The 72089-nt window shown below is 45.3% G+C and overlaps 2 protein-coding genes across 2 annotated transcripts; both read right to left on the bottom strand.

Moving 5' to 3' along the window:
- Nucleotides 1-20615: 20615 nt before the first annotated feature.
- LOC308044765 (ral guanine nucleotide dissociation stimulator-like 1) lies at nucleotides 20616-34474 on the bottom strand (the record flags this gene model as incomplete). The annotated part of the gene is made up of 12 exons (XM_080351635.1): nucleotides 20616-20707; nucleotides 20887-20998; nucleotides 21780-22040; nucleotides 22657-22779; nucleotides 24967-24999; nucleotides 26172-26387; nucleotides 27002-27126; nucleotides 28552-28733; nucleotides 29177-29254; nucleotides 30628-30836; nucleotides 33163-33264; nucleotides 34439-34474. The coding sequence occupies 12 exons, from the start codon at nucleotides 34472-34474 to the stop codon at nucleotides 20616-20618; spliced, it is 1569 nt and encodes a 522-aa protein (XP_080207761.1).
- A 5475-nt stretch (nucleotides 34475-39949) lies between these two features.
- Nucleotides 39950-60384, bottom strand: LOC308044763 (immunoglobulin delta heavy chain-like; the record flags this gene model as incomplete). Its single annotated transcript, XM_080351627.1, has 6 exons — nucleotides 60155-60384; nucleotides 57321-57690; nucleotides 43225-43280; nucleotides 41394-41675; nucleotides 40528-40590; nucleotides 39950-40068 (listed from the first exon to the last, which is right to left on the bottom strand). The coding sequence occupies exons 1-6, from the start codon at nucleotides 60225-60227 to the stop codon at nucleotides 39950-39952; spliced, it is 963 nt and encodes a 320-aa protein (XP_080207753.1). The 5' UTR covers nucleotides 60228-60384.
- Between the last annotated feature and the right edge of the window lie 11705 nt (nucleotides 60385-72089).

Raw genomic sequence — 72089 nt, 5'->3', positions numbered from 1 at the left:
TTCTCTCCGATGGGACAAATATGAGGACGCTGTGTGTGGGGTCCAAGACGTGTTGTGTGCTTGCAGAGCTCCCTCCATGCGTATCCCAGAAGTGCTGATGAGAGGGCCTGGAAGGGAAGGGAGCACTGGCACGTTGTAGGCAATTGTAAGGGAAAGGTAAATGAAAAGAGTGTGGTCTAAAGCCGAAATAAAGAGGAAGTGCACAGCATGGAAGCTTTTCCTTGCTGGCAGGAAGCGCCCCAAGTTCTTTCAGATATGATTTTTGGCTGATATCAGGATTTGCTCTTCTTAGGCTAAATGACCCATTTGGAAACATTCTGCATCACTGTGCGAGCAGGTAGGTGCTTCTGTGTAGCTGCGTGTGCATGCAGGTGGTAGCCATCAGAACTTATGGATTAGGCCCAAACCAAAACCCCAGCTACCTGAGACACTTAGACTAAGCATAAAATGCAAAGATCTCTCCATAAGGATAGTTTTTATACTGCATTGCCTTGCCTTGCATTGCCTTGCCTTAGTTCCTTCTCATCCTATTCTCTGTCCCATCCTCTCTCACTAACCCCTCGTCTACCTGGATGTCTCTCCTTTCCTCTCTTCTTTCCTTTTCTAACTATATCTGCAGCTTTTATTTTCTACTGCCAGCAGGTTGTGGAAGTAGAGTATAAAAACTATCCTTATGGAGAGATCTTTGCATTTTAGGCTTAGTCTAAGTGTCTCAAGTAGCTGGGGTTTTGGTTTGGGCCTAATCCATAAGGGCTGATGGCTTTCCTCCTCAGCTGAAAATGAAGGTGGTAGAAAATATAAAGCAAAAAAATTCCTGCAGCCTAGCCTTGCCTGTCTTTGCCTTGCCTTGCCTTATTTCCTTCTCATCCTGTTCTCTATCCCATCCTCTCTCACTAACCCCTCGTCTGGCTGGATGTCTCTTCTTTTCTCTCTTCTTTCCTTTTCTCTCACTCTCCTGCTTCCTGCCTCTTTTCTTTCAATTCCTCCATTTCATTCCTGCAGCCCGGCTCTAGTTTTTTCCTCTTCCCTCCCTTTGTCCTGCTCCCTTCGCTTTCTCTCTCTCCCATATCTTTATTCCCTACTTGTCTTGTGGAGAGTTTGGCCCAGTTTGGAACAAATCTGGGAACATTTTGGCCAGTTTTCCGAGGCCTCGCTGTTGACAGGACGGACAGCAGGCAGTGATAGGCCTGGGGCTGACAGGCTCCCCATCCCCTAGGGGGCGCTGGGCTGCCACACCCATCTGACATAGAACCTTAGTCACAATACCCGCTACCATGGCGAGGATGCCGTGACTCTGCAGCTGACAGGGACGCTGCAGGACTTGGTGTCAGCTCAGCAATTTCTCAGTTCCCCAGAGAAGCTGAATTCTGCAAATTGCTGCCTTTGCTGTTGAAATGATGTCATCAGGTGGGTGTTTTGGTGTAATACACTGAAAACCGGAGAAGAAATGGTGAAATACTCACATGATATGCATGATCCCTGCACCAAACCACCATGGCTCAGCCTAAGGAGATCTGCAGCTTATTTTTTTGTACTGCCAGCCCATTGTGGAAGTACAGTATAAAAAAAAATCCATATGGAGAGATCTTTGTATTTTAGGCTTAGTCTAAGTGTCTCAAGTAGCTGGGGTTTTGCTTTGGGCCTAATCTAAAAAGTCTGATGGCTTTCCTCCTCGTCTGAAGACAAATGTGCTAGAAACTATAAAGCCAAAAAAAGTCCTGCAGCCTAGCCTTGCCTTCCCTTGCCTTACTTCCTTCTCATCCTGTTCTCTGTCCCATCTTCTCTTACTAACCCCTCGTCTGGCTGGATGTCTCTTCTTTCCTCTCTTCTTTCCTTTTCTCTCACTCTCCTGCTTCCTGCCTCTTTTCTTTCAATTCCTCCATTTCAGTCCTGCAGCCCAGCTCTAGTTTTCCCTCTTCCCTCCCTTTGTCCCGCTCCCTTCACTTTCTTCCTCTGTCCCATATCCTCCTTCCCGACTTGTCTCTTAGAGACTTTGGGACAATTTAGCTCCAAGTCTTGGGACATTTTGACTAGTTTTCAGAGGCCTGTCTGGTGACAGGAGAGACAGCAGGCAGTGACAGGCCCAGGGCTGACAGGCTCCCCCTCCCCTAGGGGGCGCTCGGCTGCCACACCCAGTGGACATAGAACCTTTGTCACAATGCCCGCTACCATGGTGAGGATGCGGTGACTCTGCAGGTGACAGGGACACTGCAGGACTTGGTTTCAGCTCAGCAATTTCTCAGTTCCACAAAGAAGCTGAATTCTGCAAATTGTTGCTTTTGCCGTCGAAATGATGTCATCAGGTGGTTGTTTTGGTGTTTTACACTGAAAACCAGAGCAGAAATGGTGAAATATTCCCATCATATGCATGATCCCTGCACAAAACCACCATGACTAATCCTTACTATATCTGCAGCTTATTTTTTTGTACTGCCAGCAGATTCTGGAAGTACAGTATAAAAAGCATCTTTATGGAGAGGTCTTTGCATTTTAGGCTTAGTCTGAGTGTCTCAAGTAGCTGGGGTTTTTGTTTGGGCCTAATCCATAAGGTCTGATGGGTTTTCTCCTCGTCTGACAATGAATGTCATGGTTTGATCGTGGGGAGACATTCAAAACTATATTAGATGTTTTCCCTTCACCCTTTTTTCCCCGTTCCCCCTTTGCCTCCCCACTCCTCCTTCCCCGTCCTTCTCACTCGGATTTGGGGAAGACAGGAAAGGGAAAAGTAAAGGAAAAGAGAATTGGGAAACTGGAAAACGTTTACTAAGACTAGGAAAACGAACACAGAGAAAAATAGCACAGAAACAAATATTGTAAAACCAGTCCTGAAGTCCAGCAGGATCCCACAGTTGAACCAGAAACAGCACGAGACCTCAGCTTGCAGGATCAGCAGAATGAAGGAAAGCAGTCCGATGAAAAAGAACCGATGCACCGAGCAGTCGATGCAAAAAAGAGAGCAAGCCAGTCCACGTGCTCTGCTTTTATATGCAGGAAATCGTGAATGGGATGGAATACCCCTATTGGTCAGTTCGTGGCCACATGACTCGGGCCAGTTCCTTCCATTGTTCCTCCCCCCCCCCCCCTCCCCCCTTGCTTCAGCCCAAAACAGGGGGGGCGGGTCACAACACCAGGACATTCCACCCCTTATTACATACCATTCACGGCCAATACAATCTAAATAATACTATCTATTAATACTATCTAATTACCTACAACTATATACATATATACCCCCAGGTGTAACTTATTATTCTCTTAGTCCTTGGACCATCCTGTGGAAAAAATCCATCTAAGTTCACTGATCACAACAGACGTAAATACATCAACTTTGAAGAAGCTGTCAGGTGCCGGTCGAAAAACTGTCTCTGGTTCCATCTGAAAGACACTGATTAGACACTGCTAACATGGAAATTAACATCATGCGATTCAGTCTTGACTATTTTCACCCAAAATCAAATCCCCTTGTGGTACACACTGGACCTCTCCATCTCTAAGCATCACCCATCAGGTGCTGCCCGATCCCTGGGCAAAGACAATCCCATGAATAGGCCTGCCTTTGTCTGAGGCAGGAGTGACCCAAACTGCTTTTCCTAACATATTTTTCATGTGTACCACCGGGACTTTATCTCCTTCTACTGTGTGCAGAATTTCTGATTGGGCAGGCCCAGCTCGATTGGTTGATCCTCTGCTGTTGACCGACCAAGTGGCTCTCACTAGGTGTGAATCCCAGTTTTTAAAGGTTCCACCACCCAGTGCCCTTAGTGTAGTTTTAAGCAAACCATTGTACCTTTCAATTTTCCCAGATGCTTGTGCATGACATGGAATATGATATATCGAGTCAATGCCATGTTCTTTACCCCAGCTATGTATGAGACTGTTTTTAAAATGAGTGCCATTATCTGATTCAATTCTTTCTGGTGTACCATGTTGCCAGAGAACTCGCTCTTCAAGGCCCATGATCATATTGCGGGCGGTAGCATGGGATACAGCATAAGTCTCTAACCATCCGGTGGTTGCTTCCACCATTGTGAGTACATACCGCTTCCCCTGACGAGTTTGTGGAAGCGTTATGTAATCAATTTGCCAAGCCTCTCCATACTTATACTTTAACCACCAGTCCCCATACCATACAGGCTTTAACCTTTTGGCTTGTTCGATTTCCGCGCAAGCCCCACACTCATGAATAACCTGAGAAATGGTGTCCATAGTCAAATCCACCCCTCGTGAGCCCCTTTATAGGTCGCATCCCTACCTTGATGCCCTGAGGCTTCATGGGCCCACTTTGCTAAGAAAAGTTCACCTTTATGTTGCCAGTCCAAATCTACTTCAGCAACATGAATCTTAGCAGCTTTGTCTGGTTGTTATGATGTTCCTCGGTGGCTCGACTTTTAGGGACATGAGCATCTACATGACGAAATCTCACAGGCAGCTTTTCTAGGTGAGCAGCAATGTCTTGCCACAGTGTGGCAGCCCAAATGTGTTTGCGCCTGTGTTGCCAGCTGTTTTTCTTCCATTGCTGCAGCCACCCCCACAAGGCGTTTGCCATCATCCATGAATCAGTATAGAGGTACAGTACTGGGCATCTTTCTCTTTCAGCTATGTCCAGTGCCAGCTGGATGGCTTTCACTTCAGCAAACTGATTGGATTCACCTTGCCCTTCAGTGGCTTCAGTGACTTGTCGTGTGGGACTCCACACAGCAGCTTTTCACCTTCTATGTTCACCTATAAGGCGGCAGGATCCATCCATGAACAGGGCGTATCGCTTTTCAGTCTCTGAAAGGGTATTGTATGGGGGTGCTTCTTCAGCACGCGTTACTTCTTCTTCCTCAGGGAACATTCCAAAGTCTTTACGTTCTGGCCAGTCGGTGATTACTTCCAAAATCCCTGGGCAATTGGGACTCCCAATTCAAGCACGTTGCGTGATCAATGCAATCTATTTTCTCCACGTAGCATCAGTTGCGTGATGCATGGAGGAGACCTTTCCTTTAAACATCCAGCTTAGCACTGGCAGTCGAGGTGCCAGGACGAGCTGTGCTTCAGTACCAATCACTTCTGAAGCAGCGCAGACTCCTTCATAACCTGCAAGTATTTCCTTTTCAGTTGGAGTATAATTGGCCTCAGACCCTTTGTATCCTCGACTCCAAAAACCTAAGGGTTGACCTTGGGTTTCTCCTGGTACCTTTTGCCAGAGGCTCCAGGTAGGGCCATTATCTGCGGCTGCAGTGTAAAGCACATTCTTAACATCTGGTCCAGTCCGCACTGGTTCAAGGGCCACTGCACGAGTTATCTCACGCTTAATCTGCTCAAAAGCTTGGCATTGTTCAGGTCCCCACTCAAACTGGTTTTTCTTACGAGTCACCCGATAGAGAGGGCTCACAATCTGGCTGTAGTCAGGGATATGCATCCTCCAGAAACCTACAACCCCCAAGAAAGTCTGTGTCTCCTTCTTATTAGCAGGTGAAGACATGGCTGAAATCTTATTGATCACCTCCATCGGGATCTGCCACCGACCATCTTGCCATTTTATGCCTAAAAACTGGATCTCTTGAGCAAGGCCCTTGACCTTACTACGTTTTATGGCAAAAGCAGCATCCAATAGAATATGAATTATTCTGTCACCCTTTTCAAAGACTTCTCTCTCGGTGTCGCCCCATACGATAATGTCGTCAATATACTGCAAATGTTCTGGAGCTTTACGTTCTTCTAGCGTGGCTTGGATCAGTCCATGGCAGACGGTAGGACTGTGTTTCCACCCCTGGGGCAAGTGATTCCAGGTGTATTGGATGCTCCTTCAGGTGAAAGCAAACTGCAGCTTACATTCTGCTGCTAAAGGTATAGAGAAAAACGCATTAGCAATATCAATGGTAGCGTACCACTTAGCTACCTTTGACTCCAGTTCAAATTGCAGCTCCAGCATATCTGGCACAGAAGCACTCAACGGTGGTGTAACTTCATTCAGGCCACGGTAGTCTACAGTTAGTCTCCACTCATCGCTAGACTTACGCACTGGCCAAATTGGGCTATTGAAAGGTGAGCGAGTCTTACTGATCACACCCTGGCTTTCCAGTTGACGAATTAATTTCTGAATAGGAATCAAAGAGTCCTGATCGGTGCGATACTGTCGACAATGCACCATTGTGGTAGCAACTGGCACCTGCTGATCATCAACCATCAGCAGTCCTACAACAGAAGGGTCATCTGAAAGACCAGGCAAATCAGACAGCTGTTCAGTTCTCTCAGTGTCCACAGATGCTATCCCAAATGCCCATCTATAACCTTTTGGGTCCTTAAAATACCCTCCCTTAAGGTAGTCTATGCCAAGGATGCACGGAGCATCTGGGCCAGTCACAATGGGATGCTTTTGCCAATTTTTTCCAGTTAGGCTCATTTCAGCCTCTACAACAGTCAGCTCTTGGGATCCCCCAGTCACTCCAAAAATACTGATGGGTTGTGTCCCCTTACAGTCTGAAGGAATTATTGTGCACTGAGCACCAGTGTCCATCAAAGCCTTGTACTCCTGGGGGTGTGTTGTACCAGCCCATCTTATCTGTACAGTCCAGTAAACTCTGTTATCCCTTTCCTCCGCGTGGCTGGAGGCAGGGCACATCTAATCTCGGTCTTCCACAGTCTCTTGGTATGAATTAGAGGTTCTTTCATGAGCATCAGAATCTCTTTTGTAAACCGGGGCAGCCTTTTTCCTAGAAGCCTTCCCTGTTAACTCATGCACTCATTCTTGAAGTTCCCCAGTAAGTTTATTGTGCCATCTTCTCCCTGTTCACGTAGGAAGGACCACAGTAAACCTCTGATGGTGGCCTGCCTGTGTTCTCTCTCTGGAGACTGGGAACGCCTTCTCTCTCTCTCTGAGGATTGGAAACACTTTCTCTCTCTCTTTGGATATTGGAAATGCTTTCTCCTAATAGCTGAAACATTGGTTCATACAAATCGTGAGTCATGTGTGTATTCCCTGAGTGCTTTCATTTCTCTCAACAGCTTTTCAAAACAGTCAACAGTTGTTTCACTCAGTTTCTCCACCCTAGAGACATAAGCCCCTAGGGGATCAGAAAGGTTTTCCTCAAATTCCCGGAGCCGCTCAGTCATGTCATTAACACTTTGTCTACCACCAGTTGACATGAACATTCCTGCCAATATCTTAGCATATGTAGGTGGTGCACTTTGTGAGAATCTGCGCCACATAGACCGTCTACACTCAACTCTATCTGGATTCACCCCCTCCTGGCTATCTGGCCCAAAATAGATAATCTCTCGCACAGCTAACTCTCTCAGGAACTGGATACCTCGCTCCATAGTATTTGAAATTACGAAATCTTGTTTTCATGGCTGTCAAGAGTCACAGTATCACAGTATCACAGTATGTTTGGGATTGGAAGGGACCTCAAAAGATCATCTAGTCCAATCCCCCTGCTGGAGCAGGAACGTCTAGGTGAGGTTGCACAGGAACATGTCCAGGTGGGTCTTGAATGTCTCCAGAGAAGGAGACTCCACAACCCCCCTGGGCAGTCTGTTCCAGTGCTCTGTCACCCTTACTAAGAAGTTTTTTCTCAAATTTAAGTGGAACCTCTTGTGTTCCAGCTTGACCCCATTACCCCTTGTCCTATCATTGTTTGCCAACGAGAAGAGCCTGGCTCCATCCTCATGGCACTCACCCTTTATATATTTATAAACATTAATAAGGTCACCCCTCAGTCTCCTCTTCTCCAAACTAAAGAGACCCAGCTCCCTCAGCCTTTCCTCATAAGGGAGGTGCTCCACTCCCTTAATCATCTTGGTTGCCCTACGCTGGACCCTATTCAGTAGTTCCCTGTCCTTTTTGAACTGAGGGGCCCAGAACTGGACACAATATTCCAGATGGGGTCTCACCAGGGCAGAGTAGAGGGGAAGGAGGACCTCTCTTGATCTACTAACCACCCCCCTTCTAATACATCCCAGGATGCCATTGGCCTTCCTGGCCACAAGGGCACAGTGCTGGCTCATGGTCATCCTGTTGTCCACCAGGATCCCCAGGTCCCTTTCCCCTACACTGCTCTCTAATATGTAATTTCCCAACTGATACTGGAACCTGGGGTTGTTCCTGCCCAGATGCAGGACTCTACACTTTTCCTTGTTAAATTTCATTAGGTTATTCCCCGCCCAACTCTCCAGCCTGTCTAGGTCTCGCTGGATGGCAGCACAGCCTTCTGGCGTGTCAGCCACTCCTCCCAGCTTAGTGTCATCAGCAGACTTGCTGATAGTACACTCTATTCCCTCGTCTAAGTCGTTAATGAATATATTGAATAATACTGGCCCCAGTACTGACCCCTGAGGTACTCCACTAGATACTGGTCTCCAACTAGACTCCGCACCATTGACTACCACTCTCTGGCTTCTCTCCTTAAGCCAGTTTCTAACCCACCTCACTACTCTATTGTCTAGACCACACCTCCGCAACTTAGCAACTAGGATGCTGTGGGAGACTGTGTCAAAGGCTTTACTGAAGTCAAGGTAGACCACATCCACGGCTCTGCCATCATCCATCCACCTTGTAACATTCTCATAAAAGGCTATGAGGTTGGTCAAGCATGACTTACCCTTGGTAAAGCCATGCTGACTGCCCCTAATAACCTTCTTATCCTTGATATGCCTTGAGATAGCACCAAGGATAAGTTGTTCCATTACTTTCCCAGGGACAGAGGTGAGGCTGACCGGTCTATAGCTACTCGGGTCCTCCTTCTTGCCTTTTTTTGAAGATTGGAGTGACATTTGCTTTCCTCCAATCCTCGGGCACCTCTCCCGTTTCCCAAGACTTGGCAAAGATGATGGAGAGCGGTCCAGCAATGACTTCAGCCAGCTCCCTCAGCACTCGCGGATGCATCCCATCTGGACCCATGGATTTATGGATGTCCAGTCTATTTAATTGCTCCTTAACCCAGTCCTCATCAACTAAAGCAAGCTCCTCCATTGACCTGGCTTCATCTGGGGTCTCAGGGGTACAGGGCTCCCCAGGACAGCCTCCGGCAGAGTAAACAGAGACAAAGAAGGCATTCAGTAATTCTGTCTTCTCTGTATCTTCCGCCACCAGGGCACCCACCCCATTCCTCAGTGGGCCTACATTGCCTCTGGCATTAGTTTTATCCGCTATGTATTTGAAAAAGTTATTTTTGCTGTCCTTGACCCCTCTCGCCAGCTGTAATTCTAAGGAGGCCTTGGCTATCCTAGCTGCCTTCCTACATCCTCTAACAGCAGCCTTATATTCTTCCCAAGTGGCCAGCCCCTGCTTCCATGACCTGTAAACTCTCCTCTTCTGTTTGAGCATACCCAATAGATTCCTATTCAACCACGCAGGCCTTCTGGCTCCCTTCCTTGACTTCCTACGTGTGGGGATGCTCTGATCCTGAGCGTGGAAGAAGCAATCTCTGAATGCAATCCAGCTCTCTTGGGCCCCTTTTCCTTCAAGCAGTCTTGCCCATGGGATTTCCCCCAGCAATTGCTTGAAAAGGCCAAAGTTAGCCCTGCTAAAGTCCAGGGTTGCAATTCTACTTGCTATTCTGTTCCTGCCACACAAGATGCTGAACTCCACCATCTCGTGGTCACTGCAACCCAGGCAGCCCTCAACCTTTACTGCTTCGACCAGACCCTCCTTGTTAGTGAGGATGAGATCCAGCAGTGCACCTCTCCTAGTCAGCTCCTCCACCATCTGCATGAGGAAGTTCTCATCAATGCACTGGAGGAACCTCCTGGACTGTGGCTGGCTGGCTGGCTGAATGGTCCTTCCAGCAAACATCAGGGAAGTTAAAATCACCCACAACAACCAGGGCCTGTGACTGCGAGGCCACTCTCAGCTGCCCATAGAAGGCCTCATCAACTTCCTCAGCCTGATCTGGTGGCCTGTAACAGACACCCACAACAGTGTCACCCCTGCCAGCCTGCCCCTTGATCCTGACCCATACACTCTCAACTCGCTCATCATCCACTCCTGGGCAGAATTTAGTACATTGTAGTTGCTCTCTCACATAGAGAGCAACTCCACCACCACGCCTGGCTGGCCTGTCTTTTCTGAAAAGGGCATAGCCATCCATGACCACATTCCAGTCATGTGAACTGTCCCACCATGTTTCTGTAATTGTCACCAGGTTATAATCTCCCAGCCGAACATAGGATTCTAACCCCTCCTGCTTATTCCCCATGCTGCGCGCATTGGTGTAGAGGCATTTCAGGGAGCGAGCAGAGCAGAGCACTCCCATTTCGCCGCTTCAGCCCAAAAGGGGGCTGGGGAGGGGGTTCACAACACCAGGACAATGAATGTGGTAGAAAATATAAAGCAAAAAAACGTCCTGCAGCCTAGCCTTGCCTTGCCTGTCCTTGCTATGCCTTCCCTTGCCTCATTTCCTTCTCATCCTGTTCTCTGTCCCATCCTCTCTTACTAACCCCTTGTCTGGCTGCATGTCTTTTCTTTCCTCTCTTCTTTCCTTTTCTCTCACTCCCCTGCTTCCTGCCTCTTTTCTTTCAATTCCTTCATTTCAGTCCTGCAGCCCAGCTCTAGTTTTTCCTCTTCCCTCCCTTTGTCCTGCTCCCTTCGCTTTCTCCCTCGGTCCCATATCCTTCTTCCCGACTTGTCTCTTGGAGACTTTGGGCCAGTTTGGTCTCAAATCTGGGTATATTTTGGCCAGTTTTCGGAGTCCTTGATGCTGACAGGAGGGACAGCAGGCAGTGACAGGCCCAGTGCTGACAGGCTCCCTCTCCCCTAGGGGATGCTCGGCTGCCACACCCAGCTGACATAGAACCTTTTTCAAAAGGTGCCAGTGAGCAGAACTTCAAAAGGATTATGTAAAAACATAATCTCACAAAGCCTGAAATAGACCAAGAGAGCCTGACAGAGCCCAACAGGGCCTCACAGAGCCAGGCAAAGTCTGACAGGGCCAGACAGAGCCTGACAAAGCCCAATAAAGACGGACAGACCCTGACAAAGCCCAACGGGGCTCGACAAAGCCCAACAGGGACTGACAGAGCCCGACAAAGCCCAAGAAAGCCCAACAGAGCTTGAAAAAAACCTGACAGAGCTTTAAAAACCTGACAGAACCCAACAGAGCCCCAAAATGCCTGACAGAGCTTTACAAAGTCTGACAGGGCTGGACATATCCTGACAAAGCCCAATAAAGCCCGACAAAGCCCCATAGAGCCCAACAGAGCCCAACAGGGCTTGACAGAGCCCAGCAGAGCCTGACAGGGTTTGACAGAGGCTGACTAAGCCTGACCATGCTCAATAAAGCCCGACAAAGACCTGTAGAGCCTGACAGCACTCAACAGAGCCTAATAGAGCCCATCAAAGACCAAGAGAGCCTGACAAGGCTCGACAAAGCCTGACAGGGCCTGACAGAGTTTGACAGCAGCCAACAGAGCCCAAAAGAATCTGACAGAGCATGAAAAAGCCTGAAATAACCCAACAGAATCCAACAGACTCAAAGAAGGGCCGAAGCTCTTTCACCAGTTGCTCTGCGCTGGCTTCTTCTCACTTCAAGTTTTTTAAGAACACCTTCACCATGAGTGGTGATCACCATGTGACCTTGACCTAGAACAATAGATAGGTCTCTTCCCTTTGCCTCATATTGGAGACGGTGGCAATGGCGAGTAGGAACGGGAATGAAAACAACTCCGTGATCGAGAGTCAGAGAGAGGACAGGAAGAGCCTGATTGTGACTTGCAGTGGGTATACGAACTTCTAGGGTAAGACAAAGCACTACAGGGAGACATGTACCTTAAAAAAAGCACAACACAGGAAAATAATTACATTATTTCAAAGCAGTCACTCTCCCCAGTTTTTTTCCTCTCAGATTTGGTTTGGTTAGTTTATTTTTTTTCTCTTCCAGAAAGTATTAAAGTATTTGACAAGAATATATACCTTATATTCTATTGTAATACCTTAATAAGTTGTGCCAGAGAAAGAGGTGCAGGAGAGTCATTGATCTGTTCACAAAAAATTAAACACGTATTCAATTGTACATTCAAGACAGAGCGTAGTAACAGTGGGACAGCAGCACAAAAAAAGCTGTAACAAATTCAAATGCTGTCGTCTTACTGTTCCACAATCATGGGCAAACTTTCCAGTGATTTCTTCCTACCACACTAAGTTCTGCTTTGAAATACATACAGAAACCTGGAAAAAAAAAAGCCAAATAAACTGTATTTATGAAGATGGACTTTGTGTTGATACACATGCTAGTAAAAAAGCCAGAAAAATAACTATTTTCAAGAAATAAAAATCCATCTGAATTACTTGGAATACAATAAATGCAATTGACATTAAAATAAAGACAAAATATAAAAAACACATAAAAGACACACTGTATTCAACCTAAGTGGCAAATCCAGATCAAGACCATTTACCAGTCAACTACTTCAAGGTAATCTTGAAAGCACTGCAATATTTTAGGAAATATTTATAACACTTGAAAACTTGATGAGATTCCACATACTCATTGATCTGTCACTTTGTTCTTTCATATTTATTTGCTTTTTAATGTGCAAAAAACTCAGGTTTGGGGCCTATGAATACCTGCTACATCCCCCCTCACCCCAATGGAAGAAATAGTCAAACACTGAGAAAGAGACTCTTCCCAGATGGGAACAAATTCCAAGTTTATGCTACAATGTCTTTACTATAAAAGCAAACAAATAAACAAATGAATCTCTCTGTGTCCAGGAAATGGGATCTACAACTTGGGTCTCAGAACAACCAACCCCAAGAAAAAACCCAGTTGAATCATCTGAAGAGTCACTGTTGTTGGAATTCCAACCTCACCTCCTAAAAATGTGGGTCCGAAAAAGTAGGCCTAAAAATGTAGTTTTATAAATGTAAGCCTGAAAATGTATGCCTAAAGTTTTAGGCCAAAAAATGTGGGCCTAAAAACACAGGCATAAAAACATAGGCCAAAAAATCTAAGTCTACTTTGGGTCAGATCCATGCAAATCTACCCCATCACAACAAAAGTTAACAGCCGCTTTAATAAGCAAGATACAATCTGAATGCCTCTGTAAACTAATATTCATCAAAAAAGTTAAACCACACTGAAATGCCTCACAAAGAATACAAAGCCACAGGAATGCTTACAAAATGTGTATTGTGCCGGGAGCTTTAACTGCTCCAGCCGCGATTCTCCCAACAATTTCTGCTGAGTTTTTAGGGACTGGGGCACTGTCATCTGTGTATTCCGTAAACAACAGAAATACAGAAAAGAAAAATAAATTAGTCAATTCATGAGCGTATAAGAATATTAGAATCCCTTTACAGATACAAATGCAAAATTTTATACGTAACATCACACTTCTATTGTCTCCACACACCAACAAGACATTTTGAGAATGTACAAGCAGCAAAATATTTTTGCAGAAAAGCAACAAACCCCAACTACTTGGGAAACTTAGACTGAGCCTAAAATACCAAGATCCTTCCACAAGGATGGTTTTTCTATTTATATTTTACACCACGTTCTTCTTTAGACAAGGAGAAAAAACATCAGACCTTTTAGACTAGGTCTAAACAAAAAACCCAACTACTTGAGACACTTAGACTAAAATGAAAAGATTCCTCCATGAGGGTGCTTTTTATACTGTACTTTCGCAATCTGGATATGTCTAAATCTTTGAAAGCTCCATCAGCAGCTGTTCCCTGGGACCTGCTGGCAGTTTTAAGAGTAAAAAAAAAAAAAAAAAGAAAGTAAAAACAAACAAAAAAAAATGCTGCAGATCTAGTTAGGCTCTGTCATGGTGGTTTGGTGCAGGGATCACATATATCATGGGAATATTTCACCATTTCTGCTCTGTTTTTCAGTCAGTTACACCAAAACACCCACCTGATGACATCATTTCAACAGCCATACCAGCAATTTGCAGAATTCACCTTCTCTGGGGAACTGAGAAATTGCTGAGCTGACACCAAGTCCTGCAGTGTCCCTGTCAGCTGCAGTATCACCGCATCCTCACCACGGTAGCGGGCATTGTGACTAAGGTTCTATGTCCACTGGGTGTGGCAGCCTAGCGCCCCCTAGGAGAGGGGGCACCTGTCAGCCCCAGGCCTGTCACTGCCTGCTGTCCCTCCTGTCACCAGTGAGGCCTCTGAAAACTGTCCAAAACATCCCCAGACTTGGGGCCAAACTGGCTCAATAATCAATGTCTAGGATACCTGCAGACTGGATACTGTGTTCAGACAGTGTGCCTGAAAGTCTCTGTTCGTTAGTGCCTGCTGTATCTATCCATCTCTCCACACACGTGTGAGTCCATGTCTCTCCCTCCACAAGCATGTGTGTTGATTTCGTCGCACATGTGCATCTGTGCTAGTGTTGAGCTCAGCGGAGTGGGTCTGTTGACACTTGGTGTGTGTTGGCTGTGCCTGTGTGTAACACAGCACAGCCATGACTGCTCCAGTGAACAGAGACCAGGGAAATCATCTCGGCAGAGGCAACAAAGGAAAACCAAGGCATGACTGACGTGTCCTTGATAGAGATGGATTCCCTGCGCTGACATTTCACAGTTACATGAGAAAAAGTCTGAGCAGCACATCGACCAGAGAAACATTTCCAATGAAGTCATTTAGCGAATGAACAGCAGTGTGCGCGGCTTTCAGGAATGTGCCTGAAAAACGCCAAAACCAGCAGAGCCTGTCTTCAGAAACTGGTGGCTATGTGACTGCATTTATGCAAGTTCATGAGTCTGTGAGTGCATAGATGGCTGTTGCATGTTCACACAAAGGCAAATTGTCCAGTTTTTTACTGTGTGTGCTCCTGCCATTACATTGTCTCTTCCGAATAGAGGTACCCGTGTGCATGCAAAACTACGTATTCAAATGTGTCTGCATATGTTTTGGTAAACAATTGAGTGTGCATGTTCAGACAGCGACATCTATGCAGACATCTCCACAGGCCCAGTTCTGAAAGCCCCGCACACCAGGACTGAATGTATAAACAAGCAATTGCACCACTGTGCACAATCACATATTCAGATGGACGTCTTTAATCTCACAGCAGCACAAATGTATTTGCGTTCAAGTATATATCAGAAACAATGTTTTGAACAGATGATCTGCTGGTATTTTCTCTGTCCAGCACACTTAGTTGTAGCTCTCTTTCTGGTTGCAGACTTAGTGGTTTTGTTTACATGACAAGGTATAGGGAGAGAAAGAGAGAGCATGGGAAATCTTGCCTTCTGCCTTCTTCAGTGTTGGAACCTAGTTGCTACACCTTCTGTTTGTCCATGTGCACACACACGATTCCTCACCAGAAAACATGCAGGAACTTTTCCACAAGCACCCAGGGATGTGCACCCACCACCACGTGCACACACACACAGCTACAGAGAAGCACATACCTTTTCACACACTGATGCATAAGCAAACACGTGGCCACACACATGCACACATCCACAAGCGTACCCACTGCCATCTATTGACAGAAAGATGTACATGAAACGTACTGACGTGCTTGAGGGTAAACACGTCCGTTGATGGTAGGCATAGTGCATACATGCATACATGGCTGCACGAGAAGACATGTTGGGAGTGTATCTGCAGATATGTGCCTGTTCTTCGACGACCCTGTGCGTGATAGCATTTGTGCCTACAAATGTTTGTCTGTTCACAAGCGTGTGCCTTGATGTAGGCTCCATTCATGCTTAAGCTGGAGTAAGTGCACAGCTGTACTGTTGTTGCTTTTTCCATGCGAGACATGGAACCTGACATACCAATGTGATGTCCATAGAGTTTGCTTTATTGTCAGGCCGGGCTAGCTTTATAGCAGAGCTGCCCTGTCCATATGCCTTACAATGTGATTGGTTGTAAATCGTGCTATACAATAACCTAATAGGCTGCATGTACTGTCCACACGCTCTGCACGCCTGTGTCCAGTGACTGCTCACTCATTGTTACCTTCTAATGGTGCTCCTTTAGTTTCTTTTGTCTCTGGCTTCACCTCTCAGCCAGGCTGGCGACAATCACCCTGGGGTGAGGGGGGCTCTGCCACTACATCTCCCCCTCTTTTATTTAATATAATATTAACAATACGCTGTATCATGCTTTAAAGACAGTGCGAAATACAGGGTAAGAACATTAAGGCTAATACAATTACAATTAACAAGAACAGACCTGTTTTCATTATTCCTTTTAAACAAACAAGGCATCCAACCTAAAAAACCAACATCTTCTGTAATTTTCTTGTTCTGCAAATCTTTTATCTTTTTATCTTTTAAGTTCAAACAACACAAACAATCAAACATTTCATAACTGTGACCATGGCCAATAACAAAAAATTGCTGCTCTGTTTTACAAAGTGGTATTCTCAACATTGGCTACATCTGTTGCTGAAAGTGATAACATCTCTGAGGTTAAGGGTTGTCATCATTGCAATAGGTTTCTTCTTTGTTAGCTAACCAAGGTCTCACCCACTTTGCTGGGATCCACGAATTTTTGTGGTTACCTGTAGAAACACAAGCATATCCCCTTCCCCAGGTTATTAGTGACACAGGACCTTCCCATTGTTGTGTTGTCAGATTAAACACAATAACCTTAGGTACGTTTTCGGAAAAATCTTTGACATTTTTGATATAGTGCATAACAACAGGTTCCATTTCAGTTTCACTTTTAGGATTAAGCCAGTTCAGCACACACAATACCTTCATCAATACCTCTTCTGGGCTCACACCAATTCCCCCTTGTTTTTTCAAAATGGACAAAAGATTTTTCAGGGTGCAGTGTGCACGCTCAATAATTGCCCGGCCAGTAGAATTATGAGGGACTCTGAACAGGTGTTGTACCTTCCACTGGATGAGGAAGGTTGCAAGTGTGTCAGAATGGTATGCGGGACCACCGTCTGTTTTGATTTGTGTAGGGACACCCGTGACAGCAAAAGCTTGTAATAAAAGACGCTTTACCGCTTTTGCATTTGCTGAGGTCAAAGCTGTAGCCCACAGCAGTCCTGAACAGGTATCTATGAGCACATGAATGTACTTTTGTTGGCCAAATGGTGCAAATTCAGTAATATCAGTTTGCCATAACTGACCTGGCTGCAAGCCCTGAGGATTTACTCTCTTTTGTTGGAGAGGCACTATGTGGGCACAATCAGGACAAGCTGCAATAATGGTTCGAGCTTGTTCCTTCGTAAGTGCAAACTGTTTTTAGAGTGATGCTGAGGACTGATGAAAGAATTCTTGTCTGGCTTGTTCAAAAGGAGATATATCTGTTACTGCCACAAGTTTGTCTACAATGCTGTTTCCCTCAACTAGACCACCTGGTATGTTAGTATGGCTTTTTATACGCATTATAAATACTGGTGCTGTCCTATAATCTAACACGTTCCACAAATCTAACAGTGCTTCAAACAACAAGGAATTGGAAACTTGCTGCAAAAGTGCTCTAGGTATTCTTTGTACAACTCCCACAACATAAAGAGAATCTGCTACCAGATTAATTGGGCAGTTATGCCATTTTTGTAATGCTGCTAAGCGTACTGAGGGCAGTTTCTTTTAAGATGTCCTGTCTGTCTGCAAGTAAAACATGTTAGGCCGCAAGAAGAAGGGCTTCGGCCTTTCATTGCAGGCTTAAGTGCTGCAGCCAAGGCTGCAGCGTGGGCTCGAGCATGTATTTTTGCCTTTTCTACCTCCTGTTGCATAATCGGTACCCATGTACAGGCTTCCACCATCTCTGCCAGAGAAGCAGTTTTTCCCAAACTGGCTAATATCTGTTGGCATTGGGTGTTTGCATTCATGGCCAAATCTTTCCCCACAGCAGTTTTTGCCTCTGGAGTCAGGTTAGGAGAAGCATCTATAGCTTCTTTTAAACAGTCCAAAAACTTCATATATGCTCCCCCAGGATCCTGCTTTGTTGTAGAATAGGGTGGCACAGGGTTACCTATATTTGGCAATTCTTCCACTGCTGCCAGAGCAAGCCCTTGCGTTTGCTGCAAAATCCTTGGAAGAAGTGCTGCCTGAGGGGTACCATCCACATATTGCCCACGACCCAGTAATTGGTCCATGCTGGCTAATCGCAATGGATCATCAGCTGGTAAATGAACATTTTCTAATACTGCCAATTCCACCTTCCCCTGCCACTTGTCCAAGAACAGCAAATACCCTGTTGGGGGAAGCAATAACTCCATCAATGCCTTAATATCTGTTGGAGTTAGTACTTGCCCCTTGAAAAATGCATCAATTAGCTGCATCACATGCTTATTATCCATACAATGTTGCATAACTGCACTTTGCAATTGCTTAACCATTTTCCAGTCAAAGGGTGACCACTGCCCTTGTCCTCTATTATCTATGTGCACTGGCATTGCTGTAATACTACCAGGTAACATAATCCCTTCAATGGTTGCATCTCTGATTACCCCTTGCCAGCGTTGCCCTGCATTATAAGAATGATCTCGAGGAATATCTCTACCCTGATGCACAGGGGCAGCACCCAAATTATCATTACTATCACTGCTATACAGTTCCCTTGTGTTTCCCGGTGCATCAGTAAGTCGATGCATATTTGCAAACAGATCTGCTAACCCAGTCACCAGCCCTTTTCCATATCGCGCTCTCAAATATTCATCTGCTTCTCTTACAGACCACATCCCATCTTCAACACATTGTCTAGCCCATTATTGTATTCGCTCCCTTTTAATACGGAGCTCCTCAGGAGTGAGGTTTAATTCCGCCCCCTCCCTTTCCTGTTTTCCCCGTTTTTCACATTCCCTGCCAATTGCTTCCAACCCATCCTTAATTGCATCTGACACCTTTTTATATGCTATTAACCGTGAAGTTTTACTGTTACCTCCATCTAGTCATTTCATAGCTTTTAGAACTTCTTGCATCTGGCTTTCCTGCCACCTCAGTAAGTCCTTCAGACTCTGCACACGGCTCTCTTCCTGGAAGTCAGAGTGATTCTGCGGTGCTCCATCCTGGTGCTCCATCGGATCCTCCGGCAGAGGCATGTCAGCTGGATTAACTTGTCCTGGCTTGTTGAAACTTGCTGGTTGCTGCCGTTTGTTGTCGGAGGCAGGCAATGGCTCAAAGGGTGCAGAGGGTATAATTTGCTTTCCACTCCAGAACTCCAAATCTGATAAGGGACATACCAGCGGTATTGATTTTTCGGAGTTCTCAGAGGGGGAGCAGCTCGTTGCGGGAAGCTCCGGGGGCATGGCACACAACTCCGGTTCCTCTGAGACTTCCTGCATCAGCTGCCTGACCTCCCGCTAAGGTCCGATGAGGTCGCAAGCCTCGCAGCTCCCCCTTGTGACCGCTTCCCCTAGTTCGGTCCCTATGTCCTCCCATGTACCGGGAGAAAAAAATTCATCTGTAGATCGGACACACCACTTCCACTGGGTGAATCAGAGCAGACGCTTTAACGCGTCTTTTTCAAAATACCTTCCTGTTCGTGCAGCCAGCTGCAGAATACTTTTCATTATTATTTTTTCTTCCGTGGATGCTGTGTTTCCCATGCCACCTGCTTCCCCGTAGGCCTACTTTCCGCTATTCTTCAAGGGCAGGACTATCCTCGCCCTCCAGGTGGCATTTTTCCTCATGTCTTCACGTCCCAATGATCTTCCTTTGATACGACATATCACGTTGGCGTCACCAAAATGTTGCTTTTTCCATGCGAGACACAGAACCTGACACACCAATGTGATGCTCACTTTATTGTTGGACCGGGCTAGCTTTATAGCAAAGCTGCCCTGTCCACACGCCTTACAACAATGTGATTGGTTGTGACTCGTGCTATACAATAACCTGATAGGCTGCATGTACTGTCCACGCGCTCTGCACGCCTGTGTCCAGTGATTGCTCACTCATTGTTACCTTCTAATGGTGCTCCTTTAGTTTCTTTTGTCTCTGGCTTCACCTCTCAGCCAGGCTGGGGACAACCCCATCCCCCTGGGGCGAGGGGTCTCTGCCACTACACACTGTTTGTTGGCAAGGTTCCACGTGTTGCACAGTCCTGCATTTCTCATGCGGACAGATGCAAGGGAGCTCTGCTAGTAAAGGAACAAAGACAGTCATAAGGAGTACTGAATGCTGCTCCGTGGTACTTCTCTCTTGTGGCAAATGCTTCACAGTCACCCAAGGAAAGACGCTTAGCAATTGATCTCCAAGAGAAACCAAACATACCATGCCATAACACGGAAGAGCAACAGGGCATCTCTTCACAAGCTTGTCCCTGATATACAGCTGAGGGCAAACACTTGTATGCTTGTGTGAGATTGAGTGTCTTTCTTTTAAGTGTTTGGTAGTTTGGCACAGTTGCAAGTGGTGGTCTCGACTATCAATGTCTAGGATACCTGCAGACTTGACGCAGCGCTTGTGCAGACATTGTGCCTGAAAGTCTGCGTTCGTACTCATTATATATATATGTATATATTTATATAAAGTATTATATAAAGGACAGATATTTAAAAGTTCACACAATATTGAATGGTCCTATAGAGGATGTAAAGATTAAATATGATATAAACCTCAAGTATTAAAATAAATTAAGTCCAGCCAAGAACTGGTGGAAAAAGTTTACATACGTATTACACAAACATTAAATATTAAATAAAGATTATATATAAATACAAAGATCAGTCATTAAAATATATTAACTGCAGTCTCCTCTATGCTGCAGCTTTTCTTCTCAGGATGAAATTGAAGTTGCCCCAGGTGTTCATGCCATAGAACACATTCACCTTGGGTGGGATCACCAGCTCTGCAAAAGAGGGAGCAGAGCAAGCGTTAATTTGCACACCACTCAGCGTTAGGGCTTTATTCTCAGCGCCAGCTGTGACAAAGTGTCGATAGTGTTTCTGACGTTGCTTCACATGTTCTCTTTCCTTCAAAATGCAGCAGAACTGTTCAAGCAGTAGCAGCAGAGTTCTGCTTCCCCACCTTTGTCCTCAGAGGTGATCTGTACCGGCTCATAAGCAGCTGACCCAGACTCCAAGTTGTGCTTCTCCATGGCGCTCTGGATGACAGCAGGAGCCTTCTCTTGGTTAGTTAGCTGGAAAGAGACAATTGCAATGAGAGCTTCTGCTTTATTCAGTCTATAATGATTTAATAATTAGCAAAGGCCTGTCTTTCTGCAGACTGGAAAGACTTCCAAGAACTGAAAAATTACAAAGGGTTAGTAACTAATTCGTAGATTCTGCCAGGTACTAAAACATGCTCTTTGTGACATGTGGTGGTTGATTTAGTTCAAGACAACAGACGCTGTTCTAGAAGAGGCAGCAGTAAATCACAGCCTCTGCTCTCCTGAGCAACCACTTGGAGAGGTGAGACCTTGTTCTCAGCAGCCACCAAAGTCCACAGCAATAGCTGCCCCAGCTGCTGTTTGCAGACATCCATTAATCCACAGTCTCCTGTGCTAAACACTTCCTTTGACATCCTGCAAATATTTTGGGCCTTGTAGCTGGGTTTGCTCTCTGCTGGGGAAGCGGCACCTTGTGTCACAGTTATGCACCCCAGTGCTGAGCTGGAGACACAACAGCCGGTGTTGGCAGAAGAGCAGGAGCTGCAAAGCCAGCACTTGCTCAGAATGCTTCACTTGGAATTGTTGATCAAATACAAGCTTCAATTTCAAGATCAGAAACTTTGAGAGATGCTCTTTGCAAACCTCTCATTCATACCCTGCTCCACGTTTTGATTTGTAACATTTGTCATTTTCCCTGTCAGGGAGATTTGATCAGGGCACAGGTGTTTCCAAAACTAAAAGCACCATTTAAGTCACCTGGGGTGAAAACATCACCCACAATAACAGCATTTTGCTGTTCCACACCACTCACCAGGATGCTCTTGTAGATGTTGCCACTTCTGTCACCTTCTAGGCTGGTCTGGATGATGCAGCTGTCTCCATTCTGCTCATTATAAACTGGCTGCACTGGAGGCACTTCTTTTGATGTAATAGGTGTCACTGAGTCGAGGCACTTCTTGGAACACTTGGCATCAGATGGCAGCAAGGGAGGAGACAAGATGAAACATGACAACCCCACAGAAGATGTGTCTGTGGTGTGGTTGGTGGTATGGGAGGAGGAGGTTTCAGGGAGCTACACAGCAGAGAAAAAGGAAAGCATTCTTATAACCCAGACATCTTGTGCGTTTTTCTGGAGGAATACATAATAATCAAAATCACACTAAAAACTGCTCCAGCTCGACAGTTTAAACCTTTGATGAATGTCAGAGTCCAACATATCATGCTTCATTTGGTTTAAGAATATTTAGTACAATTTCATTTAAAAGATCCATAAGCTAAACCCTGATATGAAACCCTTGAGCAAAATAGCCTTAAAAAGGGCATCAGCAACCCCGTTAAGGCAGTTTAGGTCAAAAGAGCAGAGTCTGTAGGACAAAGCTCCCTGTGAATGGAACCCAGCCCAGACAAGGCTTGGTCTGGGCAGTTCCTGGCAGGTCAAACCACAGGGCTGGCGAGCTCTGACCTCACCTGCTTCTCACTCGCTCAGCTGCTCTGCCTGCCCCAGAATTAGGATGGGCTTATGCAGATGAGCTTTCCCACCAAAATCGCCTTTCCCAGAGCTCAAGTCCCCCCATTCCACTGCAAGCAACGCTTCAGTCAAGACCCACAGGCTTGGGCAAGCACCTGGGCTTGCCGGCAGCGTCAGCAGCCTCGCACAGGCTGTGCTGAAAACAGGGCCCAGGCCCTACCTTGTGCTGAGGCTCCTCAGGAGTGTCGGTGGGAGGGATGATGGTGATGGTGCTGTCCCCAGAGCTCCCACCTGGAGCAGGTTTGGGCTGTGCTTTGATGGGTGTGCTATGGGCACCTACCCCCTAGCCCAGGAACGGCCTAGAAGAGAAAACAAAGTGCAACAGCCGGTGAGGAAAAACACAACAGAGCTGGACTGAGCAAAGCTGTCACTTGCTTTCAAAAATCTGATGTAGTGTTGCATTTTCCTGTCTTGAGTGGCCTATTGTTTCTATGTGTATATCAAATTAGACTCTATCCTTATTTACCCTGTTTTGCTACTGCAAATTTGAATTGAATTTATAATCCAGCACCAAAATTGTTCCTTTGTCTGACACCTTAGGGTTATTTCTAATGTCTTGAGTCAGTAATTCTCATGACTACTTACACCAATAGAAAGGGACAGCTCCAGACAGAAATACATATTTCTAGCTGATGGTGTCTCCTTACAGTACTGCAGTGCTCTGGATCCCCAGCCAAGATTGTCAGCTGGTGTTTGATTTATTCTGGTTCATATTCACACACCAAACCCCCCTCTCCCTGTCGTACTCACAGGCTGAATCTCTTCACCATGCTCTTTTGAGATCAAGCTGATGTGATGCTCTTGTCAGCAGATGCTTCAATTTCACATGAAAGACGGAAACTGCAGAACAGGCAGTACTACTAGATATATATCTCAAAGTGGCAATATTTGAGGAATTTGAGACACCTTGGGTTACTCCCACTTCACAGAGGGTTGCATCCCCACAACGAGGAACACAGCTCTGTCTGTGTGTATTTCCACTCTCTGGGAGCAGCAGTGTGCAGCAGCTCCTGACAGCACAGAGCTCAAAGCTGAGAGAACCTGCCTGCGGGGGAAGAAGAGCTGCTTCGCCAGCTGGGCTGACAACCTGCCTCTCCTCATCACTTAAATGCTGCTGCCTCCTAAACCAGTGCAGACTGGTTTCTGGTGTCATGCAATAGCTGTTACATGCAGACTGCAAGAGCTTAATTTGGGCGATTACTTCAAATTCCTAAGAAAACAAATAATAAAATAGGAATTCTAATTAGAAAAATAAAGCCAGAGTCATTAATATAATAAACACATGCAACAACAGATCCAGGACAAACTGAGTTTGACCTAAAGTTCAGTTTCAGTTGAAGAAGAGACTATTTCAATAACCAGTTTCTCAAACAATGCAATTCTTCAGCTCACCCTTCCCGCTCACCCCTGCACTGGTCAGACTAGTGCCAAGAGAGGAATCACGCTCTGTATGTAGGTGGTTCTCAGGCACTAAGCAAGGGAAGTAACTAGAGGTGCCTGTGATGAAAGCAGAGCCTGATCCTGCCCGGCTCTGCATGTCATGCACCCACACTTGCACCAGAGGAACACAAAACGCTGCCCCTAACGTGTGACTGGAATGTGTTGCTCTTCCCTAACTCTGCTTGCACACACGCTTGGCCAAAATAATTCATATAAATCCCTCATGTTAGAACGGGTTATAGAATCAGAGCTGAACACTCAGCGTGGTTCAGCTTTGCTGCTGGTTTGTGCAGAGCTGGACCGATGAGCACGGAGCAGCTCATGTATCTCATGAGTACCCTGGCCCGTGCGGTTCTGCACACACAGCAAGTCCGAGCAGTGATTTGTGGAGCTGGGAGCAGCTGAGGGAAGGCAACAGCTCCATCACAGTCAAACCATGTCTGCTTGCAGACCCCAGAGCAGAGATCTGGTGCGACTGCCATCGGACAGAGGAAACCCTGGCACCTTTACTCCTACTGATCTCTGACCAACAAGGCTCAGGCTGGAAGGAAATGCTGAGCCTCGATTTCTCAGTCCCAGGTACCTGGTTCGCTCTCTGCACCTTTTACCCACAACTATTTACTGCAGCACAAGGAAGATGGTTACAAACTGTATCTTGTGGAAAGCAAAGGTCTCACACCAGCAGGTCTCATTCTCTCCCGGCACACAGAACACACATGTGTAATGAGTTCCCATGAACACCAAATGGAGGGATGTGCACACGCCAGATGTAAATCCTGTGGCAATGAGTGCCCTGCAGCTCCGCTTCCCCTGCTGCCCACATCTAAAAGGAATTTCTCTTCCCATGCCAGCCCTCACAGAATGGCAGAGGTTCACAGTGTGCCAGGGATCTGCTCCTTCTCCACAAACTGTCTTAAAATCAGCGGCTGTTGGATACACCTGAGCAAAGACAACAGGCCTTGCCAAGAGAATGCTGTAGCAGAGAGCATCAGGAAACTAACGATCACAGAATAGTCAACGTTCCACTTACCCTTCGCCTCTTCCCAAAATTGATCAGGCCGCCCTGTTGGAAGGACAGAGAAGGGATCAGAGGAGAGGAGCACAGGCTCAGTTGGATTTAATCACAAACAGGATGAAGTAGCAACACCAAGGGAAAGGACAGAGCTGCCCTGAGCAAAGGCTTCTACAAATACCTGCTTCCAGCTCTGGGACAAACCACAGCACTTGTGTACCTATTTTTTAAATAGATTCCTCCATTTTTAAGAACTGCACTAGAACCCAGTGGAAGATATAGAAGCAGACACAGTGCTGGGAAGGGAGGGAGGATATTTAGGATTCCAAAAATTGCCCCAAATTACCTCGAAATAGTCCTGAAGGGCTGTGTCCAGCATCACAAGATCAGCGAGGAAGGTACCAAGGTAAGGTACCGTGCCTTGTGTGACTCTGCAAACGATCAGAGCAACAGTGGATTAATTGACTGAGAAATAATAATAATAATAATTGGAAGGCTAGAATACTCTTGTGTAAGCAAACAAAATACAACTAGTCTGCTTCACCAAACAGTGCTTTTGTAAATGATGCTTTCATGACATCATCCTTAGTATTTTAGCCAGCGGTTCATGTCTGTACAGAGCGGTATAAAGCCAAAGCGCTCATTTGTAACTCATCTGTGTTAAATTGCGCTGTGCGGCACCTCTTGCGCCAGCAGAAAAGCCCGGGATTTACAGACCTGTCTTCCCCAAAGCACCGCATATGGGAGTTCAGTGGGTTAGAAACAGGGCTGAGCTCGGCTTTGATTGAGATCACAAGCCTTGCAACTTAAGCTAATTCCCACCTTCATCAGCAGGTGCTTGTTGAAAAGTTGTCACAGTCAGAGAAGATGTCAGAAAGCTCTTCAAACATCAGCATTATGTCCCTGTACAGGAAAAGATTAAATCACTTAAGTTATTTGTAAGCACTCTAAATCAGATCAGGTTCCTATTTTTTTCTCAGGAATCGTTAACAGTTGGGCAGGTAAAAGATAACAGCACCAAAACACATCCAGTGACACACTGCACATCCCAGGAACCTTCCTGGGATCTTCTGGTGCTTCCAGGCCATATTTGACACACAGAAATGCTGCAGGGACACTGACCCTGCTGAGGGTTCTCAATCACACCGCAGGTATGAGATTCTTCTAAGAAGGTGGATAAATGGGTACAAGGAACATTAAACAGTCATGAATAAACGCTTTACACATGCAATACAAATCCACTTCTCCAAAATCCTGGCTCTTTGGTGTGTTTTGAGCTCTTTGCTGTCCAGGACAGTGCTGACCACACAGTTGGTGATGCTGTTGAACTGCAAGATGGTGGCTCTGATGCTCCCTGCTAGGTGCTTGTTCTCTTTCTTATCCCTTCGGGACCAGATGCAGCCCAGACAGTGGTGGGGCACAACTTTCTTGAAGAGTGTCTAGGGGGAAACAGAGGTGTCCAAGTCAGCCTGGATCGCTATTGCCCACAGGAAGAAATGCATGTTTACAGTACAACTTGGATCTAAATCTAATATGGTATTAAAAGGGAAATATTTGTTTTATCTTAGTTTAAAACACACGCTTTGGCATAACCCTTTAGGCTTGATGACCTAAAAGAACTGTCAGCGAAACAGTCCTGGCAAAATAAGAGATACCTTTGTATCACTTGCGTAACCAAGAGGAAAAATTTCTATATAATGATATTTTTGAAAGAGATTGATAGAAACAAACCAAATTGGAGCACTACAGTTAAAAGTACTTATACATCTTTAGGTGAGGTAGCCTAAAATATAGTCAAAATAAGCTGTTTCTGAGGGGTCAAATATTAAACTTTGCAAAAAAAAGGCTACATAGTCTACTTTAACACTTTAAAAAAAAAGACAACACCTTCAGAATAACTGAAGGAAAAGCGCAATCAATGAAGCAAGTTTGGATAAACAAGCAGAATTGTGCTCTGTGTCCCAGCAACAGAGCTGTTCTTAAAAAAAAATAAATTAGAAGCCCAGAACTATTTCCCTGAGCATTTCAAGTAATACATATGAAATCTACATACCACATCCATGTATGTCAGCTGTTCTGCCACAACTTCTTCTTGGAAGCAAGAGAATTCTTCTGGACTGCTGACCTCCAGTTCCTCTTCATCATCCAGGTTACAGGGAGACAGGCTGTGGAACCCATCTGTCCAGCATGGAAAACATGAATTAGTAAATTTACACAACAAACAATTTATCAAAGCAGATATTTCCAAAACCACTACATCTAATAGCAGAACATGCAAAGGGTCCTGCCTGGTGTAACAGCCTCAGTGTGCTGCATGTTTTAGTGAGAAAGATAAGGACCAGAAGATTAAATTGGCAAAGAGGAGGTGGAAGAAAAAGAAACAGAGAGAACTGAGCTGTTCAGGGTCTCTTAGCTGAGAAGTGCCTTAACCCATTCACTAACCATTCTTTGGAAGACAAAATCCCCACCATCTCTGCAACAATTCCTTATTAACACTGCATATTTTTGATAATTTACTTGTCAGTATTTATGCACTCTATAGTCTGAAAAAAAAGCTGAACTGCAGAGAGACAAGACTGCAATTATACCCCTAAAGTATTGCATTGAGCATGCTCTTACATCCAGATTTCAAGGGGAGAGAAGAAGGGAGAGAGACCAGTTGGAAAGTTAAAACATGCTTTACTAGTAATACTAATGAGGAGAGAAAGTAATGCAAAATATATGAAACCAATTGTGGCTCCAGCAGCCGCAGGACAGGCACCCCAATGCCCTGGGCTGGACTCAGCAGTAAACCAGAGCTGGATTCAGGGATGCAGGGCCTGGAACCAGGCCTAGGATTGTAGGCAGGGTCCTCTTCAGATGCCAGCCATGGATGAAGAGAGTGAGACCCTGGTGATCTCCCGTTTCTAGATGCTGTACAACATGGATGGTGTGGAACACCTACCTAGCTGGCCACTTTGGGTCACCTGTTCTGGCCACCCCTCCCTGCAAGTCCACCCCTCTCACAGGATGTGCAAAGTTTATCAGCAGCCTTGTCTGTCGCAGCACTACATCTAAACCTGGGCCTTTTCTGCACACCGGTCCTACCGGTTGGTCCAGAGCCAACGGGGTGTGAAAAACACACAGCCAACTTGAGAAAAATGCATGTAGAAGAACTTAGCAGAAAGGAAAATGCACTCAAAGCCATTTGGTCTTGTTTAACCAAAACCAGGACACTCAGAATACCAGAGGCATCTAAACAGAGCTCCTGTGAGCTCGCCTAGTGTGGCTGGTGAAAACCAAACCCAGGAAAGGACACCACCAGGCACGGATGGACATTTCACAGTACTGTGCATTCACAGGGTATTTCTGGAACATCTGGCAGACAGGATTTTCATGGGATGAAATGGGTTTTCTCTGTCATTTCCTTTATCCCTTATTACACGAATTATGCCCTCTTGCCCCTCTGCTAAAGCTGGAAGTTGATTCTAGTTGTCATTCACATGCTACGTGAGCTCCTACGACTTTTCAGCTCATGGCACAGGAACCTTTCTGCCCAGGATAAGGGGATGTGTCAGGCTTGATGCTGGGAGAACACACAGACAGCAGAGAAAGGTACTTTACTGTCATTTTCCAGTTCTTTCTGGAACTGCTCCAAGAGGTTCTGCGCTCTCTTCTCCAGGTCAGAGCCGGGTATGTTCCTCTTCAGATAATCCAGCACCTTCATCAGACAGACGTAGTCCGATGGCTCTTGGAAATCCTCGGTGCACTGATCGAGCCAGGCTCGTAAAATCGATGTGATTGCACTGTGAGCAAATTCAGAGAGAACACATGGGTTGTATACAGCAGGTATTGATGCAATCCTATGAATCTGTATCTAATATAACAACAGAAACACTGAGACATTCATCCCCCACGTGAAGGCAGTATGAACACTTATTTGAGCATAGAATTTAATTTGTTCTTTTTATGCAAGAAATATTATTAAGATATTACTTCATAAGAAACTAAAGGCTGCGTCTTCAATTACACCTTGAGTAACCAGTGCAGCCATTAAAAAAAAATTCAAGATTTTCTCTGGGTTGCATTATTGGATGTGTTATGACAGTTGATACTCAGCATTTACACAAGCTCCTTGAAGCAAACAGGGGTGTGAATTGTCAAAGGAAACAACAGCTCTGCTGCCTACGTCCTCCTCCAACACTGAACCCTGACTGGGGCTCGCTGGGCAGTGCAAAACCAAACTTACATCCTGATCACTGTGGTGGATTCAGGGGAATTCTGGTTTCCAAATTCTTTGCAGCCTGAAATCTCCAGGTTTCCATATCTGAAAAATGAGATGGCTGTTTAGAGGAACCTCTACTGAGGAAAAGCAAAATCCCAAATAGTGTAATTCATATACAATTAGCATAAACAATTAAAGAGTGTTTCTAGCTCAAACTACAAATGTGGAATCTAAGAGTTGGGCAAAATTAAGGAGCTTGAAGAGGAAAAAAATCCTAAAGAAACAGCCAGTATCTTCCAGACTAGCTTGGTCATTCATAGGAAGCAGCCTGCACAGAGGAGGAATCAACCAAAACAGTTGCTCTGCTCACAGCTCCAAGACCCTTTCTGCCCATTTTCACTCAGCCTTTCCCAGAGCAACAGTCCAGCGCACAAGGAGGCTGGAACACAACTGTTTTCTCCAACACAGCTTCTGTTTTTGCCCTATTTGCCATTCCTTCCCACTCCAAGGGTGATTCCACACCAAGTTTTCTAGGTGGCAAGCGCCCACTTGTGCCAAAACTACTGGCACAGCTGTCACAAGTGGGCATGGCCGTGGGGCTGTGAAAATGCCACTGGGAAAGAGGAAACCAGGGGCACAACTCCAAAGGCAAAGCAGAATCTCTTACCTACCCAGACAAGGCCTGTGCCTTGCAGGCAGCATTATTCTGTCCTGCCATGGCTCACAACTTCAGCACCACCCAAGGCTTTAAAATAAGAACTCAGGTTTCAACACTCTTATGACAAGGGCATCATGTTGGACAATTCCACTGTGGCTGGGAAAGCTGAGGCAGAGATCAAGGGTTTGCACATATCCCCGTGCACTGCAAAGCAAACCCAGACTAAACCAGGCAAACCAGTCATCCCTCTGACAGGACCAGCATAGTCATGGCCACAGGGAGCTTAGCTGGGGACACTGAGCCTCGAGAGACCTGAAGGGAGAGCCCTCGCACCAGCTGGAACAGCTCCTTTCAAACCACACCTTGCACCGGCTTAAGAGGAGTTAATGATACATCTAAGTGTGAACGTTTCAATGACTGGTCATAAAACACCACAAACCAATCAAACTTAGAAGGGACTGCAAGACGGAAGAAGTAGAAATCTATTCTAGGTGTGACTTTACAGCCCACACATATTCTGGGTTTTTTTTAAGGGAAACCCGTATTGATTTTTTTGTGTCGGTCCCAGTTTGGTTCCTTAGCAGTCAGACCCCGCACACTTTCCCCACCTGGTGCCTAAGCTTTAATGAGAGTTGGGATGTGGGCAGCGTGCATTTATGCACTGTATGTTTATGCTGAATTTTGCAGGATTCTTGATCCCTATCCATCAGGTTATTAAGTCCATGTCCACTAAAAGTAGTAGAAGAAATTCCTGTCAACATCCCGCTGTCACGTATAATAAATGATGGCTCAGTTTCCATTCTGTCCAGGCTCTTACCTGTCCAAGAGCAGTTCCAGTACAGTGCTAGTGGAAGCAAAAGCTCTGTATGTGGAGAGGAAGATGCTGATGTACATAAAATCATTATCCCCAAAAGCCATCAGAAGGTTCTCCACCAGCTTTTCCAAAGTTCCAGCTTTTAGGGTCCTGTTGTTGCACGTCTTGTCCTGGCTGACAGTGTGTTCTGCAGGTAACTGGTCCCCTTCGGCCTACAAAGTGGAAACAAAAATAAAGCACAAAGCTCAGACAGAAGCCAGAGCCCTGACACAGCTTGCACAATGAAACACAGATTAAAATCCATCTTTTCACAGGAATAGTCCATCTCTAGTTACTAAACAAAATTCTGTCAGTTTTGGCTCTCCAAATGCCAAATGCTGTATCAAATACTGGAGGATTTCAATAAGTTTTTCTTCAAGAAATTTCTCTGACATTCTCCAAAAAATATTATATAGTCTAACTGCTATCAAGTTATCTTATGATCCTATCATATATTACTATCTAAAAGAAACAAGCTGTAAGACCATTTCTGGAAGTGCCGCTGGTTTCCATCTCTTCAAACAGAGGGAGGTGTTGTCTCTCAGCATCTCCACAAGTCTCTTTTGTCTTTTCAAGTTTTGTTAAGACCCTCCATTGCCTCGATGTCTACAAGTAACTTCAGAAACATCAGATTGCCAAACTGATACCACAGCCTCGGATACCGACCAGCAGCTGAGACAACATGGGTACAGACAAGCAGCGCTTGATATTCAGTCTGCAAGTTCTTTTCAGACAGGACGGTGCTTTTGTGAAGGATCTATTACAATAATGAGCTACTACCATGGCTTTTAATACTTTGTAACACTGTAGTGACTAAAGTCTAAAGCTTCACTCAATCAATATTTAGTGACAAAAACAATATCTATGATTGCCATCCTTTGATGTCTAATATTAAATTTAAAGCTAAGAAATTTGCTGTTTCTATGAAAGCTTCACACTGGAAATTTAAGGAACTGCGGATGACTGTGTCAGTCACAGCCTATTTGTCTTTTGCTTTCACTAATTGTCAAATTTTAAAACATAAGAAAGATGTTTTTCTATTTAAATAGCCAAGTGTTTCCAGTGCTTAAGCTGTAATCTTATGGTTGGCTTCTAAACTGACCATTCTTTCATAACAGGGCCAACCATTCAAGAACCCAGGATGTTTGAAGCATAAAAGATCTAAGTTTCTTCACTTACTGGTACCTCTACAAGAAGTTACTAAGCAAGATTTCAAGCTTCTCAGTACTTAAAGGAATTGGTAATAAACCCCAGCTCACTCAAAATTAACAAAAACTTCGATATTTCTTTCAACACAGGTTCTATGAAATCTTCAGTTAAAGCGGCATTTCTCTCAGACACATCCAAAAATTTACCATCTAACGCTTTTCAGCTGAAAAGCCTCCAAATCACTCTACAAATGCAGCATCACTAAGAAATCTTCCCTTGAGAATATGATCAAAACCTGGTAAACTCCTACATACAAGGAACAACACCCCTGAAACGTGAAAAAAATTCTACTTTTCTGAAGTATCTTTATGGGACACAGACATGCTCAAAATGCTCCCCACCTGCTGCACAAAACCATCAGCTGGGAAATGTACAGGAGGTCAAAAATACTTTCTAATATTTTTCCTGGTAAAAACAGGAGGCAGAGATGGGAAATCTGCTACTCAAAATCTTTATACTGCCAACCTGGACACTACATCAAAGCAAGTTCTTATATTATTGCCTTTGATCCTGAAGAAAATGTAGAAACATCACAACCTAACATGAAAGTTCTACCCACCTCCTGACTATCTGGCTCAACCTGCCACAGCTGCACTGACTGCAATGAAGTGAGGACACTTCAATCAGCTGGGGACTGGGCCTGACAATGGTGCAGGCCTCAGCAGCTGTCAAACTGAGTGCCTGTGCATTTCAGCTCATTGCACGTACCCCTAAAGCCTTCGTGCTCTCAAATACCTTTGAAAAGCGTACAGAGCTGTAATTCTTGCAGAAAGGCAGACAATTAATTTCTCAACTGTCTGAGAAAGCAATATGAAGATAAGACCCGAACCTGTATTCACTTAAGTTTTGCGGAAGTTTCTGCTGACTTTTCAGAGACCTTTATTACTCAAAACACCAAGACTATTTGTTTGGGAGACCTGAGACAGGTTCCTAACAGCAGAAATGAGCCACAGCCAGTGCAAAATAATTGACAAATGTTCAGCTTCTCAGGCCATAAGCTAAACCCTTGTTTCTGCGCTAAGTACCCTCTGACCCACAGCCACTACTGGTCAAATCTTTTTTACACATCAAGAAAAGGAGTCAACAGGAGGAAAGAGTTATTGCAGATGATCCAGACACACAACTTCAGTGTTCTGTTGGTTTGGGTTTGGTTGGTTTTTTTTTTAATAGTGAGAGCAACCAGTGCTAAAAGTTAATATCATGACAATCCGTGTGGAATTCAGCTCCCTGGAACGTGCTTCAAAGTCCACGAGCAGCCATCCGAAATGCCACTGTGCCAGCTTGACTTACCCTGAGCCATCTTGCTCCTTCCTTGTCAGTCTGCTGGATCTGCACTCTTTTCGGGGTGTCACAGTCAACAGCTCCTCCTTCACCTCCATCCTCAATTGTGCTCTGCCAGGAAAAGGGCAAAGAAAAACAAGAGAGAAGGAACATGGTCCCTGCACAAGGACCAGCTGCAGATACCAGCATGCCAACACCAGGATCTCAAACTGCCTCAAAAACACTCACTTCAGTTGCTACTTTTTAGCTGCCTTTAGTTACCTGGGGTTTTTTGGACTTAAAAATGAAAGCAGAGAGGAGCTGAGTGCACAAATTACTGTACAAGCCAATGAAAGAGGTAAGAATTAAACCAGAGAGTCCAGATCTCCTGAACCCCAGCACTAACAGCCACTGCATTAACAGACCAATACATTTTCACTGCCACTGTGCAAGGGCAATGCCCTGGAACAGTTATTCCGTGAAATCCCCCAGATCCTCAAGCTCTCCTGCTTACACTCTTACCTCAGGGAAGTTTGGTTTATTGTCATTAGTGTCTGTCTAGCATTGGGTGTTTTTCTTTCATTGTACTGTCCTATGTGCAGATCTTCAGGGCTGTGCTGAGGATTCCCTCTAAACACGTGGACGCACCAGATGACTCCTTGTACCCTATGACTTACTCATCCCCCTACGACATCGCAAGCATAAGCCAGCTGCCTACTCTTGCCCTATAAAGTACTCAGCCATCAGTGACCATGAAAGCAACTTCACAGGGCAGAGACCTGACCCTAAACTGTCATCTACTTAGGATCATGTGGCATCACAAGCATCTTCACAAGCCAGGGACATGCTCCTAGCCTGCCACCTACTCATCCACCTACGACATCACAAGCACCTCCTCAAACTACAAAGCTTCTCCTGGCCTAACACCTACTCAGCCACCACCGACCTCACAAACACCTGCCCAGCAGGAGCATCCTCAGTGACAATACCATCTTTTCCACCTCCCCCTCTGTTTCCCACCTCCCCGTGCTCTCCTCTCTCCCAGGCATCTTTCTCACCCACTCCAGGACTCACTGATGTTTTGGTCTGTCTCTGTGTTTCACTGGCATGTTACCTGAGAAGCATTGTCCCAACCAGGTCACCTGCACCTCTTTCACACCTCCCTCTGCTCTCATTCTGACTGTGCCAGCTGTCTGGTGTGCTTTTTGACCTCCTGGGCCACCTCATTCTGCCTCCTTTCTGCTCTTAAGCCCTGTTCCTGCAAGAGAAGTGACAATCAGTCACTGTCCCCTCTGTGGCACCTTACCTGCACCTTCTTGAGCTGAATGGCTGGTGGGAACATCAGCCCCAGCTGTGCTCAAAGTCTCTTCCTGGCACAGGAACAGTGCTGAGTGTGCTTGGTGTGCACCACGCTTCCTAAAGGAGAACAGCAACAGTCACCATGACTCCTGAGCAATGTGCTGCTGGGAAGAGACTATTTGTAGGCAGGTTTGCTGCAGGTCCGGAGGCCTGTCCAGGGCTTCTCTCTGTCCCCCACCTCAGCCACAAGCCACAGATCTGGCTCCTTCCAACAGGATTTTGGAAAGCCCGTTCCCAGCTGTGAGTGCCAGCCCAAGGGCATGGTGAAGAAACAGCCCCCAACTGGCCTCTGTCCGCAGACCACCAAAATATCGAATAGGCTTTCTTTCTAAATAAATATTCTGCAGTTTTAGGAAAAGAAACTGTATACTTCTATATTAAGCAGTCTAGATTAAGTAGTCTAAGACTAAGAAGGCAAGCTGGGCTTCAGTTCCAGAACAAAAGAATTTCTGTCGCAGATTCTCATTCACAACCTTCAAGAACGTCTTGTCAGTGACTCACAAATGCTGAGTTTCAAAAAAGTCTTGTGGCTAATAAAAAGTTCCCTGTCCTCCTCAAACCTTTGTTTCCCTCATGTCCTGAGCCAACGCCAGTAATAGTCATATTATTCTTCTGCACTTACCACTGACCTGAAAGCCCTCCAAAGATTATTAACTGACATGCGTGACAGCACAAGTTAAAAGGCAGAACCATCCTTTAACCACACACCCACCATTAGTTCTTTTGCAGCAAGGCCTCTGTGACCAAGCCCATCTACATGGATATCTCCAACAGACAGGAGATGACCAGCCTGAAAATGCATCTTAGATTGTCTTGGCTCTAGTGAAAGCAAAACGTGTGGAATAATGACACAAATAAAGCTCAGAGAAAGCAGGATAGTGGAAGAGGCAGAAAAGGTGATGTGTCTCACCTACCTCTAATTTCAGAGGTAGTTTCAAGGGGCTTTTCTCTCTGTTTTGTTGTTGGGTTTTGTTGTGTTTTTTTGTTTTGTTGGGGTTTTTTTTGTTTGTTTGTTTGTTTTAATTTTGGGGTTTTTTTAATTTTTTTTTTTATTTTTTTAATCACTGCCCAGCACAAGGGGAAGAAAAAACCCACACCTGCTGTTTAAGGAGAACTGAGTAAGACTACCAAGTCTGTGGGATTATTCATCATTCCAGGACACAGTTGTTTGTTCAGGTTTTTTTTCAATCTAAGTGGAGAGCTTTAACTGAAAATCACCAAGGGGAGAGAATCAAAAGGGAAGGGAGAAACTTGGATTGAGATAAACACGGTTTAATACAATAACAAAATACTAATACAGTACTAGTAAATATATATATATATAATAGAAAGAGAAGATACTGAAGGGAATTCCTCATGATCTTCATCCGCACTGAGCAGCCAGTCCCAGGAAGCAACGCCTGGTCCCAAACAATGGATCCCAGAGAGAGAAAAGAGGGAGGGAGGGAGGGAGAGAGAGGCAGTGAGGGAGAGAGAGCGAGAGAGAGCGAGAGAGAGAGCGAGAGAGCGCGCGAGAGCGAGAGAGAGAGAGCGCGCGCGAGAGAGAGAGCGAGAGAGCGCGCGAGAGCGAGAGAGAGAGAGCACGAGAGAGAGAGAGAGAGCGCGAGAGAGAGAGAGAGCGCACACGAGAGAGAGAGAGAGAGAGAGCACGAGAGAGAGAGAGCGCACACGAGAGAGAGAGAGAGAGCGCACGAGAGAGAGAGAGAGAGAGCACGAGAGAGAGAGAGCACGAGAGAGAGAGAGAGCGCAGAGAGAGAGAGAGAGCGCGAGAGAGAGAGAGAGAGAGAGAGCACGAGAGAGAGAGAGAGCGCGAGAGAGAGAGCCCGCGAGAGAGAGAGAGAGCACGAGAGAGAGAGAGAGTGCGAGAGAGAGAGAGCGCGCAAGAGAGAGAGAGAGCGCGAGAGAGAGAGCGCACGCGAGAGAGAGAGAGCGTGCGAGAGAGAGAGAGAGAGAGCGCGAGAGAGCGCGTGCGCGAGAGAGAGAGAGCGCGAGAGAGAGAGAGAGAGAGAGAGCGCGAGAGAGCGCGCGCGCGCGAGAGAGAGAGAGACAGCACGCGAGAGAGAGAGAGAGAGAGCGCAAGAGAGAGAGAGCGCGTGAGAGAGAGAGAGCGCGAGAGAGAGAGAGAGCGCGAGAGAGAGAGAGCGCGAGAGAGAGAGAGAGCGCACGAGAGAGAGAGAGAGCGCGCGCGAGAGAGAGAGAGAGCGTGTGAGAGAGGGAGAGAGAGAGCGCGCAAGAGAGAGAGAGAGCGTGCGAGAGAGAGAGAGCGCAAGAGAGAGAGTGCGAGCGAGAGAGAGCGTGCGAGAGAGAGAGAGAGAGAGCGCGAGAGAGCGCGTGCGCGAGAGAGAGAGAGCGCGAGAGAGAGAGAGAGAGAGAGAGCGCGAGAGAGCGCGCGCGCGAGAGAGAGAGAGACAGCACGCGAGAGAGAGAGAGAGAGAGCGCAAGAGAGAGAGAGCGCGTGAGAGAGAGAGAGCGCGAGAGAGAGAGAGAGCGCGTGAGAGAGAGAGAGCGCGAGAGAGAGAGAGAGCGCACGAGAGAGAGAGAGAGCGCGCGCGAGAGAGAGAGAGAGCGTGTGAGAGAGGGAGAGAGAGAGCGCGCAAGAGAGAGAGAGAGCGTGCGAGAGAGAGAGAGCGCAAGAGAGAGAGTGCGAGCGAGAGAGAGCGTGCGAGAGAGAGAGAGAGCGCGAGAGAGAGAGAGAGAGAGCGCGAGAGAGAGAGAGCGCGTGAGAGAGAGAGCGCGAGAGAGAGAGCACGCGCGAGAGAGAGAGAGAGCGCGCGAGAGAGAGAGAGAGAGCATGCGAGAGAGAGAGAGCGAGAGAGAGAGCGCGAGAGAGAGAGCGCGCAAGAGAGAGAGAGAGAGAGCGCGAGAGAGCGCGCGCGAGAGAGAGACAGAGCGCGAGAGAGAGAGAGACAGCACGCGAGAGAGAGAGAGAGAGCGAGAGAGAGAGAGAGAGCGCGTGAGAGAGAGAGAGCGCGGAGAGAGAGAGAGAGCGCGAGAGAGAGAGAGCGTGCGAGAGAGAGAGAGAGAGAGCGCGCGAGAGAGAGAGAGAGCGTGTGAGAGAGAGAGAGCGAGAGAGAGAGAGAGAGAGCGTGCGAGAGAGAGCGCGCGCGAGAGAGAGAGAGCGCACGAGAGAGAGAGAGAGCGCGAGAGAGAGAGAGCGTGCGAGAGAGAGAGAGAGAGCGTGTGAGAGAGAGAGAGAGCGCGAGAGCGAGAGAGCGCAAGAGTGAGAGAGCGCGAGAGAGAGAGAGAGAGAGCACGAGAGAGAGAGAGAGAGAAGGGATGGAGTACTCTTATTGATCAGTCTGGGTGTCAGTCAAGCTCTGCCTCATCATCCATGCCCCCCTTCCTTGATACCTCACACCTGTGAGCAGAGCTCAATGTCCTTGGCTCTCATATCTGAGCAATTAAAAACATTAACCCTGAGCTGGCGTGTTATCTGCTTGTTTTCAAACTGAGTACAAATAGTGACCATACTAGCTATGAAAAAGAAAAGTTTCTAACTGCGTGAAGAAAATTGACTCATTTTCAGTCAAACCAGCACAGGTTGTGTGGCTGACTCACCAAGGCTGCAAGGGTGGAGTGTGGCCTGCTTCACTGGGACAGGAAGGAGGCTGTTTCAAGGGATATAGTCTAGCTGGCTCGACATGTTCATTAGCCCTTGGCATGCCTAAGAAACAAAAACTTGATGGCCATGGTTTCCACAGTAAGTGCAGGCTCCTGCACATCAGTATTTCAGTTGGTTTCTGAAAAATGCTGTGGGCCCTGCCCCCCAGGAAGCAGTTAACATGTTTTTAAAAGCAAGGGAAAATTTGTCTTTAGTCATGTGTTTTAACCTCAGTATCCTGTATCAAGCAGGCAGGAGCTTTCAGCTTATGAGAAAAAAAGTCAGTGTTGGGGTTTATTGACTTCCCACCAAATGGCCAGGTTATCTGTCAAAACACCCTGCAGTGTTTCCTGTTGGCCCCTTCCTAGTATTGGTGAGTAAAATAGCAGCACCTTGTTCTCTCACCTCCTGAGGTCTGTACATTAATGCTCATATTGCCCCTTGTCTTAACTGTTTTCTCTTCAGACCCATCCCTTTCTGTTATGATCCACAATTTTCAGCCTAAATAATTTGAAAGGGGAATGAATAATTAAAATTCCTTTAAACCTAATAGGGCCAGAATTGACAGCCCTCCTGAAGTCTCTTAAATGTGTCAGGGAGTGTCTTCCCTGTGGAAAGCCCAAGAAAGACAAATTTAATTAAAAGGAAAACTGGGCTGTAACAGGTGGTTTTCTGGTTCTCATTGGTCAGTGGATAGGACAGTGAAATTTCAACGATTTCCAGCTAACGTTTAGAAGAAAGGGCATAGTACAAACCAAGCATAATAAAATTTTATTTTGGTGTATATTGAGGAAATCTAAAATGCAGGTGCTAAATACATAACAAAAGAGAAAAATGTTCTAAAGAAGAGATGGAAATGAAAATACTATTGAATACCTGTATAAAGTGAATTCCTTCAGGTCCAGTGTTACCTGTTCTAGTTATCTGCACTACAAAATTGCCACCAATACAAACTTCTAAAAATCAAAACTATACAATACTCCCTCTGTGCCTGGGATCCCTAAGCAGCAAAGCATTACTTACATAGACAATAATATAATATGACCAGAGATAGCATTTTTAAAGCGTAGTTAGTATAAACTTCAATTTTAAGTTTTCAAAACTGTCTAAGAAATTTGAATGCTTCAGTACAATGGATTCAGGAGTGGGAGAGCTAACTATTCCTGCTTAGCACAGGGATGAGGGAAATTTCTTATGGAAATAAGAAATAACAAAAATTGTTCTAACAATTAATTAAACTAACCTAGACAAGAGTTCAGCAGTATTAGCTATTTAAGAAGGCTTCCAGATGGTGTTAAGTGAAGAGCACCTCATGGTGTTTAAATTATCTTTCTGTGTGTTCTTTCCTGCTCTTCTTCAGCCCATTGCTGGCTCACCTAGTACCTGAAAGAGCAAACAATGTCTATTTAAAATTCTTATTCACACTTAATGCAGTGGTGTTGAGTTTCTGTTAATCTGGAATGAGTTGGACAATTTTATTTTTTTTTGTCATTTTGGTTACTTGATGTTCAGAATTCTCCCACCTCCTTTTTTCCACCCCCCTTTTCATATTTGTTGGCTTTTGGAATTCTCTCTTTATAGTTCTTGCTGATCTGGATATTTACCAGACTTTGTGCTCTGCCACTTGAAATAACCAGCAGAGGATTTCTGATAGAACTCGAGATGCTCTGGACTAGCCTGATGCAAAGGCAATTGGGGGGTGAGGTGCGATTTGGGGGTTACATTAACTTAGCCAGTGGAAACAGGAAGAGCTGAACTGACATAGTTCCTTGTGGGGTAACAGAAAGATGCAAAGCCAACTGGCCACTCCTTGCACTTGCCTCCTGTGTTTCCAGGGACTGAATAATTTTTCCTGTCTCAGAGGAGAAACAGCTTGATACTCATGATTGTATTGAAGGCGATGCTTTTTGCCAGCAGGACTCTCAAACCCAAAACAGCCATGAACAGCATATTCGCTTTCTCCATTTTGACATCTGCTTTAAAAAGAAGGGGGAAGAGAGTGTGGTCTTGATATCCCTAGCCCCACTCCCACCCCCAAAAAAAGAAGGAAAACCCACACATCATAGGTGGATAAGGGAAGCAGGAACAAAGGAAAAGGTGACAGAGGAATGTATCAAGGGCGGGGAAGAGAGATGTCTACCCAGTGTGCAATTTACTTCCCATTGCTGTTTCATCCCATGGAAATTTGTTAGCTATTTAGTCTGTTAACCTGAAACAGCAGTTTATTTCTCAATAATTACTTCCAATTCTGACATTTCTGTACCAGAGAAAGCAATTTTTCATGTTTTGACATTGAATCCACAAAAAGTGCAGCTTATTGCTTAATAAGTATCATCAATTCAGATATTTCTGTATGAAAGACAATGCATTTTCATGCATTGTTACTGAATCCCCAATAAAGTGACCATATGCTATTGCTCCTTCAGGCAACTCACCTTTTGTAGAGGCACCTGTAATGCTGCAAGCATTAACTGTTTCAAATTCTTGAGTTTTCTCTTCTGTTGAATGAGAGACACTATAAATTGTATACAAACAATATAAAACAAAAATCACACAAAACATCGCTATATCTCTTTTCACAGCAGCCGATAAATAGTACTATAGAATTAGAAGGCAGGCCATTAATTCTGAGATTAACTAGAAGAGAAACATTAGCTTTCTACATGTAATTGCAGAAAAAAGCAACCAAACAGACAAGCAAACAAAAGCAAAACAAACAAAAGCAAAACAAACAAACAAAATAACACCAAAAAAACCCAACAAAACAAAACAAAACAAAAAAAACCAACAACCATACAAATCAGGATTCCTGAGTTTTATTTTCTGTCTTCCTTGAAATGAACTTTACCATAGAAAAAGAAAAATTTAAAAATTGATCAAAAAAAAAACCCAAAAGATTTTTTGGGAAAAAAAAATCACATCATTTTTTATTTGAGGTTTTCATAAAAGTTATTTCAAGCTTTCTTCTAGCAGGCATGTATATTCATGTCCTTTGAACTATTTTGCCTTAGATAAAGGTGGACTCACAAATACTAGAGGGGTTTTTTTGGAGGGGGGAGCATGTGTTTCAGAGTTTTTGTTCACTTGTTTGTTTTGTTTTATGAGAAGAAAACTCCAGTTGCTTAAATAGTTGAATTAATTCCATATATGCTAGGTGCTTTTGAACATCTCCACCTAACTAGGCACCTACATATCTTTGTGATTGCAGTTACTTGTTCCTGCCAGGTTCTCAAAGGGAAAAAAATAATATTGGAAGATGCATCTCCCAGAATCACGTTGCGTTTGGACCACAACACTGTACCTGACAGAATTATGCTGGCTGTATTCTTGTTCCCCGTGTGCATAACCTTGCATGTCACCTCTGCACCTGGTTCCACTCCAACTATCCTCATGGTACTATACATCCCCTCAGATGTGACAAGAGGTGCCTTCAAATCATACACAATGTCACTCTTGGGCACATCAAGGCTGATGTTCTTGGGATAGAAAGCCCTTGCCAAACAAGCCACATTCAGTTTGTCATATTGTTTGGCTTCCTTTGATTTAAGCACAATGACTTCTGGGGCAGATTCTTCTTGACTCTCTGAAAAAGAAACATCATTTGGGGATGACTTAATTTTCTGCATACTTTTATGAGAGTTAAATAATTTATAGTTCAGACATAGCACAGCCACCTCTGCCCCCTGACAGCTGAGTGTCTGAGTGTTTCTGTCTTCCTCCTGTTTCTTAGAGCAGATCAAAGACAGAAAGTGACTGTAAGGGTAGGATTTTAGTTGGATTTTCTAATCCCTTGGGCTCCTAATGTTGTTTTGACCAGAACTCATACGTGTGTATATATATATATAGACATATTTTATATATATATAAAATTAATTCCTTTAGCAAGGGAGCTTGAAATGAGGAAGGGAACTGTTAAGAATACAACACAAATGATCATATTGATTTTGACTTCATAACAATTGAGATATTAAGAAGAACTTTTACTCCAAGGGTGGCCTTATAGACTTGTAGTATGATCCTTTTTTCTTTATTACCCCCAAATCCTTTACCTGGTGAGGTTAAAAGGCTGAATCATAGCACATAGGGAAAGAACAGTTTGTCACTTCACTGTACAATGCTATTCTAATGAGAGGGATTACTTGCAGGTAGAAACGTTCAGTTCCAAGGAGGTTTTCTTTCTAAATTCCATTCTTTGAAAGTTTCTGTAATACTTCTATGTGGAGCTTGACCAAGGCATATAAACTTAACAAGTGAATAATTCTATGTGAGCTCTGGAGAGGTTTCCAAATCATGAGACTATCTCACTGCATGATGCCAAGCCATCCTAAAGAACAACACTGGGGTCTCCAACAGAGTAGTTTAGTGCCATTCCAAGTACACTATTTATTCTGTCTTTTCTCTGGCTGTTCCTTCTGAAAGAAACAGAACTCTTGTAGTTCCTTAGGACATTTTTGTACTGGGGGATGTGACAGGGGAGCAGTTATATTTGTATTGCACGTAAAAAGCAGTTAATATATTTATGCAAACACTTGTACTTCATTTTCCTTTTAATCTTACAAAATGACAAAATTGGCTATGTATCCATTCTCTTGTGTATCTTGACTTCCTCCAGTGAGAAGTATACAGGGAATAAACCAAGTAATTCCTTAGCTATTCTCTTACTGAATTCTCAGGAGGAGATGTCTCAAAAACTGTGTGATGATTAAAGGATGTTTTCTATATATTTTTTGTCTGGAGATTCTCAGGAGGCCCAGCTCCTGTAGCATTCTTAGATGTTTTAAGTTCTTTCGAATATCTTCCACAGAAATTGGGGGGAGGGGAGGGGGGGGGCGGGATGGGGGGCAGGGAGGAAAGCACTAAAAAAGTCAGGATGCCAACATCCTAGAAACATGGAAAACCTCTTCTGGTGTGCAGAGGAGCCAATGGTTTCTAAAGCCTACTGTTTGGGGAAATGTTTTTTTCCCTCACTCCTGAAGAACAGGAGCTATGACACAGAAATAAGTGATACAAAATTAATACTGATATAAATTTTCAGCAGAAATTTCTCATTATGCTGTCATATCACAGGATCCCTTTGCCCACCTCTGTACAAATTTAAGAAATACATTACTAGTAAAACAGGCGTAACTTACTTGGCTCAACTGAAAAGGTGATCCCGGTTCCAAACACAAGTTTGTCTGTTGCCACACTGTTTTTGCATAATCAGATAAACCCACTCTCCACACCACACTCTAAAGGTGTATAAAATCAGGGTGTAAAATGCCAGTGGTTTCCATGAAAGATGGATACATGGACTGCTGTGGAAGTGCTCCAAAGTCACCATTGTTTCCAAAACTGTGCAGAGAGAAAACAAAAATTTCATAGTAGAGCAATTTCAAACAACTTGATCCAGGTCAAAGCTTTTAAAACACTTTTTCCTTCTATTAGCTCAGTAAGCAATACAATTCCACAATAAATGCTCATAAGAATTCTGCAGTTCCTGTCTTCAAAATATTCCCTTTTTCCTTTCTTCCTCAAAATGCATTGTTCTTTTTGCAGTCTCGGGTTTTTGTATGACACCTCACAGTGTTTGTGTCACCGTGCTACTCCAAGTTCTCAACACAGTGATACACTTACTTACAAAAAGTGCCTCTTCCTTCCCTTTTACTATACAGTATTTCATGAGATAGGTAGTCATATACCACACACACCACATGGAGAAATCACTTTAAAAGAAGGACCTGAAGCTGGGCCAGAAGAGGGGGTTTGAACCTGCTTGGGACCTGTAGGGTTATAACAAATGATTATAATGTTGATCTGGGAAGGCTCAGATTTTAGTCTAATGTAAAAGCAAAAATTAAGTTGAAGTATTATTCTAGAGCAATTAGCAAAACTCTTCAGAGTTGCAGAAGTGTTCTTTTTTTTTTTTTTTTTTCTCTCTTTTTGGGACGGGGGTAGTGTTTGTTTTTTGGTTAGTTGGTTTGGTTTGGGGGTTTTTTGTCACTTTGAACTGTATTTTGTTGCACAGGAAGAAGAGGAATACACTCAGTCTGGGGTTTAGCATTGTTATCTTTCTGGACTGGCCAGTGCTGAGGGTTGTTTGGTGCCTTGGGAAGTCTGTACCATGCTCTTGGTATCTTTAAAAATAAAAAACAAATTATTATTCTTTATTAGGTAGAGATATGTTGTTCCATGGGAGGAGTCATTAAATAAGGATTTTGCTCCATATCATGCAAAATGGATGGATCAAATCCTGCATGATGGACAAGTTCTGCAACCTTAGTGCCACCTGCACCCAAAGGCATGTGCAGAGCATAATATGCAGGTGAAGATAAATCTTGTTTGAATACATTTCTCATATGTAGGCTGGACAGCAAAGCAGCTGCCACTTCAGTGATCACTCTGGAAGCAGAGCTGTAGTGGCTGTTGCCTGATGGTTATTCAAGATGCTATTAATACAAAACATAACCTTGCAATGCAAGGATGTAAACACAGCCACATGACTGAAACACACCTTTGATTGAAACATTAATCACTTGTTATTTGCACCAGGGTAAGTGTATGAGTACTTCCCCACCCCCACCCCATGGACAGTGTTTAAACAGAACAATCCTTGAAAATGGACATGACCTGGTTCTCTTACCTTGAGATAGTAACTCCAAGATGACCTCATGTTAACAGCTTTATAGGGAAAAAATAAGACTTGGGTGCAGACAGGCGCAGGTGGTGTACGGAGGAAATATGATTTAATACTACTCTCTAACTGCTGTCAAACTGGCAGAGGACAGGAAGGAAGGGAAATTTATTAATATCCTGAAAAAAAAAAAAAATAATTACATGTACAGGAAGATGATAAGGCAATTGTGAGTTATAGGACTGATCTACCCAAGTGAAAGAGGCAGCGAGGGAAAACGGTGCAAAACTGTTAGTCCAATCACGTACCGAAGTGGTATTGAGAGTTGACAGTGAGGGTCAACAAACATACACAAAGAAGAGGGTGGGAGGGGGTGATGCAAAGAGACCAGTGACTGTAAATGGCCCAGGTGTGGATGGGCCCTGCTCTCTTTCATGAAGCTATTGCTTGCCTGGTTGATTTCATGCAAGCTCCAAGGCCTCCTTAGAGTTTAGCAGCAATGGAGACTCTGCAGCTCCCATCTCCCACAGAAATCTATGAAGGGAGAACAAATTGAGAACAAACGCACTAACACAGATTTCCTAGGAGAGTGAGGTAAATTAACTTTGGAAGGGAGAACCACCCTGCAGGATGACCTGGATAGGCTGGAAGAGTGGGTCGACAAAAGCCTTATGAAGTTCTACAAGGACAAGTGTAAGGTCTTGTATGTGGGAAAACATAATCCCGGAGTGTAGCACAGCCTGGCATCTACCCAGAGCTCTGTGGAGAGGTACCTGGGGGTCCTGGTGGACAACACGCTTAATGTGAGTGATCAGGGTGCTGCTGCTGCAGCAAAGAAGGTCAACAGGATGCTGGGCTGCATTAGCAAGGGCATCATCATCAGAGACAAGGAAGACATTATCCCTTTCTACTCAGTTCTTGTCGGGCCGTACCTGGAATACTCTGTTCAGTTTTGGTCCCTACTCTACAGAAAAGATGTGGACAGGCTGGAGAGACTACAGAGAAGAGCCACAAAGGCCATCAAAGGACTGGGAAGCTGCCATATGAGGAAAGGCCGAGATAAGTGGGTTTGTTCAGCCTTGAGAAAAGAAGGCTTAGGAGAGACCTCATCACCATGTTCCAGTATTTAAAGGATGGCTATGAAGAAGATGAAGACTCCCTTTTTACAAGAAGTCACATGGAAAAGAACAGGGGTAATAGGTACAAATTGCTCCATGGGAGATTCTGATGGGACACAAAGGAAATTTTTCATTATGAACTATCATCCACTGGAATAATTTCCCCAGGGAAGTGGTGTATTCCCCAACATTGGACGCTTTTAAGATTCAGCTGTACAGAGTGCTGGGCCATCTTGTCTGTACTTTGCTTTTGCCAAGAAAGGTTGGACCAGATGATCTTTTTGGTCCCTTCTGACCTGGTAGTCTATGAAATTGGTGTTGTCAGAAATTCAGAAAACATCCCTTGAGGAGAAAATGAGTGGGAAAAAACTGCAAGTGTTATGGGCAAAGACAAGAAAATCATTATTTGGGCCACAGAGAAAAAGATTAATCATGCCATTCAGGAGGGAATTAATGCATGATCTCTTAAATCATTGGAGGAGAAACAGACGTAGAAAAGGGATGAAGCTGGGAGAATTTTAATACTAGATTGAAGTGATGGATAGAGGGGCATTGCTTGTTGCAAGCTGAGATAGAGGGTCCCATTTAACTGTTGATGCTCAGTAGTAGAGTGTAGAGTCATGATCTGTCTGGGTGGTCAGGGAAAACTGGAGATGTCTTCGATCCACATGGTGTTAGCATGTTCTCACCTAGCTTCCAGAAGCTGCATTTGAGGCAGTTATCTGAATGTTGTAGAGAGAGTCATGCCACAAGTGCAATTTTGTCTGTCTAAAATACCTTCTTATAACCACTTGTTTCTCTGTAATTAATACAAGGGGACAAAATGAGTAACCTAGATGGAAACTTCTAAACTCTGGCAGGTAAAAACTGATCTGCTGAACTGGTGTTGATAATTATATGTTCAAAATCAAATGGTCTTGAACTCAACATCCAAATTTGAGTGCAAGAAAAATGGCATGGCATACAGTGATTGTCCCATAGCTTGAATCATGATCAGCATCAAATGTGTTCTTCAAGATGCAGTTGTCTGTGGGAAGATGTTGTAAGAAAGTGGAGTACGTTGCGCCTTCAGACTTTTCAGGAAATCAGTTTGTGTTGGGTGGTTCAGTCCCCTTCAACTACTGTGTTACCTAGCCCACACCGTGGTAAATAGTCGTACAAAAACATCTGTGTTTTCATTTCAGTGTCAGGTGACACCCCTTCTTTAATATCTTTTGGATGCTGCATTTTGTTTTCCTCTGCTCTTTTACTGCTGGATAATCAAACCACACAGCAATTGCCATAAATTAAAAATAGCATTGCCAGCATCACTTTTTATGGTAGATTAAGGTAATAACACAAACGTCATACTGAAACATTGTTGATATTTGGTGACACTGAATATGGATTGACTTAGATTGTAAGAGTCTTTTTAACTCAAACTGCTTGCTTTCAGATATCATAAATCTAGATATTTAAGGTAGACTCTTTTCTTAAGAATGCCAAGACCCAGATATTCAAATCACATTAACTGTGAGTTTAAATTTTTCTTACATACTAGGACTATCCTAGACTTACAATTATTATAACTCTAATATTTTCATGCTCTAGCAAAATGAGTCTGTGATGCACAAATTCTTCAGAAGTTAATTTTGCTTGGTATCATTGCCTTTTTTTCTTTGTGGATCTGCTAAAATTGCAGGGGGGAAGTGGTGGCGATGTTTGTCCCAGAAATACAGAATGAATGAGGATGGAAAGGATGTTAGAAGATTGTCAAGTACCAACCCCTTGTTTGAAGAGGGCCAGTGAAAGCAGATCCATGAGGACCATGTCTATTTGAGTTTTGAATATGGAAACTCTACAACCTCTCTGTACAATCCCTTCCAGTGTTCAGTCACTCTCACAGTGAAAAAACCTTTTTTAAAGTTGAGTTTCCTGAATTTCAACTTGTCCTGATTTCCTCTTGTCCTGTCCCTGGGTACCACTGAGAAGAATTTGGTGCAATCTTCTTTATTCCCCTCCATCAGGTATTTATATAGATAAGATACCCCTGAGCCACCTTTCCTCTCTGCTTAATAGTCCAGTTCTCTCAGCCTCTCCTCCTACAACAGATGCTCCAGTTTCTCAATGATCTTTGTGGCCCTTCCCTGGACTTTCCCCAGTATGTGCCTCTCTCTCTTGTACTGGAAAGCCTAGAACTGGACACAGCATTCCAATTGAGACCTTTCCAGTGTTGAGCAGAGAGGAAAGAATCACCTCCCTCAGCCTGCTGGAAACACTCTAATGCAGTCTAGGAAGATTTTGCCTTCTTTGCTACAGGGTCGCTTTGTTGGCTCATGTTCACCTTGTAGTCTGTCAGGTTCTCCAGGTCTTTCTGCCAAGTTGCTTTCCACCTGGTTGGTCCTCAGCATGTATTGGTGTCTGAGCTTACTCCCCTCTATGTGCAGGATTTTGCATTGCTCTTCACTGAACTGCAGGATGTTCCAGTCTGCCTGATTCTCCATCCTGTTGAGATTCTTCTGAATGCTAACACAACAGCTCCTCCTAGTTTTGTATCATCTGCAGGCTCACTGAGAGTGCACTCTGTACTATCATTAAGTTTATTCATGAAGATACGAAAATACATCAGACCTGGTTTTGTTCCCTGAGATAGTAATGGCCTCCAGCTGGACTTTATGCTGACCACAGCTTTTTGAGACCAGCAGTTCAACCAGTTTTCAACCCAACTCATTGTCCATTCACCCAGCCCATATGTAACCAGTTTGTCTATGAGAATATTATGAGAGGTTGCACTGAAGGCTTTCCTAAGATCAGGGTAAACAATATCCACTGCTTTTCCCTTCTCCACCAAGCCAGTCATCTCATTGCAGAAGGCTATCTCATATTGGTTAAACACAATTTCTTCTTCTTATATCTATGCTGGTTACTCCCAATCATCTCGTCCTTCATACACCTGAAATATTTCCCTGGGTCCTTTTTTCCATCATCTTCTCAGGGATTGAGGTGAGGCTGACCAGCCTGTCATTCCCCGTATCCTCCTTCTTGAATATGAGTGACATTTACTTTTTCCAGTTCTCATGAACCTTTCCAGATCTCCATCACCTTGCAAAGACAATCAAGAGTGGCCTCACATGACATTACTTGGCTCCCTCCGTACTTGTGGGTCCATCTTTTCAGGTCAGAAAGACTTGTGTGTGTTCACTTCACTCAAATGTTCTTTCAACCTGATCCTCATCACTGAAGAGGACCTTGGTCTTCCTTGCTCTGGACTTACCCACTGACTTCAGGGGCTTAGAATTCCTAAAGGTAAATCTTATTAATAAAGAATGTAACAAAGGTGGTACTGAGTACTTCAGCCTTTTCTGTGCCCATTGTTATCAAGTCCTGTTCCTATCTAGCAGCAGAACAATTTCCCCATGTCTTCCTCTTAGTGCTGACATAGCTGTAGAAGCTTTTCTTGTTGCCTTGCACAGATTCATCTCTAGGTGGGCTTTGGCTTTCCTGACCCTATGCCTGTGTGCTTTGAAGAGTCTCCATGTTCTTCTCAGGTCACCAAACTCTGCCTCCAACACTTGCATATTTCATTTTTTATGTCTGAGTTTTGTCAAAAGCCCCTCATTCATTCATGTAGGCCTTCTGCCACCTTCGCTTGTCTTCTTGTACATGGGATGAACCCTGTACATGGGTTCTTGAGCTTGAAGGTGATGATTCTTGAAAAAGAACCAGTTCCCCTGGACCTCTCTTCTCTTTGGGACAGTATCTCATGTTTTATTTGGCATAAATTTCAGGGTTTCACTAGCAAGGTGCTGCACAGGTGTCCTTCGCAGACGGAAGCAATGTACTGCTCTCTGCCTGTCACAACTGGATCCAGCTGGCACTGAAACAGACAAAACAACGCACTAGTGTCAAAGCGTCAGCCAGTCAGAGAAGCTTATGGCATCTCTGCTCAAGTATATTTAAGAAAGGTCACCAACTGCCAGGGGTAAAGGAAATAAAAATGAGACTGTGATGGATGCACCCATTCTGACTGAGGGAATAGTACTTTGGCTCAGGCATCATCGACAAGTGGACTTGACTTAAATCAGCCCTGCTGTGAAAAACGTGAGGACTGTGCTAGGCCATATCTTCTTAGGAACTAAGGAAACTAAACCCTGTCTTATCAGGAGTTAATGGTACCAAACTGAGCTGGGACTAAACAAATCTGTAGCTGCTGTGGCTGCAATCTTGCACATACAGCAAAGTGGGATTTGACTACAATCACTTTGCGCTATAAATATCTGTAGCCCCCCAAGCCCATTGAGCTCTCCTGTATGGCTGCAGGCTGCACAGCGGTGACCTCCCCCTTGAGCAGGGGGTTTTGTTCAGCCTGGAGGCTGACAGGGGACCTTATTTATGCTTATAAATATCTCAAGCGTGAGTGTCAAGAGGATGGGACCAGACTCCTTTCAGTGGTGCCCAATGACAGTGTGAGGGTCAACAGGCACAGACTGAAACACAGGAGGTTCCATCTAAACATGAGGAGAAACTTCTTTACTTTGAGGTGCCAGAGCCTGGCCCAGGCTGCCCAGAGAAGGCTGTGGAGTCCCCTTCTCTGGAGACATTCAAATCCACCTGGACACGTTCCTGTGTGATCTCCTCTAGGTGAACCTGCTTTAGCAGGTGGGTTGGACTGGATGATCCCCAGAGGTCCCTTCCAACCCCAACCATTCTCTGATTCTGTGACAAGAGGCAGCTGTCAGGAGTTGCCTCAAGGAAAATATGATCTGGCTATAAAAAATTTTATTTATCATGAGAATAATTAAGCATTGGAACATATTGCCCAGGGAGGTGGTAGAGTTTTCCCTTGCTAGAAATATTCAAAGTTTTGCTTGACAAGACTGTGGACTATCTAATCTAAGGCTCTGCTTTTACCAGCAATTTGGATCTTTCCTGCCCAGATCTCCCTGTGGTTGAATGCTTTGGTGATTCTAAGAGTCTGGCTTTGTCCTGCGAGGAAAGATGCAGAAACACAGGCATCATTCCACAGCATTTCCAAATCACAAAACTCTCTCCAAAACCTGTGCCTGATTTTCAGGACTGATTCTGTTGTTTCAGTCCTTGAAAAATTGCATTAAAAAGGGAAGCAGAAAGGGTACTACTGGTCATCTATGCACTCAGTCAAACTGCTTCTCTTGGGTAGGTACTCCCACCACATCACAAGGATGCATCTACTGCATATATTTCTTTCTTCTTCTAACCCTCATGTCTGCAGTTTGACAGCAAAACTAATGTAGGCCTAGGCTTTCTTCCAGAATCGGCCCTGGTTAGGGGGAAACGTTCCTTTCTTTCTAGTGTGAACCCTGTTTGCATCTCTGTCTTGGTGTTGCTACCACAGGGGAAGGTAGAGGTGACAGAAAGTGTGAGGAAGCACATCTCCAGTGAGAACTGTTTCTTGGACATGTCTCTGGAGATGCTGATCCAGTTTTGGAAGGATGAGATGTAGTCCTTCACAAACCTAAAAAAGTTTCACCCCAATCTTTTTCATAGATTTTTCTTGTACTAGTGGCCATGGATTTTCTGCAGGCACCTGCAAGGAAGAGGTTGCACAGGTATTCTAGGCCTCAGAACTATTTAAGGCCTTTGATAGGAACCAGGCATGTGATGAAAACTGTTCAAGTGCAAAGGCATATTGTGAGCACAAAATGGGTTATTTTATTGCTTTGGTATGCAAGCTATGTGTGTGCATGATGAGAAACTGATAGTGCTAAACTAAAATTAGGTAGGGAAGTCAGGACCAAAGTGAGATAATTCTGTCAAAAAAAATGGATAACATCATAAATGAAATGCAACACACAGGTTCAGAAGGGAGTCTTGGGATGGAAAGCTTCCTTCATCTGTATAACAATACCAGTAATACCATCTTGGTCCAAAATTGCTAGGTGATAGTGTCAGAAATATCAAAGTCAGGTATGAAAGTAATAGAATTGTGATGAATGAGGAAAAAAAAAAAAAACAAGGTAAGTACCTTTTGGTAATGGCAGGTTATTTATTTGAGAAGAGTGTGTGGACAAAGTGGTGCAAAAGTGGCTAAAAGCTATGTTCAGGAAAATGAAAAAATGGGAATATGGTATAAATTTGGGTGGAGAATAAAGAACTCAGGCAGGGGAAATCTTGTGGCAGTAGATCTACAGATGGTGGCAAAATGTGGATCCAAGCCCTCCAGGATCCTGTAAAGATCAACATTTGACAAAATGCTGTTTTCTTCAAGAGGTCTATAGTCAAAAGTCTTGACATGGGAAGTTTAAATAAGAAAGGATAAACTTGTAAGGAGAGACTTTTACCTTAATGTTATGTGCAGGAGGAAGGGCAGTAGAACTGCAATTTAGTAGTGTTTGTGTGTGTGATTTATAAAATTTCTTTATAGTAATATACTTCTATGTCAAGACTAACATTAAACAATAGAATTTTAACTCAGTATTACTTCTGTATTAATACTACTAGTTAAGATATTTGGTTTATTCACCTATTTAAGGAATTGCTGCTTCCTTAGGGGTACATTGGCTCATCCATAAACATCATAACCACCTTGATCAATTATATTGCATGTCTCCAGTCTACAAAGGGACAGTGGTACTTAGGATGTAACAACAGCAGTCTTCAGGGTGAGACATTTGAGAGACTCTGAAACTTTCCCCTACTCACAGACAAATGCTACAAGGTTGGCAGGGAATAGCCATCTGAGAATGAGGGGGAGAGAGCCCTAAGTGAGAAGGAAAAGCCCTAAATCCGCCAGAAAAGCCCCAAACTCTTCAGAGTACAAAAGTTTCCACACTGAAGCACTTAGGAACACCTGGGACAAACAGAAAGCAAAAAGCTAATAAATTTTGTTTCTTTGTAAACACACAACTTTCATAAATACATGTTTATACTGTGGAAATCAAGAGACACAGATGTGAAAGAGTATCACAGGGAGGCTGGGATCCTCAGATACTCATATGAGAGAAGAGCTAGAGCAATCAGGAGAAGCTGGGTCATGCTGGAGAGGCACACAATCTGCATTTCACTACCCAGTCTCTGGTTTTCCAAGAACAGCTTCAATCTATGTCACAATCTGTGTCTTACTTTTCAGACTGTGTCTCCTGTGTGGGAAACTGCAGCGGGTCTGTGGAATCCTTGACAGAAAATATGAGAGTAGAGATCAGCCTTGAGATATTAAGATTTACCCGTGAGAAGGATGGGAGTAAAGGAGTATCCGGAGAGAGGAGAGATGTACCCGTGAGAGAGAAGGGGATAGAAGAATAACATGGATGATAGAAAAATTAACCAATGAGATGTTAGTGCTGTAACTTGTAACCAATAGTGAAAAGACACATGAACTGGTAGAATCGTATAAAAATGCACTTGTAGCAATAAATGGCATCTATTACTTTCATCTTGAAAGAACCTGGTCCATGTCGTTTGTCCGTCTCAACCGTGACATTCCTGCCTTTCACTGTAAGAGCTTCCCAGCTTCTGGTTTGTGACTGCTTAAGGAAAGTGATGAAAAAAAAATGAATTCAACCTTGCAATCTATTTTTCTACCCCAGGACTTACTGAATGTCTGTAAAGGATGGTTTAGGAAGTGACATCAGCAAATGCCAGTGAAAAACAAGCCTGGGTTCTAAATTTTTCATCAGGGACAGCAGTTTCATTTGGGAAGGATGGACATGGCCAAGTCTCAATTTAGTGCAGGAAATAAATTGATAGATTCACACCGGATCATGGTACAAGCATGTTTTCAAAGCACAGCTGGGTAAGACACTCAAGTATATTGTTTATTGCTGTGTATTTTTCATCTTCAATATCTGGTGCTATTCTTCCCTTTCAGAAGTCCATAAGTCCAGCACATACTGGTACCTTAATTCCTTTTAGTCATCCTGGCCAAAGAAGAATACAGTGTCTTATTAAAATGTACTCTTTCAGCTCACTTTTCCAAACGAAAAAGACCAGTCCAATGTCATTGATTTGACACAATCCTCCCTATGTCAGTGTGAGTGGCACAGAAGTGCCTGCAAGTTGTTACTCTGTGCATCCACAGAAGACATCTTGTTCTTTCTTTGCTAGAAGAGACAGTGACTTGGCCTGGGTGACAGGGCAGAGCTTGTAAAATTATTCAGACAGATCCACCTATAGTTCTGAGTATGTCTCAGGAACCTGGCGGACCCGAGTGCTAAACACAGACATCACTGTATATGAACAAAACAGATTTTGTGTGATTGACTGAGAGATCTGATGAACTTCTCCTTAGGGGCAGACACAATCATCTGCATCTGGTTAAATCATCTGGAAAGACAAATACAGATATGAAAGCTGGAGATAAAGAAACTGAAATAAATGCACTTGTGTGTGTCTATGTCAACGTGTGCAATCACTACTAAATATCAAGCCAGACTAGCCTGTCACGGTTGAGACAGGCAAACGACATAGATCAAGTTCTTCCAGGATGAAAGTAGTAAATGCCATTTATTGCCACAAGTGCATTTTTATACAGTTTTACCAAATCATGTGTCTCTTCACTATTGGTTCCAAGTTACAGCACTAACATCTCATTGGCTATTTTTGCTATCATCAATGTTACTCTTTTATTCCCTTGTCTCTCACGGGTACATCCTGAACATCTCCGGATACTCCTTTACTCCCATCTTTCTCGTGGGTAAGCCTTCATATCTTCAAGGCTAATTTCTGTTCCCATGCCCTCCGTCAGGGAATCCAAGGACCCACCATAGTTCCCCACACTAGCCAATGAGTAAGAGGCTTGGGAGCCATCAGTTGAAGCAGTCGGAAGTCTGGGCCAGGCATCGGAGAAACAAGGGAATCTGATATTTGGTTACTGTGAAGAGAGGGCAGGAAGTTCAAACCAACTACCAGAGTACAGGCCAGAGGTTTGGACCTCTGGTCAACTACTGGTTTGCATGTGAGGCCACTGGGAGACAAGGGGATCCAGGGCCAGATATTGCACAGACTGGATGTCTAAAGTCAGTTACTGGAAGGGGGGGCACATAGAGTGTGTGTCTCTGTGGGTGGGTGGATGCACAGGTCTGTGTCATATCCCACTGAGGGAGGAGAAGTAACTCAGATTCGTCATTCCCTTTGGTTGGAATAGAGTATACACAATACTTAAGGTCCATTAAAAGAGACTTCTATTTTGCAGCTCAGCCCAACTGGTAAATAATTTAGGGGCAGAAAGTTTTATGGCATATGTGGGGTTTTATACCCTACATTACTTACTGCTTATTAAAAGGAAAGAAAAATAATAGAAAGAGAGAAAAGAGGAAAAGAGAGGCAGAGATATGACCACCCTTTCAGCTCCTGCAACATGTATGATGAGACTTGTAGTCTTGGTCCTCCAGTGATGCGTATTGTCTGGTGTTTGACTCGGTTCCCTCCAGTGCTGGGCTTGTTTCTGTGATGAGAATGGTGGGTGGAGTAGTCCTTGCGGTGGTGAGCATGCACCTGCACCCAGCGCTTGTTCCTGTGTGTATTTCGTAGTCAAATTCCCACCTCTCAATTGACTGCTTGCATAATCCTTGATCTTCTGTGCTGGCATCACTGGGGGGTGACTGCGAAAGGTGGAAGGGTCCCAAAGGGTCTCGGGTTGTCTTGAAGGGTCTCAAAGGGTGGTCTGGGGTCTTCTCCCTTAGTGCCATGCTGGGCCTATCAGAACACAGAACTCCACACCCTTCAGCCTCCCCCCGTCCCCCCTACCTCCTGTGGCAGCTGGTCCTTTGCCTTCAGCTTATCATTGCTATGTTAATCGCAACTTTATTTCATTATCGTGATGTCCCATCTCCTGTAGCTCATTGTTGCAGACCTGGTTTTGCCACAATGTTTGAGACCTTACCTTTTCAGTTTCTCACAGTTAGAGAACCAGCAACTAGAGTGAGACTACTGGCCTCAGAGGTCTGGACAACTACTGATTAGACCTGAGTTTCTAGGGCCAGTTACTGGAGGTCTACACAGTGCATATATGTGAATATATACACATATGTACATGTTTTCAGTTAATCGTCTTTCATCCTGATCAGCCAGAGAGGGAAACAATTTCAGGCTGAGGGCTGTGTTCTCTGTTTCTTGATCCGTGTTGCCAGCCATTTATGTATTGTACACTGTGTGAGTGCGCCCACCAGGAATACATGCTCAGCCTCACCACAGGCCTGACCTGGAAACCATAGAATCCAACTTAGAATCACAGAATCAGAGAACGGTTGAGGTTGAAAGGGACCTATGGAAGTCACCCTGTCCATCCTTTTCTGCTCAAGTAGGGCCACCTAGAGCCAGCTGCCAAGGGCCATGTCCAGATGGCTTTTGAGTGCCTCCAAGAAGGCAGACTTCACAACCTCTCTGGGCAAACTGTGCCAATGCTTGGTCATTCTCATGGTAGAAGTGTGTTTCCTTAAGAGGGAACCGCCTGTGTTTCTATTTTCGCCTGTTGCCTCTTGTCCTGTCACTGAACACTGCTGGCAAGAGCTTAGCTCCATCCTCTTTACACCCTCCATTCAGGTATTTGTTGACATGAGTAAGATTGTCCCTGCAGAAACTTCTATTCTCTGTGCTAAACAGTCCCAGCTCTCTCAGCCTTTCGTCACAGGGAGACACTCCAGTCCCTTCATCATCTCTGTGGCACTTCAGTGGACTATCTCCAGTATGTCCATGTCTCTCTTGTACTGAGGAGCCCAGCACTGGACATAGATTTCCAGATGTGGTCCCACCAGTGCTGAGCACAGGGGAAGGATCTCCACCCTCGACCTGCTGGCAGCGCTTTTCCTAATGCAGCCCAGGATACCATTTGCCTTCTTTGCTTTCTTCCTTCCTCTTCTTCTCCACCACCTCTACACCCTCAGAGGCACTTCCCTCTCCTGATGGTCCCTTGCTTGCAGGGTCCTCCCACCCAAAAAGCATCAAGAACCCAAAAGTCTCTCCCCTTGTTTAGTGAGGTTTTACACATGCTGCTGTAGGCTGGCACTGCTCAGGTCCCATCCCAGGCCCAGCATGTGACAAAGCATCTGTCCACTCTCCCATGCCCAGAGCTGTGAGGGTACCTACCTGCCAAGGGTACAAGCCAACTCTTCACAGGAGCGGGTTGGACGGGCAGGCTGGGGCAGATGTGGGCTGCACACAGAAGCCATGTGCCCTTCTGTAGGCCCTACACTGGCTCCCAAGCATCCCTGCCCAGAGAGGTGCCCTGAGGTGGTCACTCTGTCCCCATTCTCCTGGGACTGAAGGAGCACCAGGGCAGCCGTGAGGAGGAGGAGGTAATGGCAGCACGTGGGGAAGTGTGTGAATCGTGATGCTGTGTGAGGGGTTTGGGGACTGACCCGCCCATGAGACTTATTCATACATGAAATTTTATTTTTAACTTCCATCATAAATGTCAAATTTTACTGCAAATTCTGTTGCCCATGGATATATTGGGAGTTCCAACATCTATTAATCCCAGACTTCACTAATATTTCCCAGGGCAAGTACAGGCAACTGTCATTTTGAGAAAGGGCGCTGTCACCACAGCAGTCCTCCCCCTTTTCGTGCTGCCTCTCCCTCCATTGGTGTCGCTGTGTGCTGCCTGGCACAGAAATAGGTGGCTGTGTCTAAGGCTGTAAGGGCATGCAGCTGCACGGAGATCTTACTTTTGTCTTTATCTGCAGAGATGATGACTCTGTCTTGGAAGGCTGGAGCATAGCCCGTGTTATTCCCAAAAGGATAGATCCAGCCTACAAATTGCAGCTCCCCTCCTGGGGCCTGACGGACACAATTCCAGTCATATAGACGGCTCTGCAGAGGTGCTCCTGTTACCGTACAGGTGAGTGGGAGTGATCCAGAGACTATCCCTTCCTTGGGACCAGATGCCACCATCTTTATGCGGGAAATGGTACCTGGAAAGACACAGGGCAGGTGTGAGATTTGAGTGTCTATGAGAAAGCTCATGGGTGCAGTAGTCCATCCTGAAGTTCTATGGTGAACAAAATCAGTATTTCAGCCTTTAGTTCCAGGAGTTATCCCTGGAGGCACCGGCTTGGCCAGAAACAATAGCTGCATATTTCTTTGTACTGCCCAAATGACTGCTGAGGCAGGAGACCCATGAGAATCTGAGTAACTGCTGGTAAACATGCCGTATCTTTAAACATGAATCCAGAAGCCTGACAGAAGAAGAGCATGGAGTTCCTGGCCCTTCCAAGTCCTCCTACTCCCTTCACCAGCTGTACCTGGACCCACACCCCCATGCACAGAGTGCAGAGAACAGACTGGGCATGGACACATAGTAAATTGGTTTGTCAGCTGCACATAAGCCCCAGAGGGACCAGAAGCATAGGAGTCTTAAACTTTCCCAGGAAACAGCCTGCTCCTAGAAAATCCCAAAGCTGTTCAGTGAGACTCTGCACAGCTCCTTGGGGCAGCTATTGGCTTTCTCTAGAAGTGTCTTCCCCTTAGTCCACCCTCACAAAAATCTCTGAAAACTTCCCTTGTCTGCACTACATTCAGCTCTGAGGCCCCCAATGTAAGAATGACATGGACCTGTTGGAGGGGTCCAGAGGGGCCATGAAGACAATGACAGGGCTGGAGCAGCTCTCCTATGAAAACAGGCTGAGAGAGTTGGGGTTGTTTAACCTAAAGAAGAAGAGGCTCCAGGGATACCTTACAGCAGCCTTCCAGTACCTTAAGGGGACCTACAAGAAAGCTGAAGAAGGACTTTTTACAAGGTCATGTAGCGACAGGATAAGGAGGGATTGCTTTAACTGAAAGACAGGAGACTGAGATTAGATATAAGGAAGAAATTCTTCACTATGAGTGTGGTGAGGCCCTGGAAAAGGCTGCCCAGAGAAGCTGTGGATGCCCCATCCCTGGAAGTGTTCAAGGCCAGGCTGGAGAGGGCTTTAAGCAACCTGGTCTAGTGGAAGGTGACCCTGCCCATGGCAGGGCAGTTAGGACTAGATGATCTTTAAGGTTCCATCCAACCTAAATGATTCTATGACAAGGTCAGGAGCCAAGAACCCATCCTCTATGGGATCACATTCTTCTGGTTTTTGGGCAGGGAGAGAAGAAACTAAACCCCAGAAGGGACACAGAGAGTAGCAGGGGCCCTCCTGACTCCCAGAAGGGAGTCCCTAGGTTGCGCAGATGGAATGACCACTCTGGCCTCATCACATACACCCCCTAGCACTGAGAACACCAGCCCAGGGGACAAACCAGTCCCACCTGCTGCATGGGTAGCGGTGAGCTGAGCATGTTGGGTTCATCTGCACTCTTTGTGGAACCATGGTCCAAGTGTACCCTGCAGCTCTGCAGGAGCATAAGTCAGGGCTGGGACCCTCCTGGGACCCTCTTCCAGCCTGCCTCAGCAGAAGGAAAGACATTCCCTGCCTCTCTCCCTCTTCCCTAGCAGTACCTCTCCGCGTCCTCCTCTTGCATCCACAGGAGTGTTCAGCTCTTTTTCCATCCTCTTGCCTGTGGTGATTCACACTGGCCCTTGTGTAGGAGAAACCAGTGCCCTGGGGTGGAAGCTGGAGGTGCTGCAGGCAGCAGGAGCTCAGTGGACCTGGTAGCCCCAGGGTGAGCAGAGACCCAGGCTGCATTTTGCCTGATCCCTGCCCAGCTCCTGCAAGCTGTGCTAAGTCAAGACATGCAGAAGTAGCTGGTAGGATTCAGAGGATGCAGGATGCACAAGACCAGAGACATGCTCTCAGAGTTGTTTCTAGAAGTGGTGGCTTGCCTGTCCACAGCAGCCCCACACTGCAATGTGAAAGAACTGTGGCTGATGCAGGAGACAAACTTAGTAATCCCACACTAGGCATCTGTTGGTACACGTAAAGCTCAAAGGTCAGAGGCCTGGCAGGAGAGATGCATTGAGTCCATGGGTGCTGTCAGACCCTCCCTACCTGCCACCAGCCACACTGGAGGGCTCACACCTGCCAAGACACACAGCCAGAGTCACAGCCACAGGAAGATAAGTGCAGGGTGTCCAAATGCCTCCTATCACGTTTACCTCTTGTGCCCCTCATTCAACCCATAGCCAGCCTGGCACCCCCCATTCCCACCCACAGCAGGACAGTGCAGGGCTGATGCTCTGGGAATCTGGAGAGAAGGGTCAAGATCACAAGAGGACAGAGCTCAGATCTGCCTAGGTCAGGAGCTTAGTCTACCATCCCTGGGGCTCTTCTGTGCCTGGTGGTGGGGTAGTGCAGGGCTATGTGAGATCTCCATCCTTCTATTGGTCCTCCCACCACCACAGATCCTATAGAAGGGCAGGAAAGGGCAAAATATTTTGGGAATGATACAGGTAGATGGAAGCATAAAGAAACCATGTCCATGACCTCTTCCCAGGAAAGAGGGACCTCTCACCTTCAAGGGCTGCAGTAAAGGTGATGACCAGCATCCACAGGAGCATTGCAGGCTTTCCCAGAGGAATTCGCATGGTGCACCATGAAGTAGGGAAGTAAAATTGTGGGGCTGAGAAGGGTTCAGACCTTCCACTCTTCAAGTCAGCAGAGAAATGCCCTGTCCTTCCAGCACTGAGGGCTCAGACTCCCTTGCCACTCTGGGCAGATTTGCAGCCTTTTCTGAGCATCCAATTTGCAGGTGCAGCTACTTGATACGCAGGGGAGTTGGATACATTCATCACTGCTGGGCTGGGTGGGGACAGGAAACCACATTCCCTTTTGTGTACTGCTCAGCCTGCACAGGAAGCACAGGGACCTCTCATCTCCTCAGAGTCCCTCATACCTCACAACATCTCTGAACTTCCTATCAGAGGCTGTGGCTCTGTAGATGAGTGTCACACAGACACCTGGGAGGGGACTGGCATGGCAATATGGAGATGGTCTCCTCCCTGGGAGTGACATCCTCCCTTCCTCAGGACAGCCCAAACCTGCTGCCCCACCTCCAGCCAGGGGTCACAGCTACCAGGTCTGGGAGGGAGCAGGAGGATTTTCACTTCTGGATCTTTCATGTCCATGTCACTCTGAGTGATGAAGGTGATTAAGATGGAACTACTTATTTTTTTCTGATTTAACAGGTTGGTTAGGAATAATGTTTTTAAAAAGAGAGGAAGAGGTGCTTCCCAAGATAAGCATAGACTGCCTGAATCTCAAGAGACCATCACCAAGTGCATCTATACCACAGGATCCTATAGCAGTGCAGGCATGTCAGCCTGTCAAGCAAGACGTGCTTTTTGAAATCCCAAATGCCTGAATAAAGACAGTTACTGCAAAACAACTGCCGGTTACTTGGGCTGCTTCCAAAGTTGTTATAGCCACCAGAAAGATTTTATGAACAGTTGGGTTCGTTCTCCAGAGCAGTTTCACATTCAGATCTTGGGCAAGCTGTCTGGAAAAGACTTCAGACCAAATGTACATTATTGTGGCCAGCTACAGGCTTTTAAGGTTACTCATGAGCCTGGGAAAGAGGAGGTAGATTAAGTTCAGATTCCAGGTATTAGACAGGTTGCATACAGCTGGATAGAGCGAGACAGTTGCAGAGAGAGTATTGGCAAGGGCTGAATGATGGCAGAATTATCATCCTTTATGGGGAGTCATTCTAAGCAATTAGTGCATCTTAAATGTAAGATTAAAAAAATGATTAAAAAAAAAATCTGTCCAAGAAGGTTAAAGACATGGGCACTTTTTTTTTTTTTTTGTCAAATTAGGCACATTATCACTGGTTGGTCACAGGAATGCTAAATAGAATATCAACAAGCAAGGCAAGGAAGAAAAAGAAATTACATTTAAAAAGTCCCTACCTCAGAGAGAGGGTACATAACAGACAGACCAGGCAGAACTGAGACTTTTCAGTGTTATTCACCTTGAAGGTGGTCAAGGGCTTACAAAGTAAGATTTAGACCTCAGACTAGTCCTCAGACTAATCCTGAGTCCACACAGTGTCATAACATGTAAGGTGAAGTTCCTCACATTTGTCACCCTAAAGCCTCCCTGCAGTTTTCACTCCCAGCCCTGCAGCCTCCCCTAGGTCCAGGCAGTACTGCCTCCCTGGCTCAAAGGGCTCCAGCCCTCAGGGCCTTGCACACCTGCACCGCAACCAAGTCATCAGGTCTCTTCTGTTGTGTGCTGCAGTGGGAAGCAATGGCCACTGCTGGAAGAGTTGTCCTTCCTTTTCGACTCCTCATTTTCTAGCTGAGATTACAGCCTTGGGCAAGGGACCAAAGAGTTCAGTAGAAAACACAGGAGACAATATAAGCAACGAATAAATGTTATCAAACAAAGGACAGTACAAAATTTAATGGCTAATTAGCACTGCAAGGTCTGCACCTGACCAAAGCCTGCTCCAATCAACACTGAGTCAAACTGTGGAGACTGAGCAAGACCTGAAAGCACCACATAGCTACTGCAGGAAAAGTATGAGCAGGACTCCTTGCTGCACTGGGGAGTGCTCATCCAGGGAGATGGCCACTGGGGGAAGTTCTCTCTTTCCCTTTTCTCTCTCTTTTTCCTCTCTTTTATTACCCACCTCCCCCAAGTAACTTTTACTGATACAGCTGATGCCTGTCATCAGCAACAGATCCTGACACCTCTGACAACTCTAGTCAGAGGAAGCTGCAGACACACTGCAGGGAGCACAAAGTATGAGGTGAAGTGGAACATCACACAAGGACCAAAACGGTGAAAAATGAAATTTTTCAGTTGGGGGAAGATGGCGATGCGATTTCTCTGTGCCTCATTAGAGGAAAAGTTATTTACCGTAACCCTAAATTGCTCAATCTATCAGATTATACAGTGCCTGCATTTTTGCAGACTTGACCAGCTCATGTGATTGTGGCAGCAGCTTGATCGGGTTCTACAAGAGAAGTGCATAAATCAGTCAGACTGAGTAACTGCAACCAAACCAGTAACAAGGATTTTCTTCCTTAGAAGTAAGCTCCTTGAGGGCTTCATGTGGGTTGGGCAGTCTTCTGAGGTACCTAATTAAACACACGAGTAAATGGAATAAACCACAGTTGCAACCACATGGTTTGCATGTATTCCTGTGTGTCATTCAAGTAAGAGCACTTATGCTTTTCCATTGAATGTTGTGTAGTTTTTTTCTGTTCTTCTTGTACCCAACTGGAGTCTATAAAGCATGTCTATTATTCTGCTGCTGTGGCAACTGTTGGAATGACAGTTTACACACTTAATTCTTGGTCCTGCAAACTTGCTGAGCATGCTGGTTTACCCATTTGGCTACAGTTACACATGTATATGAGTAGTGTGCTCAAATGAAATCACATTACTAGGTAATCCACATATAAACATATCTTTTCAAAAAGCAGTAGAAACTGTTTACCACTGGTGCTCTTCATTCTTGAAGGAAATACTGTACATTTTCAGTTACATCAATTGGATTATTTTCATATTAGTGCTGAGAGTACTTTGCTAGTGTGAGCTATATTATCATTTAAATGAATGCCAAGGAGATTACCTCCTCTGCACCAAATCATTAGCAACCCTATCCAGAGCTATGCATCCTTTATATTTCTAGTTCATGGGTGTTCTGCCCGTAAAATTAATGGATGTTGGTTTCTGCAGTGCAGCTGCCTATTTCTGGCAAGTTCTAATTTTTGTAATGAGGAAAATTAAAGAAAACTGAGAGTGCTCAATAAAAGGATGTTAGCAACGTAAGTGTTCAGAATATACAAAGCATGACCTAAAATTGTGAGATTAGAAATAAATGGGTTGAAATGGGGAGAAGGGTGGAGAGAAAGATCTCCCACCAGTGCATTACATTTTCAAATGTCAGTAATTATGAAGGCAGAAAGCTCAGTTGATATGAGTTGCTCAGGAGTGTGAAAGACAAGATGCTAACTGAAATATTTGCTGAGAAGAATGAAACTAACTGAGACTTTATACCTCAAGGTCAATATGACCCAAAGACCTACCCTAAGCCAGCTCTTGATGTCTGAGAACACCCCATACCAATTTAAAAAAGAAACAAACAAACAAAAAAGCTTTATCCTTCAATAAAACCAGTTGTACAACCACAGACAAACCACAACTGGCCAGAATCCAGGATAAACTCCCACACCTGCACAGGACATTGGTTTAGAACAATGAGGATTAACACACCACTGACCACATGTCCACACCACCTCCACAGGACAAGCATGTACTGATCCTGCTTGGGACAAGTACATACCAATTATGTGAGCAGCAGTAACTGATTAGCCCATCCCTTAACAGGCATGATTTGAATGGTCTACACAACTGCATTGTAACATATATAAACCCTGCCTTCCTCTGTACTGGCATCCTCCATGCATTAGGCTGGAGCACTGCTATAAGCATAACTAAAGTATTAAAAAATACATTCCTTTGGTAATTTTATGCTAAGCATTCTTGCCCTTTTCCTCAGCTGGTGACTTCCATAATGCCAAGACCACCACAGAGACAAGCTCCAACATACCATCATTGCCCCACTTACACCTGCTGTCCAAACATTGCAGCTGTAGGTGACGGGGCTGGATCCCAACACAGGGGTACCAAGAAAGCACATATGCTAGGCACCAAGGAACAGAGTGCAATAGAGCTAGAAAGAAATTATTAGGGAAAAAAAAAATCAAAACTTATTAATTCTTCTCAATAACAAGTCTTTTCCAGTTTTCTTGTCCTGTCCCTATGGTCTCACAGTTACTGTTTCTGCATCCCAGGGAGGTTGTCATTTCCAGCCCAGGAAAGCCAAAGGCCACCCCAGGCACTAGTGGTATACTCAGCAAAAGCCAACAAATGGGCGACATGTGGCTAATCTCATAGCTGCATCCACAGGCCACTCAGAGCAAATGCTAAGGCAAAACTAAGACAACCTCTGGACTCTAGGAGCACAGAACTCAGCTCCTGTCTGTAACAAAAACCTTTTGTAATCCTGTCCCACTAAAACACCCTATAACCCTGCCACCCCATCACACTGTAATTCTCCTGCCCAATAACCCTAGCACCCCAAAATGCAAGCATATGAGAACCCAAGAAAACTGTTAGTCTAGCACCCTGTAACCTTGGCATCCCATAACACAAGGACACTGTTACCTCAGTAGCCTATCACCCTGAAGCACTGTGCACTAGAACTCCCTGTCTACATCTGTTGGGCTCTTTATCAGGCTCTGTCAGGCTTTCTAGGGCCCTGTCAGGCCCTGTCAGGCTCTGTTGTACATTCTTAAGCACTGTTGGGCTTTGTCAGGCTGTGTCGGGCTTTGTCAGGCACTGTTGGGCTCTGTTGGAATCTGTCGAGCTTTGTCATGACGTGTTGGGCTCCTACGGCATTTGTCAACTTCTGTTGGGCCCAGTCAGGCTTTGTCGAGCCCTGTCGGGCGCTGTCAGGCTTTGTCAGGCTCTCTCAAGCTTTTTTGAGCCCTGTCAGGCTTTGTCAGGCACTGTTGGGCTCTGTCGGAATCTGTCGAGCTTTGCCATGAACCTGTCAGGCTCTGTCAGACCTTGTCTGGGCTTTGTCAAGCCCCAAGGGGCTCTGTCAGGCTTTGTCAGGCTCTGTCAAGCTTTGTCGAGTTCTCTCAGGTTCTGCCAGTCTTTGTCGAGCCCTGTCGGGCTCTGTCAGGGTTTGTTGGGCTCTGTCGGGCCCTGTTAGGCCACGTTGGACATTGTAGAAAACTGTCGGGCTCTGGTGGGGTTTGTAGGGCCCTGTTGTGGTTTGTCAGGCTCTGTTGGGCCCTGTCGAGCTCTTTCAGTCTTTCTTAGGCTCTATGGGTCTCTCTCGGGCTCTGTCTGACCTTGTTGGGCGTTGTCGGGCTTTGTTGATCCCCGTCAGTCTCTTTTGGGCTCTGTCAGGCTTTGCCAAGCCCTGTCAGGTTTTGTTGGTCTCTGTCAGGCTCTGTCAGGCCCTGTCAGGCTCTTTGGGCCCTGTCAAGCTCTCTCGAGCTCTGTCTGGCCCTGTCGGGATCTGTTGGGCTGCGCTGGGCCATCTCAGGTGTTATCAAGTCCTGTCAGGTTCAGTCAGGGTTTGCTGGGATTTCTCAGGCTATGTCGGGCCCTGTTGGGCTGTGTCAGGCTCTGTCAGTCTCTCATGGGCTCTGTTGGGCTCTGTCAGACTTTGTCGGGCTCTGTCAAGCTCTCTGAAGCACTGTCAGGCCCTGTGGGGCCCTGTCGGGCTTTTTCAGGCTCTTTCAGGCCCTGTCAGGCTTTGTTGATCTCTGTCATATTCTTTCAGACTGTGTTGGGCCTTTTCGAGCTTTGTCAAGCCCTGTTGAACTCTATCGGGTTCTGTCGGGTTTTGCCAGGACCTAAAAATTCGGTATTTTGACACTGAAAATAAATATCAGGATCCTTAAAATTGAGTTTTGGGCTCTAAAATGAGGCTTTTTGCCCTAAAAAAAATAAGGTTTTTTTTCCCCTCAAAATGAGCATAGTTCCATAAAATGGAGTTTGGGGCCAAAAATTCCACTCCCCCCAACCCAATCTCCCCCCAAACCCTCCCATGGGACGCCCCCAGCCTTTTGAGATCCCCTAACCCCCTCAATAGCCCCTGAGACCTCCCCAAGACCCCCCAGGACCCTATGAGACCCCCAGAGCCCCCAATGACACCCCTGGGACCCCCCAGGATCCCAAATTTCCCCCCAGTTTTCCCCCTCAGGACCCTCAGTTCTCCCCTAGACCCCCCAGTAGCCCGCCCTGGGAACCCCAGACCCCCCCTTAACCCCCACGTTCAATTCAATCAAACTCGAGTCTCTTCCCCGTCTCCTGGCCACGCCCCTGGCCACGTCCGCGGCGTGGCTGCGCAGGCGCGATCGCTCCACTCCCCCCCACGGCGCGCTCCCTCTGGCTGTGAGCAGAAGCTCCACTCCCTGCATGCTCTTGACCAATCAGTAATCGCTCCGCCCCCCTTCCCATTCTCCCCCCGCCCCACTGCTTGAATGAGCGATTGCTCCGCCCCTCTCCCGCGCTCGCCCCGCCCCCTCTGTGAGTGAGCGGTGGCTCTGTCCCTCCCCGCCCCCCCCCCCCCCCCCCCGTACTCTCCACCCCCCTTCCTCCCCCCCCCCGCCCCCCCCGCGGTGTATTTTTTTGGCGGGAAGCAGCGTTTTTTGTGGGGATAAAAAGGGCAGTTTGGGGGTGAGAGGGGATGGTGGTGATGAGGATGGTGAGAGAGGAGCTGAGGGGGGGAAAATACAGCTCGGTTGATAAACAGAAGTCCAGGGACCAGGGCAGAGCTGCGGGATAGTGCCCTGGAAGGCAATGTCCAGAACAGGATGTGCAGACAGAATCCCTCCTAGAACAATCACTTGGTTTACAGGGCTGCTTCTCAGTCACCCACCGAGGCTCTGAGGACATGCTTTGCAAAAAGATGGGGAGTTCCTTAGTGTTTTACTGAGTTGCCTGTTTCACCCTTATAAGCAAATTCCCTTCCACTGGGTAAAGAATTACCAGATCCAGACAGAGGAAGTCTCTCATCATTCTCCTCTTCTGAGGTAACTCAAATTCTTTTTAAACTAGCATGTTTTACAAACTGGAAGCACAGGATACAAGAACAGTGGTTAAGAATCTCCTCCAAGTAGTACTCAAGTGAATGGAAACTTAATATAGGTCAGATTACTAAGCCAAATTGCAACTATTCAAATTGGTTAGCTGACTTTCAGCTCTTCTAAATATCTTCTTGGATGTAAGCATCGCTAAGCTGCTAAACCCATATGTGTCTATTACATCATGTTTAAGGATAGGGAGGGAATGAGGGGACCAATCAGAATGAAGGACTGAAGAGACAAATTGCAATGAGGGAAGGACCTGAGTGACCAATCAGAGGCAAGCAAGCCCAGCTCAGGCCAATCAGAAGGAAGGATCTGAGGTGACCAATGGCAATGAGAGACTGAGGGGTCCAATTACAGGTGAGGACTGAGGGGACCAATCCCACTGAGGGCCTGAGGTGACCAATCAGAAGAAAAGATTGAGGGGACCAATCACAAGTAAGGACTCGGGGACCAATTAAAACTGGGGGAGGAGCTGAGGTGACCAATCTGAAGGAAGGATTGCGACAGCCAAACACGAGGGAGGAGCCAATGTGACCAATTACAGTCTGGCAAGCCCAGTGCCAACCAATCACAAGAGAAGGCCTGAGGTGACCAAACAAAATGAGGAAGGAGCTGAGGGGACCAATCAGAAGGAAGGATTGGGGGCCAATCAAAAAGGGCGAGCTGAGGGGAACAATCACAATGAGGGAGGTGCTGAGAGGACAAATCACAAGGCAGAATGTGAGGTGACCAATCGCAATGAGGGACTAAGGTGACCAATCAGAAGGGAGGACCGAGGGGACCAAACCCAGCCAGCCCGCCCAGGTGGGCATGGCCAGTTGGTCACGTGTTGCCCACGTCGGCCAATGAGAAGCCGCCGCTGTCGTCTTTATTCCGGAATCCCTTCCAGGAGACGCCACCTGCCCAATAAACAACAAAGGGTGTGTGGCCAAAGCATCATGTGATCTCCCCTGGCCCCACCCCCTTCCTCACCTCTCCGCCTCCTCCACAGCCAAACGACCAATGGGAGCAACAGGAGCAGTAAGGCCACTCCCCCCGCACAGCCAGCAAACAATGGGATGAGCGAGAACTGGGCTGGGCAGGAATGGAAACCACCAATGAGGGGGCAGCAAAAAAAACACCTATTTTCCCGCCATTTTCACCACCAAACAATGAGGTTTCATGAGGGTGAAACTTGGGGTCGTGAGAAGGTGAAAACTGGGCGAAAAATTAATTGTTGCAAGATGGTGAAATTTGTGATTAGGAGAAGGTAAAAATTGGGAGAAAATTAAATTAATCATCAGGAGAAGGTGAAATTTGTGGTCGGGAAGGTTAAAATTGAGAGAAAATTAAATTAATCATCATGAGAAGGTGAAATTCATCATGAGAGGATAAAATTCATTATTGTGAGGATACAAAATTTGGCAGATAATTAAATTAATCGTCATGAAAAGCTGAAATCAATCACAAGAAATTTAAATTCATCATTGTGAGAAGATGAAATTTGGTAGAAAATTAAATTAATTGTCACAAGAAGGTGAAATTTTTCATGAGAAAAGGAAATTCATAGTCATGAGAGGGTGAAAATTAGGAGAAAATCAAATTAATTGTCAAGAGAAGAAGAAATTCGTCATCGTGAGAGGATGAAATTTGAGAGAAAATTAAATTAATGGTCATGAGAAGGTGAAATTTGTCATAAAAAGGTGAAGTTCATCATCATGAGAAGGTGAAACTTAGGAGAAAATAAATTAATTGTCATGAGAAGGTGAAATTTGTCATAGTGAAGAGACAAAATTTGAGAGAAAATTAAATTAAGTATCATTAGAAGATAAAAATTATAATGAGAAGATGAAATTTGTGGTTGTGAGAAGGGTGAAACTTGGCAGAAAATCAAATTAATGGTCAGCAGAAGATAAAAATCCCCTCAAAAAAGCTGAAATTTTCCCCTACTTTGAGCCTCAAGGACGGAAGTACCGCTGACGGTGATGTTTGCCATGTTGCTGGGTGGCCCCTCCACCCACGTCCCGCCCACGTTTTCCTCCACGGTGCAGCTGAAGCTCCCGCCGAACCCCAGAGGGGTGCGGGGGATGTAGAAATGGGAGGAATTCCCCCTATTTTCTGTCACGGAACCTTCCGGGCCTGGCATCATCTTGGCCCCGTTGCGATAGAAGTGGAAGCTCATGGTGAAGACGGCTCTGGAGGCCTCACACGTCAGGCCCAGGGGGGCATCCTGGGGCACCACAAGAGTCGGGGGATCCACAAACAGGTGTGGAGCGGCTGCTGCCTCTACCGGCAAAAATTGACACAAAGACCAGTGTAAAAATGTCATATTTAGGCAAAGAGTGAAGACAAGTTGGGTTGAGTATAAGAGGAGGCCAAGGGTTGGCTGTGAAGGCCAAGGTGAAGGGGTTGCTGAGGCCTAAGTGGGATTTTGGCCCCAAAATGGTGGATTTATTTGCCAAAATGGTGGATTTTCACCTCAAAATGGTGGATTTAGTCCCCAAAATAGTGGATTTTGTCCTAAAAATGTTGGGTTTGTCCCCAACATGGTGCATATTGGCCCCAAAATGGTGGATTTAGTCTACAAAATGGAGGATTTTGTCCCCCAAATTATGGAATTGATCCCCAAAATGGTGGCTTTTGTCTCCAAAATGGTGGATTAGTCCCCCAAAATGGCACATTTTGTCCCCAATATGGTGGATTTCTTTTACCTAAAATGGTGGATTTTGTCCCCCAAATTTTGGATTTAGTCCCCCAAACGGCATATTACGTTTCCAAAATGGAGGATTTTGTTCCCCAAAGTGGTGAACTTTGCCACCAAAATAGTGGATTGTGTCCCCACGACAGTGGATTTTGACCCCAAATGGTGGATTTGTCCTGAAGGCGGCTCTGGAGGCCTCACATGTCAGGCCCAAGGGGGCGCCCTGGGGCACCATGCACGACAGGGGATCCCTGGACAGGCAGAGAGAGACCACTGCCTCTGCCAGCAAAAATTGACACAAAAAGCAGCATAAAAATGTCAAATTGGGGCAAAGAGTGAAGACAAGTTGGGTTGAGTATAAGAGGCGGCGAAGGATTCATTGTGAAGGGCGAGACAAAGGGGTTGCCGAGGCCTAAGTGGGATTTTGGCCCCAAAATGGTGGATTTATTTGCCAAAATGGTGGATTTTTACCTCAAAATGGTGGATTTGATCCCCAAAATGGTGGATTTTGTCATCAAAATTGAGGATTTGCCACCCAGAAGAGTAGATTTTGTCTACTAAATAGTGAATTTTGTCCCCAGAATGGTGGATTAGTCCCTCAAATGTTGGATTTTGACCTCAAAATGGTGGATTTGTCCCCAAATGGTAGATATTTGCCCCAAAATGGTGGATCTCGTCCACAAAATGTTGGATTTTGACCTCAAAATGGTCGATTTAGTCCCACAAACGTTGGATTTTGTTCCCCAAAATGGTGGATTTGTCCCCAAAATGGCAGATTTTGTACCTCAAAATGGTGGATTTTGTCTCCAGAATGGTGGATTAATCCCCCAAATGTTGGATATTGTCCTCAATATGGAGGATTTTCTTTCCCCAAAGTTGGATTTTGTCCCCAAAATTCTGGATTTTGTCCCCCAAATGGTGATTTTTGTCCTGAAAATGTTGACTGTTGTCCTGAAAAACGTGGGTTTTGTCCCCCAGATTTTGGATTTGTCCTGAAGATGTTGGATTTTGTCTCCAAAGTGGTAGATTTTGTCCTGAAAATGGCAGATTTTTTTCTTCAACATGGAGGATTTTGTACCCCAAATGTTGGATTTTGTCCAGAAAATGGTGGCTTTTTCCCCCAAAATGGTGAATTTCCACCACCACCACCACCACCACCCCCCCCCCCCCAAATGGTGGATTTTCCAGAGGAAATGGTGGATTTTGTTCCCAAAATGGCAGATTTATCCTACTTTTTACCTGTAATGAGCAGCAGGTGGGTCTGGCTGGGGTAGGATGGGACCCACCGGCCCTCGGTCTCCTCCTCGTACCCGCAGGTGACGTTGCCCGAGAGGCCCATCCCAGCAGCGACCACTTTCAGCTGTGCCTCAGTTTCCCCTGACGTCAACTGTGTCCCCTCGGTGACCTCAACCTTGTCCTTGTAGAAGTGGAACCGCCGCGGTGCTTCCCCTGCCGGGGCATGGCAGAGGAAGATGAGCGGTCGACCTTCCATGGTGACCCCACCCGCAGGGGTCAAGGTCAAAGTCGGCGGAGGTGGGAGGTCTGAAATTGTGAAAAAAAAACACCTTAAAAAGGTTTTTTTTAAAAATATTTTTAACTTTTTTTTTTTTCCAATGTGATAATCTCAACTTTTGAAGTGAAAATTTCAAATTCTGAGGAGTAAACATCAAATATGAGGTGAAAATATAAAATTTTGAGGAGAACTGCAAATTTCAGGTGAAAATGTCCAGTTTTGAGGAGAAAATCTCCAATTTTGAAGAGAAAATCCCCACTTATGAGGTGAACACATACATATTTGAGGTGACAACCTCTGATTTTGAGGTGAAAACCCTCCACTTTTGAGGTGAACACCTCAAATCTGAGGTGTAAACCTGAAATTCTGAGGTGAAAACTTCCAATTTTGAAGTGAAAATCTCCAATTTGAGGTGAAAAATCTCCAAATTTGAGTTGAAAATCTCAAAGTCTGAGGTGAAAACCTCTGATTTTGATGTGAAAACCTCCAATTTTGCATAAAATATCTCAAATGTTGTGAAAATCTAAAATTTTGAGGTGAAAATCTCAGATTTGGAAGTGAAAACATAAAATCTGAGGTTAAAAGCTCCAATTTTGAGGAGAAATTATCCAATTGTGAGGTGGAAGCCTCC

This window comes from Nesoenas mayeri (assembly GCF_963082525.1).
Source record: "Nesoenas mayeri genome assembly, chromosome: 11".
NCBI lineage: Eukaryota > Metazoa > Chordata > Aves > Columbiformes > Columbidae > Nesoenas > Nesoenas mayeri.
The sequence above is the reverse complement of the archived record's forward strand: the minus strand, read 5'-3'. Positions and strand labels throughout refer to the sequence as shown.